At 36.7% G+C, this 72,089-nt stretch overlaps 4 protein-coding genes, 1 long non-coding RNA gene and 2 pseudogenes across 6 annotated transcripts; 4 read left to right on the plus strand and 3 right to left on the minus strand.

Moving 5' to 3' along the window:
• Window positions 1-423: 423 nt before the first annotated feature.
• LOC9301652 (protein MOR1) lies at window positions 424-6,862 on the plus strand. Its single transcript, XM_021014740.1, has 12 exons — window positions 424-434; window positions 685-759; window positions 840-906; window positions 1,252-1,327; window positions 1,474-1,568; window positions 3,965-4,042; window positions 4,168-4,233; window positions 4,317-4,410; window positions 4,640-4,715; window positions 4,815-5,086; window positions 5,175-5,275; window positions 6,780-6,862. The coding sequence occupies exons 5-10, from the start codon at window positions 1,534-1,536 to the stop codon at window positions 4,853-4,855; spliced, it is 390 nt and encodes a 129-aa protein (XP_020870399.1). The 5' UTR covers window positions 424-434; window positions 685-759; window positions 840-906; window positions 1,252-1,327; window positions 1,474-1,533; the 3' UTR covers window positions 4,856-5,086; window positions 5,175-5,275; window positions 6,780-6,862.
• LOC110225746 lies at window positions 5,853-6,835 on the minus strand (annotated as a pseudogene).
• Window positions 6,863-7,279: 417 nt separating the features above from the next.
• Window positions 7,280-8,542, plus strand: LOC110225311. Its single transcript, XM_021014727.1, has 2 exons — window positions 7,280-7,445; window positions 7,665-8,542. The coding sequence occupies exons 1-2, from the start codon at window positions 7,299-7,301 to the stop codon at window positions 8,091-8,093; spliced, it is 576 nt and encodes a 191-aa protein (XP_020870386.1). The 5' UTR covers window positions 7,280-7,298; the 3' UTR covers window positions 8,094-8,542.
• Window positions 8,543-11,058: 2,516 nt separating this feature from the next.
• LOC9301654 lies at window positions 11,059-13,044 on the minus strand (annotated as a pseudogene).
• LOC9299911 lies at window positions 13,032-15,817 on the minus strand. Its single transcript, XM_021012400.1, is given in 4 exon segments — window positions 13,032-14,083; window positions 14,085-14,984; window positions 15,073-15,386; window positions 15,495-15,817. Coding segments are annotated over 4 exon segments (2,331 nt in total). The 5' UTR covers window positions 15,709-15,817; the 3' UTR covers window positions 13,032-13,180.
• Window positions 15,818-17,419: 1,602 nt separating this feature from the next.
• On the plus strand, window positions 17,420-18,911 carry LOC9301656 (BAHD acyltransferase At5g47980). The gene has a single exon (XM_021014493.1). It carries the CDS (start codon window positions 17,526-17,528, stop codon window positions 18,810-18,812), a length of 1,287 nt encoding a protein of 428 aa, XP_020870152.1. The 5' UTR covers window positions 17,420-17,525; the 3' UTR covers window positions 18,813-18,911.
• Window positions 18,912-27,081: 8,170 nt separating this feature from the next.
• On the plus strand, window positions 27,082-29,117 carry LOC9299912. Of its 2 annotated transcripts, none has more exons than XR_002329876.1 (2): window positions 27,082-28,447; window positions 28,705-29,117. It is a non-coding gene; the product is annotated as an uncharacterized LOC9299912 (long non-coding RNA). The 2 variants fall into 2 exon arrangements; XR_002329875.1 differs by having other exon boundaries at window positions 27,083-28,444.
• The last annotated feature ends 42,972 nt before the right edge of the window (window positions 29,118-72,089 follow it).

Consider the following 72,089-nt stretch of genomic DNA (forward strand, 5'->3'; position numbering starts at 1 on the left):
AGAGAAGTTATCAATAGCAAGATAACCCCTAATCTTCTTAAGGGCTTCGATAGTCCTGATTGGAAGGTACAAACTGGAAATTTTCTTTTAACTATTCTTTTAGGCAAATTTATTTATATTTAAGCTGTAGAGTTAAAAATGAGTCTCTTAAACTTGTGTAGATGCGTTTGGAGTCAACTGAAGCTGTAAATAAAATTCTGGAATTGGTATGAGGTCAGAAGTTTTTCTATAATTCTCTGTTTATGAAGTGTTTTTATCCCAAGGTTGGTGATACATGTCAAGTAATATGTCACTGCCTGCCAGTTTTACCAAATACTTGAGGGATCTACTTCAGGGAATTCTATCTGATGGTCTGAAAAATTTCGGTGACAACAAAAAGCTCATGAGAGAATGATTGACGATTATCTTCCTTGGCTGTGAATCTTTACAAAATGGTTGGTGATATTCTTCCTTAGGCATGTCTTTTTTATTCTTTCAATGCAGATTCTTTACATTATAATAGCCCAAACATTCTAATGACTTGCTGGATTGGTTGATTAAGTGACTCAGTGGATGCTATACGTTTACTGAAACCTGCAATGATGGTGACTCATTTAGAATTGTTATACCACCTCATCAACTTTAATCAGTGATTATGTCTGTTTGTGATGATTTCAATTTCTATGCTTCTATGAATCTTTCCAGGAAAAATCAGCAGATGTGTGAAAAACAGGCGAAGGAAGCATTTTTGTGATCTTGAGAGTCAGTGGACAAGAAGGGGTAGGTATCTGATTGGTCGTGTGCATTTTTCTCTCAGATTTGAAAAAATATCAAAAGATATCCATTTGAATGATCAAAAGCTTTGGCGGAGCCAGTGTCGAAAGGGGTTTCAAAGATTTCAAAATTGACTTTTCGTGGTACCTTGAAGTAAGGAGACAAAACAGTAAGATATAAACATATTTTCTTCGGTAGTTAGTTGTAATGTGTGACCCAAAGATTAGAAAGAACAATATTTGGTGGCTGAGTAATATATTTGTAGGTAAATTGAAATTGGTATCTGATTCTCTAAATAGTTTATAATACTCTAGTTCAGAGCTATAGCCCTTAAAGATTGAAGGGACATTTTTGATGTATGGAATCGTTTTTCTCGACAAGTAGGGGAGCCAAACATTATCTTAATACTTCATTTTAAGTTAAGTTGTTCCTCATGTTTCATTTTAAGACATTCTCGTGCTTAATGCATATGATTGAGCATATTACTTGGAAATGCAGGTTCATAAAATCATCACTCACATATCTTCGACTGCGGGAAAATTTCCTAAGAAATGTGTCGTACTTTGCATTACAGGTTAGTATCCTATGAAGAAAAAGCAACCTTCAATTGTTCAATGTTGTATTTAGACGTCAATTCTATCTTTTTCTTACAGAATTAGTTCTTGACTCATTTGCGTGAGTTTTTCTACTAATTCACATGCACTAATGAACGAGTATCAGATATACAGACACGAGCCTCTACTGCGAAGTGCACTATTTTTTTCTACGAAGCAGTTTATCATGGATTTGTTTACGAGAGGGTATGTGCTAGTTCTGTAAGTTTTCTTTGTCTTTAATTTTAATCTGATCACAATGATGATTCATGGCTTTTGTTTGTAACTTTACAAATTCATGAGTGAGCACAAGAATACTAAGTTTCTTAGTGAAGGCATGCATGGATGGTTTTGGCAGTTGAAGACTCTGGTGTCTCGTTTTTGATCGTAAGGTTTTTAAGTTTTTAGTTTTTTCATTATGAGAAAAGAGTTTTTTTCTTTTCTTTTCTGTTTATTTGAGAGGATATGATAGATGTTAGTAAGGATGTTATTTGGGCTTCACTCTTGTACAGCTGCCACCAGAAATGCTACAATCAAATGAAATGTTAGTTCAGGTGGCTATGAATTCCTTTAAGCTGCTTCTGCTTTGTCTAACTTGTTTTGTTAGAAGAACATATCTTCATAACTGAATTGAACTGTGTTATTTCTGTTTGCAGACATCAAAGGGTTTCTTAAACATGCACTACTAAGTGCCACTTGAAGCCGCATATGAGAAAAACCCTTTCAAGGTACATCTGTGTGGATTGTCTTTACTTTTTCTGGATTTTTTGTTTTTTCTTGTTGCACCTATCACGGGACTGCTTACTAATCAGATATTCGGTTCAGAAGAATGGATTCTCTGCAGAGAAGATTGGGTAGCCAAGAGCAAATGAAGGTTAAGGTAGAGTCTCTCTATCACACACACATACATACATCAAAAACATAACACAATGTCACAAAAACACAAAACACGCATTCACAAAGTCACCAAAACAAAACAAAAAAACACTCAACAGCACACAAAATTCAAACACACACACAAGGACGCTTAACACAAAAACAGAAACTCAACACTCACAACACGATTTTTCACATACCAAGAACTCAAACACGAAATTAATAAAAGAAAGAGACAACAATATATGAAGAAGCCTAATAATTGCACATATTCATTATTTTCTTGTATTATATTTTTATATATATTTTAGTTTCCCAAGAATCAATTTGATTCACTGATCAAGCGACTACAATAGGAAATGACTTCCTGCAAAAAGAGGTAATTTTCCTTACAACTTTTGTTTGTCTGTGATGGTCCTCAGTTTGATCCAGGTATATTTCGTATTTCTTGTTTTCCTTTCTGTACATATATTCAGGGGACTGCGGCTCCAAAATGTGTTCTTAAGACGTCAGTTTCCACATCAACCTCTGTAGTAGGGCTGGAAAGCTTACCTAGAGAAGCCTAAGGGCTTTAACTGAGTCTTTTAAACTGTTGTAGATGCATTTGGAGTCAACGGAAGCTCTAAAAAAAATTCTAGTAGAGGCTAATAAACGTATCCAACCAACTGGAATTGGTATGAGGTCAGAAGTTTTTCTATAATTCTCTGTTTTTGAAGTGTTTTTATAGGTTGGTGTTACGTGTCAAGCATTAAAAATAATTTTTACGTTGTAATATATCATTGCCTGACAGTTTTACCAAATACTTTAGTGACCTACTTTAGGGAATTCTAGCTTATGTTCTGAAAATTTCGGTGACAACAAAAAGCTCATGAGAGAATGGTGGCTGCTCTTGATTTGTGGCTTTGTGCTGTGCATCTTGACAAAATGGTTGATGATATTCTTCCTTAGGCATGTCTTTTTAGTTTTGTTAATGCATACTCCTTAATTATAATAGCCCAAACATTCTAATGACTTGTTGAATTGGTTGAAAAACAGGTTTGCTTGATTAAGTGACTATGTGGATGCTATACGTTTACTAAAACCTGAAAGCACCGTAATGATGGTGACTCTTGTTATACCACCTCATCAACTTTAATCAGTGATTATGTCTGTTTGTGATGATTTTAATTTCTATGCTTCTATGAATCTTTCACGGAAAAATCAGCAGATGTGTGAAATACCGCCTAAGGATGCATTTTCGTGATCTTGAGAGTCAGTGGGACAAGAAGGGGTAGGTATCCTTGGTTATCTTTTTCATTTCATGGCTAGAACCCAATATCTAATTGGTCGTGTGTATTTTTTCTCAGACTGAAAAGAAAATCAAAAGATATACAAGGCCCGACACTAGTTTTTATGCTTGAAAAAGGTAAGACCAGGATTTGTTTTTTGTTGTCTGATTAACATGTTCTATCCTCTCTGATCCTTTTTTCTGTTCATGCTAACAGAATTTGCTTAAGACAAGTTTGTTAGTTCAGGTGGCGGCTACGAATTCCTTTAAGCTGCTTCTGCTTTGTCTAACTTGTTTTGTTAGAAGAAAATATTTCATAACTGAATTGAACTGTGTTATTTCTGTTTGCATAAAGGGTTTTTAAAACCGGCACTACTAAGTGCCTCTTGATCCCGATATGAGAAAAACCCTTTCGAGGTACATTTGTGTGGATTGTCTTACTTTCTGGATTTTTTTTTCTTGCTTTACTTATCAGGGGACTGTTTATTAATCAAATATTCAGTTCAAGAGAATGGGGAGAAGATTGGGTAGCTAGGAGCAAACGAAGGTTAAGGTAGAGTCTCTCTCTTACACACACACACACACACACACATTCTATGGATGTGCAATGGATCAAGGTAATTTTTGACCGTGTTTCTCCATAGTCTTCTATTCGAGACTTATTATTGATGTTGACAGTATGGATAGCCAGCCTCCTCGTCAATATGAAAAGATCATTGCTTACACGGTGAAAATTGATGGAGGGTAAGTTTATCTACTCTAGGATGCTGACAGTTCCACTTGATGTGAAAGTGATAATTTGTTAATTATAAGTTTTGTGGATACAGATGTTCTGCGCACTTGGAAAAGCATGAGAAGGATCAACTATGTATGGAACTTAATTATTGCCTTAATAAGGGAAACCCCCACACAGATGAAGTGGTAATTTTCACTTTCCTTTTATTTCACTGACGTCACCCTTAATACATATTTTTTGTGCCAATAATCTGCAGCTTATCTTTTAGGTAGAAAGATTAAAGTGGCTCCATAGAGAGTTATTAAGACGTTGGTTTCGACATCAATCTTCTTTTGTTGTCTAAATCTAAGGAATCTTTGGTGGAATATTATTTCAAACTTTAGGATATAAACTTAGTCTTTTAAACTTTTGTAGATGCGATTGGAGTCAATTGAAGGTGTAAGTAAAATTCAGGAAGAGCCTAACAAACCTATCCAACCAAATGGAACTGGTATGAAGTCAGGAATTCTCCTATAATAATTCTTTAGTTTTTTTTCATTCCAAAACTAGTCATAAATTCTTATTAATCTGCTGTACCCTTTTTGTCAAGTTCGATTTGGTGGTCTACGAGGGGATAGTAACAAACATTGAATACCATTGGAGGTGTTGCAGCAGCCAAGGGATCAGCTGTCGAGAAGGCGAGCAACTTTGATGATACATGGCAAGCATTGGAAATCATTTTTACACTATAAAGTATCACTGCCTGCTAGTTTTACCAAATGTTTGAGTGGTCTACTTTAGGGAATTAGAAGTACATGATCCCCATACACTACTTCAGCTACTCTTGATTCATTGCTTGGTGTTGTGCATCTTTACAAAATGGTTGGTCATAATCTTCCTTTTGGCATATCTTCTGCCTGTTAATATAATTTCGTCAAGTTAACAGTCTTTTTTCATTTTGTTGATGCAGATACCTTATATAATAATAGATGGGAAAATGGGAGCAAAAGGAAGTATGGAATTATTTTTCTCGAAAGGCAAATACGTAGTCCAGACTAAATGAAGAGTCAGGTAAGATCTCTCTGTCTCTCTTCTCAAGGTAAAAAGTTAAGACTCAACAACAACAACAAACTCAATACAATCACAAATAAAGAACAAAAAACAATCAAACAAAACAAAAACCCCACTCTCAAACTAAAAAACTTCACATGCCACAAGACACAAGAATCGACAAAAACTCCACAAACTATAAAAACTTCTCATGCCACGAAACACAACACAAAAGTCGACAAAAACAAACAGAGCCCAACAAATTCACAATCACCTGAAACAAGAGTTCTCACGGGTACTTTTCCCTTTCTATGACAAATACTTTTTCTTTCTAATTTACTAGAGTTTAATAAATTTCTATTTATAATGTCAATAACAACAATTCAAAGAAATTTATGCACGAATTTTAATGCTATCTATTGGCTCATATTTTAATATCAAATTTTTTTTTTCTGTTATATGTAAGATGCAACATATCTTGTCTCAATTTCTCGTATTATACAAGACTATATCATGTAAATGAAATTATTATTTATCTCGTCTTCAATAACTATGTATCATGATCATTTTAATACACATTTTTCTCCTTTTCCAGGCATACAAATTTTCACTTTTGTTTTAATTTTGGTTATTTTAATTGATGATACAGACACTGTGTTTTGTTGTTGTAATGTGATGTTTATTAAACAACAAAGTTGGATTGTATATAGTAAGAAACGGTTGGGATCCAGATCAAATTGAGATTACAAAAGTCTAAAATTAATTAATAAAAGCAAAATCCTTGACACAAGCTCTCTATGCTATGAGCCTATGAGATACGATCTTGGTTGAAGATAGCCATCAACTCAAGCACCAGATTTTCATCATGCTCCACCACATACCTGTTTAAGAAGGTCAGATCGGTACATGCCAAGACAGACGCCATTGGAGGGAGTTCGCTTCCAAGCGATCCTTTGGACATGAGAGCTTTGATTACGTTACACCTTGGGACAATCCTCTTCTCCATGCTGTATCCAAGTACCTGAGGGAACAAAGTCATGACCTTTAGTGGCCAATTCATCTTCTTCACCACAAACTCAGTCTTCTTCTTCACCATCTCTGCAGAATATCCAATGCACTGAGGAAAGCACTTGACCATCATCACAAACTCATCTCTACTAAATCCTAAACCTATAAATGTTTCCATGGAATTCAATATCTGCTGCTCTGAAGCACGTAAGCATAGTAGATTCTTCTTGAACACTGACATGACCTCATCTTCGCACAGACCACACCTCTTTAAGGTTTCAAATGTCTGAATTATCTCTCTGAGTATCCAAGAAAGGTAGGGCAGTTCTTGAAAAGTTCCGATACATCATCTATAGTTAAGCCGAACCTTTTATAGACATTGAATTTTTCTTCTAGTCTTTTGTCGCTCAATCCATAAAAAATGCATAAGGCTTCCACAAACTTTGGGGTGGTGGGATCAAAACCCATCCCAACAACCTTCTCGAGTGATTCTTCAAAATTTTCTTTTCAACAGCAGACATGGTGATTAGAGATGAGCAAGGAGAACTACCTTCTTGGCTTACCCGAGCATTTTGGGAGGAGGAAGAAAGACATCTTCACTTCAATAATAGACCGTATCCATCAACGATCTCATAGCTGGACTTCTCGCTTTTTATCCGCGGCTGGTAAACAAATTCTCCTTAAGTCTGTCTTAGCAGCAATGTCGCTTTACGCTATGTCATGCTTCAAACTTGCTCTTTCACTTTGTAAAAGAATTCAATCGATTCTTACCCGCTTTTGGTAGGATGAGAAACCGGATAAGCGTAAGATAAGTTGGGTAGCTTGGGACACCTTAACCCTGCCCAAGTCTGAGGGAGGACTCGGATTCAGAGAAATTGAGCAATTTAATGATGCTCTCTTGGGTCGTATTAGCTGGAAAATTCTTCACTACCCTGATTCCTTACTAGATCGGGTTCTGTTGGGTAAGTATTGTCATGAGAAAAGCTTCCTTGATGTATATGTGTCCTCATCATGCTCCCATGGTTGGAGAAGCATCATGGCAGGGAGAGAGGTCCTGAAAAAAGGATTAGGCTGGACAACAGGTGATGGTTCATCTATAAGTGTGTGGAAGGATCCCTGGCTATCTACAGACCTTCCTCGCTTACCAATTGGTCCACCATCAGAAGAGAATCGTAATCTAACGGTTAGTGTCCTGCTTTCCCCTGCTTTTAACGATTGGAACACATTAGCTATACGACAACATCTACTTCAGTATGAGGATACCATCCGCAAGTTGATTCCTAGCTCTAGGAAGAAGAAGGATTCTTTGGTCTGATTACCGGAGAAGGCGGGTCCTTATTCTACAAAAACATGGTATGTTATAACATCGTATTTTAGCCCACTATTACTATGTTTTATTTAGGTTTTTCATGGAAAAAACAAGAGATATTGGAAATATCAAGGACGTTTCCAAGTATTTATGCTTCAAGGAAGAATAATGAGTTTTCAAGCAAAAAGGAGTAAAAGTCGATCAAATCCCGTTTCAAGACAGTTTCTGTACTTCAGAAGTATGGCATCCATTCGAGGTCTTCCCAATCACCAAATCCAGAGATCGCGATGGATATGGAAATCTAGAAGAGTCAAGATTTGCCTCGAAGTAGAATCAAGACAAACCATTCAGCCATTAAGAAGTTATGCGAGAGGAGTTAAGACATGTCCAGACCGGCCTGACAGCCCCACGACCGTTCTGGAGCCCCCAAGCACCACCGGTCATGAAGCCCGTGTCTGGGCTGTCCCACCGGTCACTCACCTCTTCACCTGGTCAAGAAACTCGAGCCAGCACTTAACCTAATTCATGAGAAATGACGATTTTGCCCCTTGACCTAATGGAAGCCTATAAATACCGAGACAAAGTGATGAAACCCTACGGCCTCTTCACCCTAATTTTGACAGCCTCCTGCAGCTACATCAACAAGAATCTCAACTCTCCTAGCTCCACCTCGCCGAAGCTCTCTTGCCATCGAAGAAGTCGTCCTTTGAAGCTCTCGCCTTTGTTCTTCATAGTTTTCTTTTCTACTCTTTCTTCTACTCTTTCTTTCAAGACTTTTGGGGAGACAAGTATCTTTTGTAACACTAGAGAAGTCTTCTTTGAACCCCCCCTTTGTTTTATTGATTTGTTTATTATGCTTTTCTACTTCAACTCCATGTCGTTTCTTTGCATCATGAGCGAGTAGTTTTCTTTATTGCGTTTTATGGGGTGATTCAAAGGGGATTCATGGTTCAAATCATATTAGGTTTATAGATCCGATTTTCGTTCATATTTAGATTCTTTTAGGATATCTTTTACTTAATGCATGTGTTTGGATTGATCACCAAACGCTGATCCAAGAGGTTAGGAGCTCTAACCGGGTAAACCTAATCTCGGACATAGTGTTACCAATCCTTCGTGTTGTTGCATGCGTAAGTTGAGTAACAGGACTTAGAGTACTTAGCGAATTCATTCCTAATGCGTCGATCTATGCGTCGTTGCTTGCGTTTGTTGAGTAACGGAGTATAGGGAGATTTGCTGTCTTATTCTATAACCTAGGATAACTCGTTTGTTCGCCTTTCATAGTTATTAGCTAGAACATAAACATAGAAACCCTAAAGATCTAAACCCTAGTTAGTCGAGAACCATGATACCCGGAGAAACTCCATAACGCCCAACGTCTTAGTCTTATTAGTTTACAACCGATCATTTACTTAGTTTGCATCCGTTACTTAGCTTTCATTTATTTGCTTTCTTATTTCATTTCATTAGTTATTAGGAAACCCAAAACCAAAGTCCCCAAGTTTAGTTTTGCCTTAGCTAGATCTTCTTTTCTGAATTCAATAACCCGTAGCTACACTCTATATGGGATCAATCCTAAAATACTACTCTGATTACTGTGCACTTGCAGTTTAATGTGTGGTCTTTCAGGTAAAAGATTGTAGTGAACTTCCACCACTATCAGTATGTCTTGACTAAACTGAACTCAAGCGCACCAGCCTCTAAAGTCTTCAACTGGAAACTCAACATATGGAAGCTTCGCATCCCCCCTAAGCTGAAGATGTTCCTATGGAAGTTAAAATGCAAAGCCCTCCCAGTGGGTAATAATCTGACTATTCACGGTATCTCGTGTGACATGTCTTGTAAGCGTTGTGGTGCGAGGGAAACAGAGCTACATATTCTCCTTCAGTGCCCTTTTTGCTCAGCGACTATGGGAACTTTCTCGTCTTCACTGCAAACCACGAGAAGATCTGATTAGTTCTCTAGCCCAGTTACTGGTAGCGGCTCGATTAACTCAAAATCTCCCTCCGACTGGAATCTCTCACACCTCACTCTACCATTGGACTCTCTGGTGTCTCTGGAAATCGCGTAACCTGCTTTTGTTCGAAAATCGGGGGTATCACAGAAGATGATACAGTTACTAAGGCCATTGTTGCAGCCAAAGAATGTACCTCTTAATGAGGCTGGTTCGTCACTCTTACCTCTTATTGAGGTCTCTCTTATCGTTAAACCTTTGACTGAGACTCCTTCACAAGCGTTACCTCCTTGTGAGGGCTTACACTGATTCACGGATGCGGCTTGGAACGCATCCTTTGGCTCTTGTGGCATGGGATGGATTTTCAAGACTCAAGACCATAGAGTTATCCATCAGGGCTCGGCGACTCGCCGCCATACACCCTTGGGTTTGGCTGATGAAGCCTTAGCGATGAAATCAGCGCTGACCGCAACGTCTCGAATGGAATTCACCTCCATCAATGTTTACTTCGACTCTCAGGTCCTTATATCTCTGCTCAATAAAGAGACCTCTACGAACGACCTTCAAGGGATTCTCCATGATATTGCCTTGCTTTGTCGTTCTTTTTTACTCCCTCTGTTTCATTATATAAGATGTTTTAGGGATTTTGTTTTGTTTTATATTATAAGATGTTTTGCTAGTTTCAATGTAAATTTAAATGCATTTGACAATTTGTGACTATTTATATTATGCAGTCTTTCTTATGATTGGTTGAATTTTTCTTAAACTAAATATAATAATGTCTTTAAAAGAAAAATAAATTATCTAAATATGTATCCATTTACTTAAAACTTCTTATATTTTGAAACAGATGGAGTATCTTTCAATTTCTCTTATGTTCCCCCCGAAGCTAACCTTGTAGTTGCATGTTGGCTAAGGCAGCTCTTGCTTCTTTGAATATTCTTTCTATGTAAGATTCCTTTCTATAATCTATAAAACCAGTTTGCCCAAAAAAAAAAAAAACCAACGTGTATGATACACATTTTTGATAGCCGAACCCTATAACACAAGAGACAAAGCGTTTGTCTAAGTTTCTGAGATTTGATCTATATACTGCAGTAGCATCCCACTCGATCCAGTTTGTGTGCATGTGGATACCGGTCCAGTTTGTATGCATGTGTATACCAGTAAAGGCACAACGTTTGGAGTGTTTTACAACCTCGGTTATTTCAGTTCATCTTTCCATTGCAAACTATCCAAGTATATTCATAATTTGGTGACGTAGATTTAATTCAATATTTACACGAATCCTAGCAATTAAATTTGTGATTAGTTTTATAAATCGTTATAAAATTATACAAATTCCTTCGTATATCTCGTTCAAAACACGAATACTCTTCTAATTGAAACAAAAAATGCAACCAATCAAAGAAAGGATAAAAACATGAAGACACAAAAAGGAAACATCACCCCAATTTAATAAATTACTACTCCCTCTGTTTTATAAAGAATGTCATTTTGACACATTTCACACATTTTAAAAAATGAGTTAAATATATACAAACATACTCTTATTTAATATACCCTTAATAATTTAAATACAAAGGATTTTAGTTTTGGATAAGGGGCAAATATAGAAATTAATTACAAAAGTTGCATTGAAAATGTAAAACAACATTCTTTTTGAAACAAAGAAATAACTCCAGAACGACACTCTTTATGAAACGGGGGAGTAGTAATTATGGCTCTAGAGTTTTAATTAACATCTAGATTTTTTTAGTTTTTGCTAACATGTAGTCTTCTTCAAGCATCCCTCAGTGAGCCTTGCTTTACGTCACCAGTGGACTGACATAGAACTGTGTCACATTTTCTACACGCTACAACTGTGTGAGAATGGCTAAACAAAGTGGTTCTGCAAAAAAGTATAATCGATTGTTAATAAAACAATATTACCAATTTTTTAGTTAATTAAACAGCAATTAACAAGTTAAAAGCAACAATTTAGTTCACATCACCACTGATTTAAAAGCTGAAGAATTTTTTCCTAATAATACCAATCTAATTGCCAGTGAACTAAAATCTAGACAATTTCTTCCTAATGACACCAATATATAGTTCCAATAAATTAAAACAGCATTCAAAATGGGCAAAACCAACACTTAATTCACAACACTACTGATTTAAAACAGTGAACAGTTTCTTCCTAATTAAACAACATTTAATCAATACCAAAATTAGAAAACTCACATGTTGAAGCATCCCGGACACTTGACGTCCTGAAAACATAATAAGATTAATTCATTGCATCGCATCCAATTATGTTACGGATCTCTAATCATGTTTACCAAAAAAAATCAGAGAATAAAAAAAACAGTACCATGAAGAAAGAGTTTGGAGATTGCACAAGACGTTTGAGTTTGTGCTTCTCTTCTCGAGCTCAGCAGGAGGATTAAGCAGGTCGATATCATTTTGGAGTACCTAATTATCCATAGATCCAAAAGGAACACATAATTTAGACATCCGATAAAAGGAAATTAAACCAGAGAACAAAATAAATAAATAAAAAGGAGAAGAACGAAGCGAGATCACTTCACCATGATTGCTTGTGGAAAGGAGACGAAGGGGGGTGTATTGAATTAAATATTTGTTTGTGTTTGGTGGAATTTCTATATTTTAGGTTTTGGAGAGATTTGAGTAAAATTTTAGGATGGTTGGGTTGATTTGTTTGTGATTTGGTGAGATTTATTGAAAGGATCTGTGAGAATTTAGTATAAAAAAAAAAGAAGAAGTCAACAACATTTTTTTTTTTTTAATAACTATGCTTCTCTTTTTTGTTATCCTCTCCTTTGCCAAACGTCATTTTTTTGGACGTAACTCTACCTCTGGATTCAAATTTAATGATCAATCAATAACAAATAGTCTCAAGTCTCAACAAGTCAATAGAAATAATAAAAAACAATCTAAAGAAATAACATTAAACATATAGCATCATGATTCCATATTCATAGCATCTGTCCACATGTTCTCTGCTATTGTTGCTCTCCAATTATTAGCAAGTACTCTTTGTTGTTACAAGTGGATTCGATTGGATACTTGAGAATGCTTGATATGAGAGAGTGAGAGAGAACTTGAAAGTAAAATCGAGATCGAGAGAGATAGAAAGACAAGAAGGAAGAGAGAAAATAGAAAGAGATAGAAAGACGAGAAGGAAGAGAAAACATTGAACAAGTCGTTGGTATGCTTTTTTGGACTTTGGAAAGCTTTGAAAGGATTGGAAGAATGGTGTACATTACCAAAAGGTTGTGCTAGAATGGTGAATTATGGTGGAAATATTGTGGTTCTGTGGGAGGATTTTGTGAGTTCTATTGGTTCTATTAAGACGAAGATTTGGTGTGCTGAGATTGCCCTCGAAAGGCACAACGGACAGGGGATTTATGGGAAGGTTAATTGGTGTGATGTTGTACTTACAGTCCCCAAGTCATGTTCATTCGAAGAAGTTTTTGTAACGACTTTTTGAGGAGTGAACATATTATGAGCCATTTGCTTGCACATGGTAATATCATATTGTATTTGAAGTTGCTTCACATCTGCATTTGTATCTGTCTTCTAGACCACACATAGCAAAAACCTCGACGAAAACAGAATGCAAGCTTTGATGTCGCATTTAATTTTCCCTTTATATAAGACTTGCTTCTGTTATTTCAACATTCCAGTGTAGAGGCATCTCGTTCGTCGCATAGTGATCCATCTCCATAGATGAAAGGGTATCTGTTGGTGGGCCTTTTAGTTCTTCATCTTCCACTGAGACTAAGTTATCGTCTAAAGCTTCGTTCTTGCAATCTACATCAGTTTTAGATTCTTCTGTGAAGAGTGCCTCAAAGAAACACTTGCTGTCTGAGTCTTTATTCTCTGAATTAAATTTCACATCCAGAACTGGAGTTAGGAAGTCAACTGAAGACGTAGTCGGTTGAAAACCGAGAACACTCTTCAAGACATCATCCATTCCAGGCTCTCCTTTGCATTTTGGACTAGTTAAATTTGGATTCTCGATCTCGTGAATCAGGGAATCGGGATCCATGGGCTTATCACTGAGGTTCTCCCTTTCTGTGTAACAATCAGCTTTTGTGCTTAATCTTACCGTCTCTTCATCTAAACCATTGTCTCTGACGCTAACCACTGTCTCAGCTTCCTCATCTCCTCCAAAACTATCATCCAATTTTTTAGAAACTCCATAAATTATTTCCTGAGAATTGTCTTCAATACATGAAGCAAGTCCTTTCAGTGAAGAACTTGGGTTCCCCGAAGCAGCGTATGTGTTTTCAGACTCCTCTGCTGCAACTTGGCTTTCGTCTGGAAGGGTACTCACCTGAGATTTCTCTTCTATCTCTACATCATCTTCATTTGAAAATTCAGGGGCTGTAACTACGAGGGCTTGGCTGTATTTTCCACTGGTCATCGAATGCGAAGACAATAATCCAGCAAGTGCAGATGCTAAAGCATCATTTATAGACAGCGAATGTTTTGGTTTCTCTTCAAAAGTATAACCAACCTCCTCATTACTGATCTCCGGTTCAGCAGAAAATCATCTCATTTCCTGAGATTGAGCTATTTTCACTCTCCAGTTCTACAGACTTTGGAAGAATATTATCAAGCCTGTTCTTCGGTAGTACAACAGAACAATCTTCACTGTTGTCTATACTAGAGGAGTCAAGAACAACTGTTTTAGTACAAGAGGCCAACTGTGGATCATCCGTGTTTATAGTCAATCCATCCAACTCATCGGTATCAGGAGTTTTATCTGTATCACTGCCCAGAGAATCTGGATATGGCATTTTCACTTGAAAATCTAATTCAGATTCAAATGATTTCTTCTTTCCTAGCTGTTCGAGTTTCTTCTCTACTAACTGGAGCCTTGCATCAATACTATTAATAGGTTTCAACATCTGATCTTCAAATCTTATCAAGATAGTTTCTATCATGCTTACCTTGTTAACAAGCTGATACAGAATAGTCTCCACATTATTGCAAGACAGAGCAGGCTTGATTTCTGCCCCAGATACTCGTGTTACTGCATCAACCCGCTTTGGAAGAGTATCAACTAAAACTGGTGAGCTCTCTCCTATCTTATCAGCTCTACTGAAATTTGTCTCCTTCCTATCTGAATCATTTGCGTTTCCTAAATCTACCGGATCCATGCTGTTGGACTCATCGGAAACTTGTCTATCCCGTTCTTTTCTGACATCTTTTCCTCGAGATAACTGCAAAAGAGCGGGCATAAACATAGCCATCAACGAACTACTAGATGAATTTCCTGTTCCACTCGCTTCTTCCTTCTCTGACTCACTTGGATCAACAGGATCAGCAAACACATAAACTTCATCAACAAGTGCACATCTTTTATCCTGAAGAGAGAGAAGACGGACTGTAATCGAAGTGCAAGGTTCTGCGTCATTGATCTCCGCAGTAGCTTCATAAAAAACCTGAAAAGCATTACCACATAACATCAACCATTACTGATAAGCGTATATCTCAGGGTTCCTAAAGTCGACTTCCGCAAAAACTCATTACCTGTTTCCCTAATTGTGACATTGGAACAAGATCTTTTTGATTATTCAACAGAGAATCATCACCAGCTTTCACATCAACCCAATCATCTTCATTCATCCGTCCATTCCCATTATCTTTCACCCTCTTCTCAATCGGATCCTTTACCGGTTCCACTGAACTCTGAAGCACTTCTTCATCTCTAATTGCAACACCACATCGAACAGTACACAGATATTCCTTATCATGTCGCCGCTTTTTCGTGTAATACACTTCGTATACTCGTGCACTACTTCGGATATAGATTTGCTTCAATTCATGTTCTTGTGCAAATGTAACTGCAACCAAAACACAAACATTTCACAAAACAAAAAGATCAAAATTCCCATCAATTTCAATATCTAAGACCGGATCGGAGAATAACGAAGACGAATTAAGGAACGTACTTGTAATTTCACATGGCTCGCTGTTGGGAACTGGAGGGAGAAGAAGTAAGGGGGATTTGGTTACATGATTGACGGCGGCGGAGATGATTCCATCGTCAGATTCATGGTTTGCGGTGAAGGAAGACTCAAAGGAGATGGAGTCTGTGAGGGCACCGCCGGCGAGTTTCCAGTTTGTGGTAGAATTGAAATCGTCGTCGTGGTTGGTCGCATCCATCGCTCTTTCTCGTTTTGATTGGGAAAGATTTTGGGTTTAATATTTAGTTGAATGATTTTGGATCCAAATTGATGATAAAATTAAAAACAGAAGAAACCTATAGTTTGATCCAAAAAAAAATTGAAAAAAAAAAAACTACAGTCTACAGTAAAAAAAAGGCAAAATGTCCGCAAACTTTCAAAATTTAGGACGAAAATAACATAATCATAAAGTTTAGATTGATTTTTTAATAAAATAGTGAAGTTTCGTTTACTTGACCATTTCGGACATGCCGATAAATTTCCGTTAACGATCACGGGGTTAACGACTTCGTTTATAAAATTATTCCTCAACTTTCACGTTTGCAAATTAGTTCCTCAAGTTTATGTTGACTACGCAAAATTGAATTAAAAAAATCAACGGTATCTATGTACATGCTAAAGTCTGGTGGTATCCACATAACATCATATAAATCAACGTTATCTATGTGCATATTTGCTGCAGCTAAAGTTGTGTCTAGATAGATCACATATCTTACTACTATTTCACATGGAGTGTGTAAGGATTATGTACCGAACATGGAGTTTTTCAAATTTTCTGTTTAAATATATTAACAAATTTAGATTTAATACGTGGTAAGTGGTAACATTTGATGTTTGAATTGACACAAATTTCTACAATAGTCCATTATCTAATGAATTTTTCCGTTCTAATGTGAGTTAACAACTTTAGAAATCAAACTTTATATAATAAAATAATTAAAATAATATGCATCTCTTACTCGTTTACTATTATATTTTTATTTTCTATATATTCTATAAACCATGTTATAAAGGTTAATTTCAAAAATACCTTTTTTTACAATACCTTTTTTTACAATACCATTTTCAAAATTCCCTCCACATGTTGTTCCATTTTATAAGATTTGAAATAGTTTTACAAAGAATTTATAAGGGTTTTAGAAAGTTTTTAGATGATTTATAAAGATGATTTGGGGTTTAGCCACCATAAGCCATTATAATTGAAATTGGACAACATATAGAGCCATTTTTAAAAAATTTCCCTTTTTTAAAAAGGGTATTGTAAAATATGTATTTCTCAAAAAAAATTCAAGTGATAATGAAGAGTATTATAGGTTGTCAATTAAAATAAAACCTAGTTTACCAAACTGATGACGAAAGTTTTAGTTTAATAATGATATTGAAAAATATTTCTTTTAGCTAAATTTCTCAATTCTAATAAATATAATATTAAAAATACAAAAAAATAATGGATTTATTCTCATAACAATCATTGTTTCGGTTGTAAATATTTTTCTTTTAATGTTATATGTTTTCGTTCTATGAGAAATTTTAACAAGTTTTTCTAATATATACTAGCTTTTTTTTAGTTTTATAGATAGTTCAAAAGTATTTGATTTTAACCTAAATACAACTTAATTTACTAAGACCTCTTAAAATTTAGAGCATGTGCAATGGAGGTTTTCAAAAGAGTTTTCAACAATATAAAATATAAAAATAAAAAATAAAAAGTATGAGAGAGAAATGAGAATCGGTTCTGATTTGAGAATTTTTAAGAATCCAATAAAAGACTATTATTATGTATATTATAAACTTATAATATGATTTGTTTTGAATTCTTTTTCGTCATCTAAAATTTAAATAAAAAATAAAATAAATTATATATATTAAAATAACAAATTTGAGAGGCTTTGATAGTCTCTATTAAAATAAATTTTTTAAGAGTTCTATAAAAAAAACGTTCTCTTCGTCCAAAGAGGAGAGAACCAAAACAAAACAAAAAAAAAAACAAAGGAAGGGAAAGAAGAAGATCAATCCATGGACACCATGAAGGTTGAAATCATTGGTAAAGAGATCATAAAGCCATCTGCAATAACTCCAACTGATCTCCCACCTCTTCAATTCTCTATTATGGATATAATAATGCCTCCTGTTTACACCGTTGCCTTTCTTTTCTACACCAAAGATGATTTGATCTCCCAAGAACAAACGTCTCACACTCTCAAAACTTCCCTGTCCGAGATCTTGACAAAATTCCACCCTTTAGCCGGAAGAGTCAATGGAGTCACCATCGAGAGTAATGACGAAGGAGCCGTCTTTGTGGAGGCACGCGTCGATAACTGCAATCTCTCTAGTTTTCTTAGATCCCCAGATACCGAGTTCCTCAAACAGTTGCTTCCTGTAGATGACGAGCCAGCTCCTACATGGCCCTTGCTTCTTGTGCAAGCGACCTACTTCCAATGTGGTGGCATGGCCATCGGACTCTGCATCTCCCATAAGCTTGCCGATGCAACCTCTCTCTCGATTTTCTTACAGGCTTGGGCTGCCACAGCTCGAGGGGAGAGCGACTCGGTGGCCAGTCCTGACTTTGTTTCCACAAAGCTTTACCCAGCGGCAAATGAGGCTATTGGTATTCCAAAAAAGGATCAAGTAGGTAAGAGAACAAGTGTCACGAAGAGATTTGTGTTTGTAGAATCTAAGATCGAAGAGCTCAGGAACAAAGTCGCTAGTGATGTCGTGCCTCGACCCACGCGGGTCCAGAGCGTGACTTCACTTATATGGAAATGTGTTGTGACTGCTTCGACAGACACAATTCGTGAGAAAGCTCTGTTCCAACCGGCTAACTTGCGCCCCAAGATACCCTCCCTATTGTCTGAAAACCAAATCGGTAACCTCTTCTTCGCCACCCTAACCTTGGATGGAAAAGCCGGGGTGGATATTGTAGAAACTGTTAAGGAACTACAAAAAAGGGCCGAGGAGTTATCCGGTTTGGTTCAACATGAGGAAGGGTCATCAATGACGATAGGTTCGAGATTGTTTGGTGAAATCATTAATTCCAAGTTTAACCACGAGGTTCATGACATGCATTCTGTAACTAGCTGGTGCAAGATTCCTCTTTATAAGGCTTGCTTCGGGTGGGGATCTCCGGTTTGGGTAGCTGGATCTGTTTCTCCGAATCTAGACGATGTAACCGTGTTGATCGATTCTAAAGATGGACAAGGAATCGAAGCATGGGTGACATTGCATCAAGAGAACATGTTACTGTTCGAGCAGAGCACAGAACTGCTTGCCTTTGCCTCCCCAAATCCAAGTGTATTGATCTAATGACGAAAGATGTCAATTCCATATATTACTGTTACTGTGCTAAAGTTGATTGGATTTAAGATGTAACTTTCTTTTAAATATTTTCAAAATGTTCTGCTTTTAATGGAAATTTAAAAAAAAAAAAAAAAAGATGTATCTTTCTTTTTGAAGTGTTTTTATAATAAATGAAAATATCCTATTACTTGTATCATATTCAGATTGCATCACCCGATATAACTAAATGCTTTAAGTCAGATTTGGATTTAAAAAGCTTGTTTGCTTCTACATCTTGTTCATCTTCTCTTACGCTTTGGCGTCAACTTAAGATCTGCATGTGGCTAAAGCTAAATGCAACATGGGTTAGTACGTGGATGCAAGATTTGCGTTAGTGAATATGTTAATGCGTGGCAAAACATATTTTAAGGACATGAAATCAAAAGCTGGATTGGAACAAGTTTAAAATAATCAAAAATAAAACAAGTGTGTATTTTATTAATGATTTTATATGAATAATAATTGGAGATGATATATTTGATTCTTAAGTCTACGATCGTATAATAAAGTTCACAGCTGTAGTGGAATAATTTAATTTGCTGATGTATCCTATACTATTATTTAGGGATTACATCCTATAAGTCGTAACGTTGATTTTGTAAGAAATTACAGTATATATCATTAGAGATCTCTAATCATAATTATTTTAATTCCATGTTACTAATACTCTCTCCGTTTCATAATATAAGTCGTTTTAGCTTTAAACACGTAGATTAAGAATATCTACTTTTAAAAAGTTCAACCAATCATAAAACAGACTGTATAATATAAATAATTATAAAATATTAAAGTAATATATAAAGTGCATAGAAACTTGAAAACGACTTATATTATAAAACAAAATTTTTTCTCCAAAACGACTTATATTATGAAACGGAGGGAGTATATATTAACGGGTCAACAAGTCAAACAGGTTAAAGATATTAAAGAGATTTTGTTTAGATTTTATAATTGTTATAAACAAAATTTATAAATAAAATATTGTTATGCACGTATGATAAAAGTATGGGCTATATTAATTTAAAACCACAATTGACCAAAAAATTAAGAATATACCCATTATTTTTATATTATTAGTTCTCTCTCCTCAACTTCTGTAAGTTGGACAAAAATGCCCCTCCGCATATAACAAATTAGTTAACAATATAATAAAATAGTTATCGACGTTTTTTATTTGATTCTGAATAAATTGTCCGTCAAATATATGAGTAAGAATATATGATAAGTTAAATGATTATCTATTGGTTTAACACGATAACAAAATATATATCAATAAGTTTATAAATATATCATGTTAAAACATATTGTATCGCGATAAGTTTATAATTGATATAATAAAGTTTATATTATCATAGAAAATATTTATGGTAAGATAGTAGATATATAGATAATATTTATAGTAACGTGTATAACGATGTTAACATGATAACAATAAAAGTAACAGGTGTTACTCTAGTTCTGTTCACCGACGAGGCAAACCCAGAAAACAACATAATTAAGTTTTTTGGCCGCCACTGTCAAATCTTCAATTATCACAGCTCCTCCGTCCCTATCTTCGTCTCAACTCACCACTCCATTTGATCTAACTTCACGACATTGTCTCTTTCTCCGACGTAGTTACCACAACCGATAGAATCATCACCACCACCGATAGAATCATCACCACCACCATCGGAACCATTAACACGTACAATCATTTGTGCCACTTAGCCATTGCTCTTGCCATAAAAGTTAGCCACATACAATCATCTTCATCGTCGTTGTCTCCGTGTCCTTCTCGACCACCGTTCACATGAGATGTTCTATGAAGAGAGAGAAAAGAACATGAGAAAAGTGCAGAAGGATAATAAAGTAACTTCATCAGCTCTTTCACCTAATTTTTCAGTCTTCTGTGGTCAGATATTGTAGATACCCTAAAAGTATTCATTAATCAAATTATATATAATTTCAGTTTAGCTTTCTTATTATCAGATTATATATAATTTCATATACATTGATGTTAATATCTTTTTCTAATATAAATATTTTTCTACATTATGCAGGTGCATATTATATTTGATAATGGAAAAGCAAAATTCACTTTTGATTGGGATGTGATTTTTAAAGTTCAAGGTAGAGTACTTTTAATTTTTCATTGCTGCTACTTTGATATATGCTTTAACAAGATTTCAAGATTAAAAACTATAAAATTACAACGAAAAAATGATATGATTTGTAAGATTAGATTTTTACTTTCAAATATATTAAAACTTACTAACAAAAATATATTTAAAAGACTTCCTAACAAAAATTCTTTTTAATTGATATTTGCATTTTATCTTGCGTCTTAACGTTGTTAATTCATAGATTTATTCCGTAATAAAGGAAGAAGAGATAAAATTCTTATCAGATAATTTTTTTCTTTTTTTTAAACAACATGCTACTGGGTCAAATAAAACCTAATATAGCCCACGTAAAAACTTAGACCCAATACAACTATTTTTTTTTCTTGCTCTCAATGACACAACGCAATTATGAATACCTAATTGAACCAAATAAATTTTTAATCTCACATAAACAAAAATATAAATCTAATGCAGCTAAATATATTTGATATACAATACAATATTCTCTCCTTTTTTATTATCAAGTCATGTTTTTAAACCAAGTTAATATTAAACAACATTTAATTCATACAATAAAATAACCCAATATGATATAGAATGTAAATTTAAAATTTATCATATACTATTATTTAATTCTACAAACAAAATATATAACTATCGTCAAATGAAATATATAACATTATATCCAAATAGTAATAAAAATAAAATATTATGATATATTCCCTTTTATACTATACTATTATACTATATTATTTCTTATTTTTTTGAATAAATATACAATTTAATTCATAAAAAAATATTAAATCACGTGCTATGCTCTAGTATCTTAAAGTTATTTGAGAAGCCAGTATGATTCAAAATGAAAGCTGGGGTTTGAACTCTCACATGAAAGTTGCCGTGTATAAACTCGAAAATATTTTTAATGAAAAAAGCATAGTTTCTAAGGGTTCTCATTTTCTAATAGAAAATTTAGTTTACTTTTTTTTTTTTCTATTGAGGTGCCATTGACTTTGTGATTAATTTTTTAAAAAACTCTGATTTAACTATAACTGTTTTGTGATTTTAGTACTTGTTATATTTATTTCTGGTTCACCGAGATTTAATAAGCTAAGAAGTACGTACAAGAAAAACATAATAATTCTTTTTTTGTCAACAACTTTAATTAAAATTCAAACGAGCCATTCTCAAGTAATATGATGCGGTTCGGTACGAACTTTTCGTGCAAAGTTATCCGCTTTTACATTTGCACTTCGAGGATTAGTGATAATGAGAAACTTGAAAATTCCTCCTTGTCGCTCTTGAAATCTTCCAAATACACTGAAAAGGCTGGCCATTCGGTTGGCGAAGACACCATCTTCACCAGGTCTGAACAGTCTATATAAAAAGCTACATCTTGGTTGTCTACTCCAATCATACACTTCATCGCCCAGAGAAGAGCTTCCACTTCTGTATATAGTGGAGAAAGACTTCTTCGGATGTTGGCAGCTCCCATGGTTGGCGTCTCTCCATTTGATGATGTACGGAATCACCCTGTTCCTGAAAATTTATCTGTCCCTTTCCATGATCCATCCACGAAGCAACGAAATCCAGAGTAGAAAGTATCATGAGAAATATCCCTCATTCGAGCTCGAGTGTCGCGGTCTAAAGAAACTTGATTTTCATTATAAAGCTCTAATTGAGCTAACTGCCAAGATTGCGCCTCTTTTTCCGTTAAACGTAATATCTCTAATGGGTCTTTATCCACATTTTCAAAGATCTTTTTATTTCTTGCTTTCCAAATATACTAAATTATCCATGGATAAGAAGATGAGTCTACCTCTGAAGGAATTCTCCAAAATAGGTGATCCAAATTCTCGTAAATTGAAACCGTTGGGAAAATTTCCGGAACCATAGGAGTCTGAGAAAGTGTCCACAGTTGTCTCGTTGGGTGGCATTCAGAAAGTGTATGGTTAATTGATTCCTCTATCGCACCGCATCTGCGACATCCTGAATCACACTTTATACCTCTTTTCCGCAGTTTTTTCGTAACCGGTACACAATCCGATAAAATCTGCCATAGAAAATGCGTAGCTTAGGCGGACACTTCACCTTCCAAGTATATGCTTATAGAGATTTGATATCTGGGCCACAAAACGATGTGTTGGCTTCCAAATCCTCTAGCCGCGTCGTATGATAACCAGATTTAACTGTATATTTACCAGACTTTGTGAAATGCCAACCAAGGGTATCCTCCTTAGTTGGCGCACCCAAAGGCAGGGCACTAATCAGCGGGACATCTTCTGGAACAAACAGCTCTTTCAAGAGATCAATGTTCCAAAAATTTGATCGGCTGTCGATAAGATTTTTGACTTTCAAAGATGGGTCAATAATTGAACCATTACTTTTTGCCGGTCTCGGGAATTGAGTTGGAATCCATGGGTCCTCCCAAACTGAGATGGACTCCCCAGAACCGACTCTTTTAATAAGTCCTTTAATAAACAGAGATCTAGCTAACATGATACTTCTCCAACCATAGGAAGGAGAGTGTGATTTTATTGTATCCAGAGGATTGGATTTCCGAAAATACTGTCCTTTAAAAACCTTTGCAAATAGTGAATCGGGAACTGTAGTCAAACGCCATAATTGTTTTGCTAATAAAGCCGAACTAAAATCATCAACACTCTGAAATCCCAATCCACCTTCTGATTGACTACTACATAGCTTGTTCCAAGCCATCCAGTGCATCCTTCTTGAATCACCATTTGAACTCCACCCGAATCTAGCAACCACACTTGTAAGTTTAGAAGTGATCGTTTGTGGTAGTCTGAAGCAAGACATAACATAAGTTGGTAATACCGCAGCTACCGATTTGATCATCACTTCTTTCCCGCCTTTTCATAAGAATTTTGCCGACCATCCATTTATCATAGACTGTAATCTCTCTCTAACAAAGGAGAAAATATTTGTTTTCGATCCACCTAGACTTTCCGGTAAACCAAGGTAAGTGCCCATACCACCAAGGTTATTAATACTCAAAATCGCTTTTGTTTCCGCCTTTATAGTGTCATCCACCTTATGGCCAAATTGAATTGATGATTTTGAAAATTTAATTTGCTGCCCCGAAACTGCTTCATATTGCTTTAGAATCCCCAAAATTACCCCGCATTGATCTGTATTAGCTTTGCAAGAAAATAAGCTATCATCAGCAAATAAAAGATGAGATACCAAAGGACTAGCTGTCGATACTATACTGGTAATCAACTTTTCGTGTTCCGCTTTCCGGATTTTCGCAATGAGTACCTCCGTACAAAGTATAAATAAATAGGGAGATAATGGATCTCCTTGTCTTAGACCCCTTTCTGGAATTATAAGACCTCTAGGTTGACCATTAAGAAGAACCCTATATTAGACTATTGTGATACACCACATCATCCACGAAATCCACTTTTCGCAGAAACCCATCTTCCTTACTCATAATTCTTCTATAAACTTCCATTCAACCCTGTCATATGCCTTACTGATATCCGTTTTGATAGTCATATATTTCTCTTAACATGATTGGTTAGTTCTTTACCCATGAAACATCTCTTGTGCTATAAGAATATTGTCCGAGATCAATCGCCCTTCTACAAAAGCAGATTGAGTTTCCAAAATAAGGTTTGTCAGAACCTTTTTCAGTGTTTGACATAGTATCTTTGAAATTACTTTATATCCAACATTACAAAGACTAATAGGCCGTAATTCCGTCATCCGAGTCGGTCGCTCTGTTTTTGGAATAAGACAAATATTAGTCGTATTTAACCACTTATCAAAAACTCCATCTTGTAAAAAAGAATTAACCATAATTAACAGATCCGTTTTAATTGTAGCCCAAGCTTTTTGGAAAAACAAGGCTGTCATACCATCTGGCCCTAGCGCCTTCTCTGGGTGCATCATAAATAAACCCGCTCGCACCTCACATTCTGTCGCAGGTGCCGTTAAAACTCATTTATCTGATCTGTTATCATCAATTTAACCTCTGCCAATGACTCCTCAAAAGCATGATGATTAGTTCTTGTGAAGAAACTCTCAAAATAAGAGACCGCTATGTTCTGGATATCTTTATCCTCTGCAAACCATGTCCCATTTTCATCATGTAGTCTGTTGATTCGATTCCTCGCACGTCTCTGTTTTGTGAGAGCATGAAAGAATTTCGAATTATTATCTCCTAAATTCATCCATAGAGTCCTTTTTTTTTTATACCAATATTGTTCTTCATCTAGGTAAGCTTTTTTCAACCGCATTGTTAAATCCGTATTCTCTTCCTGTGTCCTTGTATCATCTCTCTGTGCTACCTCCAATTCAGATTTCAGTTCCTCTATTGTTTTCCTTCCATAAGGAGTTAACTCTTTCCGCCATTGTGAAATAGCTCGCCTACGATTAGTCAAGTTTTCAACAAATAGTCCCTCTCGTAGACCGGGATTTAAATTCCAACCATTTGCTACTGTCTCTAATAACCCTTCTTTTCCAATCCATCTCTTATCAAACATAAAACTTCTTTTCTTGTGAGGTATCTTATCCGCAATCGTAGCTATCACTGGTGAATGATCCGAAGCTACCAGTGGTAGATACTCAATGAAAGAATTGCAGAATAAATCATGCCATTCTTCATTAGCTAGAGCCCTATCCAATCAACATCATATTGGTTTTTTTATTCCGCCAACCCCTCCAAGATAACCAATCTCCGAGATGTGGAAATTCCACAAGGCCATAATCTTGAATCATTAAATTAAAAGGGATAAAAGAATATGCATGTCTTAATTTACGACCTCTTTTTTTTCATAATTTCCTCTTAACTCATAAAAATCACCTATTAAGAACCAAGGTATATCCCGAGACAAACCAATCCGTGTTAACCGTTTCCAAACTTGATCTCTATTTTTTCGGAACCGGATCTCCATAAACAAAAGTAAAATTAATTGTTTTACCCTTGTAAATGGCTTCAATATCTATTAAACGATTACTCTCAAAAATAATGGAGACGTTGAAGTCATTATTATAATAAATAGCTAAGCCGCCACTACAACCGATAGGATCTACCGTTTTAAAATTTTTATAACCAAAATGACAACAAATTTTTCCATATAAAGAAGATTGTTTTGTTTCCGAGAGAAACAAAAAGTCCGGCTTATGTTGCTTCCACAAATCCCGAAGATACCCAATAGTTGCCTTATTTTCTATCCCTTGACAATTCCAGCTTAGAACTTTCATTTATCACTCTTTGGTTTAGGTAGGTTGCGTCCACCTTGTATAACCCTTCACCGTGCCATAGTACGTCGGGTTACCGTCCTCATTCCCTTGAATATTCTTTAAAGAAACCCAATAACAATTGAAACAAGAAATTTTTATCCTTATATTGTCCCCATAAACAACAAAAAAAAACTTTTTTCCAAATAATACTATGACATAAAAAATCCAAATACTCGCATAAAGAACCTCTAAATTTATTCCAACAATGTAAAATATAGCTAAACCTCCGCTAGATCTACGAGGTTCAACCGAATACAACTTATTATAGTTAAACTGAGAATGAAATATCTGAAAATAAAAATAACAATTTTTTAATTCCGATAAAAATAAGAGATCTAGCTTATTCTCCCTCCACAAATCCCGCATATAATCTTCTGTCAGAAAAACATAATAATTTTAAAGATATTTTAAGTAGTCCTGATTAATCTTTTCTCTTTGTATTTCTCTATTATTTTATTTGGATTTTAATGTTGGAGGTGCTTGCCTGCTACAAGCATTGACACGTTTCTGTAGCAAAACGTGGGAACATAACTAAACATTTAGTACGTGGATATGAGTTTCTGAATCAAGTTAAAGAATATGTTAATGATGGAATCAAAAAGATCGACTGGAGATTGGATCAAATCACCATAAAACATTATGTTAATGATGGAATCAAAAGATAGACTGGAAATTGGATAAAATCACCATAAAACATTAGAGAAAATATGTTCAAATAACGTCAGTTAATTACTTAGATAGCACCCATCCAGGAAGGTATTACTCAAATAACACCTAAAAATTGTCAAATATCTTTTAAGCCTCTCTAAAAATTTTATTACTTACTTGCCATTTTGAATTAAAAAAAGAAGAGAAAATAAAATTAGATAATATTAAGAATCTAAATGAACAAATCATTTTATGTGTTTGGTCGTGCATTCGTTTCTCCGATGGTGTTGAGGCAAGCGTTGGTTTCTCAGTCGCGTGGATTGGTTGTTTTCGGCGCGTGACGGCAAGGCGAGGAGGTGGTGGTTTGTCTATCTCCGGTTTCTCTTTGGCTGGTGGACGACAAGCTTCTTCCGAGGAGATTAGACGTTTCATCTTGTTTTTGGTTTTCGTGCCCGGTAGATCTGAGAAGTTTGACGGTACCTTTTGTCCAGCCGGTGGTGGTTCCCCAGGAGGTGTTAGGAAGCTCAGTTCGAAGAAGGCATTTTCAGATTCGGAGATCTCGTCGGGTTTTAGAATTTTTCTTAGATCTAGGGTTAGTTGGGGTATTGGTTAGGTTCGGTGATTTTCGACAAATTTCAGGGTTTTTCACAATTGCGTGTCTACCGGTTTTGTTTGGCTGATGCTTCTCTGGTTTAATTGTGATTCGAGGTTGTTTGTTTCAAGGGTTGTAATTTTTGTAGTTTGCTTGCTTTCGGCCTTTGGGTTATGAAATTGGATCCTTGCTCTTACGCTCTGTTTTGCTCTCTCGAGTTTAGATCCTCCTTTGGTTCTTTTCGAGTATCATGTTCTTTGGCTCAGCTCCTGCGTCTACTTGTTCTGTGAACAATTTCGATTCTTTCGGGTTTGTTCTCGTTTTTGATTTTTTTTTTTCTAGGGTTTTGGAATTATCCCTCGTTTGATTTTTTCCTCTAGGGTTTTGTAGAAATTCGTATTGGGTTTTATTCGTTTTGATCGATAGGTGTTGAGAATTTATCATAGGTTTTATCGATCTAGTATAAAAAACTGTTCTTTGATCTTTTGCCTTACTTGTTAATTTGATTTTCTCTGCTGATTCTTTGTCTAAATCTCATCATATAGATTGATTTGGATCAATTATGATTTACTGATGTCCCAATTCTTGAGAAGGGTTTAAAATGCGATTCCTAAGTCTCTGATTGTGTAGAGTGTTTGATTGTTTCTAGGACCTTACTTAGCAAGTTTTCATCTTTCTCTAGAGCTCATTGTTGTTCTTCTTGAACTTTGTTGAGTGTTATCTTATTTTTAGTCTGTGTTCTGTTCTCTGCTTTGATTAGAAAAGTGATTGCTTGTTTCCATGTTTTCATTTACCGAAATTTAGTGATATGATTTTCTTTTTGTTATGCTTGTTATTGCAATATAGTTCCAAGGAATTTCCGGTTGTTGAAGGAGCTCGAACGTGGGGAGAAAGGTATTGGGGATGGAACTGTGAGCTATGGAATGGATGATGGAGATGACATCTATATGCAATCTTGGACTGGCACCATCATCGGTCCTCACAACGTAGTTATATCTTTTTCTTTATCTGCTAACATTCTCCTTAGTCTTCATATATGTTAGCAATTGTTTTAAGAAGCATTAATTAATGTTCGTTGCATCACCGTACCTACTTATCCTTTACTCCATGTTTGGAATACAGATCATCAAAACCACATTGTTTTCTAGGGGTGGATCTTATCGACATTCAATCTCTTAAGCTTTTTTAGCAGATTAGGCCATTGTTGCTTTTGCTTGTAGTAACAGGTATCAATTTTATGTCACAGACTGTTCATGAAGGTAGAATTTATGTCACAGACTGTTCAACAACACCAGAAATCATGCATTTTTGTCACGGGATAGTGAAGCAAAAATCATGCATTTTTCTCGAGCTGGGTTTGGATTATTCTCTCCGGTGATGATGAAAGTTCAAGAGCGATCGTAATCGGATTGATCTGAAAGAGACGATGGATCGATGAATTGATTTTGTGAAAGTGTTGTGTGGTGAGCGCGTGGAAAAGGTCCGCCTTTTTTTCGTCAACGGTCTTCAGACAACTAATCCTCCACTTACGGTCCATCATTTTTATGTCCTAATTGTAATTAATTATTATGTATCTCAACTTTATTATACTATTAATTTGATGAAAGAATGTTTTAGACTTAGTATTTCATTTATGAAAATGACAGTTGTTGTACCTAATGATCAAAAGTAAAGAATTTTCATTTTTTAACATTGTTTTGTACCATGTCACATTCGTTGAACCATCTACATTGACAAGGAAAAAAAAACTCGTATAAATTGCATATGAGTTTAAGTTCCTGGTTCGATAGAGGCAAGTACTTTATTTTGGTATGCAATTTATATAACTTGCATATGAGTTTATGTTCTTGGTTCAACTTGTACAATTAAGAGGAGTTTAAAATTAAAATTATATTTATGAAATTTTAAAAATTAAATAGTAACAAGTGATTTTTAACATTAAAAACTTTAAACTTTAATAATTTATTACATTTTCTATTTTCAAATATAATATATAAATTTTTATAAATTTATTTGATAATAAACTTGTTTTTACACAAATTACTCTTTGTGTAACAAGGAACATTTAGTTCATGATGACCTATATTGATGCAATAAATAGTGAACTATTATTTCCTGAATATTTTCCTATCAAAACTTCTTAAAAACCGATATAATGTGAAAATTAATGTGACCAACTAGATTTATATTTTCGATTTCAAGGTTCAACTTCAAAATGACGAAATTTCATTTAGTTCAACTATGAAGGAATCATGACAACAAGACATCTACATACAACTATGTACAATATCTAGTTGTCAAGGACCCCACAAAAAATTAAATGTTGTAATATAAATTTTTTTAAAGGGTAAAATCGACAATTCATAATGTTATGTTCGCCCTACTTAAATCTAATCGCTAACAATTTCTTCTAAATCTACCACCACATACGTCCAAAAAAAACGCTCAAACGTGTTAGTTAAGTAAACCGTTACTCTGCCTTGCCTTGTTATGACAGAGTTGAAAAATAACTCTGTTATAAGGATTAACTCTGTCATGTTATGACAGACTTATTTCGCAAAATCTGTCAAGTAACTCTATGTCCCTCATTAAGTCTGCTGCCAGTACATGTTACTCTCTTTCGCATGACTCTATTTTTTTTTAACTCTGCCACCACATACGTTAAATCTGTCACGGTGCTATTTTAGTAAACGTAAAGTCATCATAATCTGTCATGTAACTCTGGTTTTTTTTCAACTCTGCCACCACTGTAATTAACTCAATCAAATAACTATATCGTCTTATTACTCTATCACATAACTTATTCAACCTAATAACTCTAATGTGATAATCTACCAAAACCTATTAACTCTACCGTCACTACAACGATAGACTTTTGATGTGGAGGGAAATTTTCCCTCTTAAAACTCACTTTCTCTCTCTGACGTGACAGCATCTTTTAATGGCAGTTTTGTAATAACTTTTTTCCTACAACAACAATTCTAGGGTTATTTGACCATTAATGATCAACAAATAGTACAAGCTATATAAGTAATAAACACACTTTTATGTGTTATTTGAGTAACTCACCCTAAAACATTATGTTAATGACGGAATCAAAAGATTGACTGGAGATTGGATCAAATCACCATAAAACATATGTTAAATTGTTAATGATGGTATTAAAAGATCGACTGGAGATTGTTAATGATTTTGTATGAATAACTATAGAAAATGATAAGTCAACGATAGTATAATAATGTACACAGCTCTAATAAGTTTTTTTTTCACTAAAAGTCTGAGTTTTATACCAAAAAGGGGAACCAGTACAGACTGTTACAACTGTGGAATCAACCACAAACAAACTAGAGGTATCACGAAAATATTACATCAAAAGGACTATCAAACGAGTAAAGATAATCCAACATTTAAACTTTAGTTTCAGGCCACAAAGGGTTCATCTAAAAAGGTAAGTAAGGATTAGGAAGAACCACATCTGATGCCATTCTTCATCTTCTTGAAAAGTAGATATCTTGCTAACCAAAAATTGTTATCTTAGCTTAAACCTGAAAACCTTCCATCATTCTTTGCATATGTGATAATGCAAGCTTCCAAAAAATTGATGACAATTTTTGTAGAGTGATGTCAACGCTTCTTTGGAGGTATCTGAAAACCTCCATAGTCTTGAACTTTTTGTTTTTCCTTCTTATCCATGTCATTAGATAAGTCTTGTCTCTGACGTTTAGATGATTCACCAATATCAAACTTCTTTGATGTTTCACTTACTTCAAACTTCTTTGAGATTTTGGCAGTGGCTTCAGAATCAGATGAAGGAGTGATACTAGAGCCCATCTCTGATTGCATTCTCCTTGAAGACTCATATTGAGGAATTGGAACTTCAACCTGACGAAAATTTCTTAGCCCTGAAGACTGGAAGTACGGACTCATAACTGCAAATTCTTCAGCATTAGGTGGAGGAGCATTCACCCGTGGAGGTGGAGTCCTCGGCATAGGAAATGACCTATCTGAATTTTGAGACTGAGAATTCAAATTGGATCTGTTTAACACATCAATCTCAGCTCTTCTAACCTGGTTATTTCTGCGAAAAACTGAAGGAGCAATACGATTGCTTGGTAGAAAAGGACAGTGGACTCTATCATTAGTCATTCAAAAGCAAATACTGCAAAGCCTCCTTAGTCTTTCATACTGAAAACGAATTAACACTGATTCTCCAGGCCTAAAACTAAACCTTCTAAAGAACCTTAAGCTATCAGTAACTCCAAACCTGATGCTGACTCTTATAAAAGTAATTTGGGTACTAGTAGCTTCATTGAAATCCACTTCAACTATTTCTCCGATTCTTTCAGCTATGAAATTGTTAAGTTAAGAGGAATTGTTAAAAATAATCTTTTAAGTATTTTTTTCAAAAATGTTCCTCTTTGGTCTTTTTTTTGTCTTCTTTTTAAATTTTTAATGACTATTTTATCCGAATTTTGAAAATATAAAATTCAACAAAATGAAAAAGTAAATTTTCTCGCCAAAATGTTTTCCGCCAAAACAATTGCTCCAAAAACATTTCCTGCCAAAAATTAAGGGGATATTTGCAAATATGACCATTTTTCTATGCCTTTTCTAAATTAATTTTTTTTGTTGTCTATTTTTAAAAATACTATCTTTTATCTACAAAAAAAAACTAGATTATGAGAAAGTGAAATTTTCTGTCAAAAATAATTGTTCACGCTAAATTTTATTTTTCCGCCACGTGAAAAGTTTTCTTGCCAAAACATTTTCTGTCAAAATTTTCTCCACAATTTTTTTACTCCATTCCTTAAAAAATACTTTTAAATTTACCTAAAAAACCTTGTAAATTTTTTTATAAACCCTTCTAAATCTTTTTAAAACCCTTATAAAAGTTTTTAATATTTCTTGTAAATCATGTAAAATCCCTTGTAAACTTTTAAAACCCTTTTAAAACTCTTTCAAAAACCCTTGTAAATCTTTTTAAAATACTTCAAAACCTTTTTTTAGTATTTTAGTACCCTTGTAAATAATTTTAATACCCATTAAAATTGATTGCTGGAGTAATTACCCGATACACTTAACCACAAGGTAGTATATACGAGATCGATCCACAAGGACCAAAGATACTCTAAGGATTTCCGAGACTCGTTCTTAGCTAAAACTAAAAGATTATTTTGGTTGGGTTTTTAGAATTCTAAATATAAATGCAATTAAAATAGGCGATTAAATTCAAGATTTAAAGACATTAGGCATTAGGGTATTTCAGAGATCAATAAACAATAGAAACATGAGACCAGTAATTCAACAATTACGAACCGTTCTTGAACATGAACACAACTTAGAATAATTCCCTTTCAAAATATTAATCACTAAATTTGACTACTCGATTACTAAACTTTCGCATGTAATTTCCTAGTCAAATTCGCATTATCAAACAAGTTCATTAAGTTCACAATGTGTCCTAAATTCAACTTTCGTTGGCTAGAAATACATTGCTCAATTCACATTCTTTCAGGCATTCTATCGAACACTTTTGATGCATAGAAAAACCTAGAATCTACAACAGAGTGATCAATCCTATTCTAGCATTAAGAACATGTGAATCAAAGAACCTAGAGAATGAGATTTCCTAATACAATTAATCCACTAATCCATTGAATCTCCTAATTAGAACCCTAAAACCCAATAAGGAGACTACTCACACATAGTACAAAGAACAACACAAATAGATTGAAAGGAAAGCATAATTGAATTGATAAATAAAGAATAAGGGTTTAGAAATCTTCTCCAAAGTGTCAAAGAGGAAGAATCTCTAGAATCCCAAAAAACTTACAAGAGAGAAGTCTCAAAAGTTGCAGAAAAAGAACGTCTAAAGAAAAACAGGTTTCTCTGGGTTTTTATACCCAAGTACAGAAAAAGGCAAATAAACCCGCGGTCTGGTCGTCGAAAAGGGTGGATCGATCGATCCCGAGCTCCTGGAATGAACACTTCTTGACGGATGAGGGGTGGATCGATCGATCCCAGGAGGGGATCGATCGATCCCATGCTTCTGGTTAAAAGGTCTTAGACGGATGAAGGCTGGATCGATCAATCCCCTCCTGGGATCGATCGATCCAGAGCTACTGGAATGTTGTTGCTGGTCGTGTGAAAACAGCCCCATCTGGGATCGATCGATCTCATGCTACTGACTCCGGTCCTCGATTCCCGCGAGTGTTTCTCATGCTAAGGACTCAAGACACAACCGAAAAGACGCAAAAGACGGACTACAACACGATAAACGACTCAAAACGCGGACTAAATCAGGACTCGAAACCGTTAAAAATGCTATACATCAACTCCCCCGACTTAGATATTTGCTTGTCCTTAAGGAAAGCAGAAATCCTTATCAAGAGAAGAGGTTTGAAAACGCGAGAACTCACATTTTCTTCGGGATCATGTTCTATCAATTGCTTGCAAACCACTATCACAAAACTCATCAAACCGTACTGGACTGTACTTTGCCAAAACCGTGGCAACAAATTTAAATCCCGAGATCTAAAAGAACTTTCAGAATTAGATAACTTAACCTTTAAACATTCATTAGCAGTGGCGTGTATCTCACAAAGGGGATATCGAACACGCTATGGGCTTGGTCAAAAGGGCTAATATGTGGTGGCTCAAAGTGTTTCGGGTTCTCAACAGTATAAACGGATGCATGTCATTATGCAAAATCACAGTGAGACACAGACCAACTAGGAGGTACATAGCTTCCCTTAAGCTCGGATCAAATCAACCAACACATTATCTCAATCAAATCGATGACTACCCTTTATGCTTAACAATATAAACAATACTAACTCGACATTTCCGGTTCCAATCACTCTCCTTTCCCGCTTCTTCTTTTTATTTTCGTTTTTTTTTTTTGAAGCGGGGGAGTGGAACCGGTGTCTCACAAAAATCTGCATCAAGAAAAATCGCAAACAGCAGCATATGCCCATGAATATAACCTCTAAACCACAATGGCTCAATCTCATCACCTATCAACAACCAGTAAACTACAACTCACTATCCTAACAAAAAGAAAGCTATGTCGGTCCGTATACTCCGTAGTTTTCGCACATGGATGCATATCATGATGATCATATAAGAATGCATGAGATTTCAAACAATGGGTGGGGAAACAGGTGCGGTACTAGACTAAAAATGAGTCTAGCCATTTTTTAGTCTAGTCATTCAGAGTTAGCAAAAAGTGATAAAAATGATGCGAACAAAACTCTGAATGTATGATCCATTACATGATTCTCAACCCCCTAAGTGAAATAAATTAAGTCCAGATTAAGTTCAAGTATATAAGATTAAGCTCAATTAATCCGAATTTCAAAGAGATAGGGACTACTCTAAAGCGATATAGTGATGGATTTTCCTGAACTTCCAAGTTATCAGCGAGTAAAGCCAAAATGGTTCCAAGGCAATGAAATCAAACATGGTGCAATTCCCTAAAAAACTATCATAGTTCTCAGACAACATTTTGACTCAATAAAAGACACGATTTTGACTCGATAAAACAGACTCGATGACTCAAAAGAAAAAACATCAAAACAACTCAAGGAAACATCAAAAATGCAAACTAGATTAGTAGACAAGTGACATCCTCCCCCGACTTGCTTCACACCGACTCGGTGTGAAAACAATTCGAAGAAATGATGCCATATACACTCAAAAGAAAAGAAAAAAAAAATGAAAATGCGAAAAAGAAAAATAGAAAACTTACTTGGGATACATTGTGGGTTGCCTCCCACCAAGCGCTTGTTTTAGGTCGTAAGCTTGACCGCTCAACACAAAATATTAATCATAAGAATCAAAAGGTTGTGCCAGTGGACCTTTTGTTCTTTTCCTGTTAGTGAAAGAAATGAGATGTGCCAAGTAACACACAATTATCCATGGTAAAGAGATAAAATTCACATCAAGAAAAATTACTACAAATGTAGCATATACTTTGAAATATTCCTTGATGGTTGAATGCTCATGAGGATCAAATGCATTTGGAGGAAAAATAAAGTCAATTTCATGGTTACAAGAGGTTTGAACAAAATAATCAACTTCATCGCCATTAATCTCATATAGCACAATATCTCCATCCATATAATCAACCTCAGGATCTTCATACTCATGCAAAATCTTATCAATATCAAGCACAACTCCTAGGAAAGATTCATCAAGAAGAGATCTAGATATTTCAGGCATTGAAAACTTAAACTCGAGATCATGAACATTCAAAGCACAATGATATTCAATATCAAAACATATTTCATGGTAATCCCTAGCAAGTTTTGCTGCTCTTAAAGTATCTAGTCGTTGAGACTCACATATATAATCGTAACATTCATCAATGATCATGGGAGTATGCAAACTAGAAGTCACATCTTTAATGCATGACAACTGAATATCCTCAACATCATGAATTTCAAGGGTTGAAACGCATGTACCTTCTAATTTGCTTGGTGGAAAAGGACAGTGGACTCTATCATTAGTCATTCTAAAGCAAATTCTGCAAAGCCTCCTTAGTCTTTCATACTGAAAACGAATTAACACTGATTCTCCAGGCCTAAAACTAAACCTTCTAAAGAACCTTAAGCTATCAGTAACTCCAAACCTGATCCTGACTCTTATAAAAGTAATTTGGGTACTAGTAGCTTCATTGAAATCCACTTCAACTATTTCTCCGATTCTTTCAGCTATGAAATTGTTAAGTTAAGAGGAATTGTTAAAAATAATCTTTTAAGTATTTTTTTCAAAAATGTTCCTCTTTGGTCTTTTTTTTGTCTTCTTTTTAAATTTTTAATGACTATTTTATCCGAATTTTGAAAATATAAAATTCAACAAAATGAAAAAGTAAATTTTCTCGCCAAAATGTTTTCCGCCAAAACAATTGCTCCAAAAACATTTCCTGCCAAAAATTAAGGGGATATTTGCAAATATGACCATTTTTCTATGCCTTTTCCAAATTAATTTTTTTTGTTGTCTATTTTTAAAAATACTCTCTTTTATCTACAAAAAAAAACTAGATTATGAGAAAGTGAAATTTTCTGTCAAAAATAATTGTTCACGCTAAATTTTATTTTTCCGCCACGTGAAAAGTTTTCTTGCCAAAACATTTTCTGTCAAAATTTTCTCCACAATTTTTTTACTCCATTCCTTAAAAAATACTTTTAAATTTACCTAAAAAACCTTGTAAATTTTTTTATAAACCCTTCTAAATCTTTTTAAAACCCTTATAAAAGTTTTTAATATTTCTTGTAAATCATGTAAAATCCCTTGTAAACTTTTAAAACCCTTTTAAAACTCTTTCAAAAACCCTTGTAAATCTTTTTAAAATACTTCAAAACCTTTTTTTAGTATTTTAGTACCCTTGTAAATAATTTTAATACCCATTAAAATTGATTGCTGGAGTAATTACCCGATACACTTAACCACAAGGTAGTATATACGAGATCGATCCACAAGGACCAAAGATACTCTAAGGATTTCCGAGACTCGTTCTTAGCTAAAACTAAAAGATTATTTTGGTTGGGTTTTTAGAATTCTAAATATAAATGCAATTAAAATAGGCGATTAAATTCAAGATTTAAAGACATTAGGCATTAGGGTATTTCAGAGATCAATAAACAATAGAAACATGAGACCAGTAATTCAACAATTACGAACCGTTCTTGAACATGAACACAACTTAGAATAATTCCCTTTCAAAATATTAATCACTAAATTTGACTACTCGATTACTAAACTTTCGCATGTAATTTCCTAGTCAAATTCGCATTATCAAACAAGTTCATTAAGTTCACAATGTGTCCTAAATTCAACTTTCGTTGGCTAGAAATACATTGCTCAATTCACATTCTTTCAGGCATTCTATCGAACACTTTTGATGCATAGAAAAACCTAGAATCTACAACAGAGTGATCAATCCTATTCTAGCATTAAGAACATGTGAATCAAAGAACCTAGAGAATGAGATTTCCTAATACAATTAATCCACTAATCCATTGAATCTCCTAATTAGAACCCTAAAACCCAATAAGGAGACTACTCACACATAGTACAAAGAACAACACAAATAGATTGAAAGGAAAGCATAATTGAATTGATAAATAAAGAATAAGGGTTTAGAAATCTTCTCCAAAGTGTCAAAGAGGAAGAATCTCTAGAATCCCAAAAAACTTACAAGAGAGAAGTCTCAAAAGTTGCAGAAAAAGAACGTCTAAAGAAAAACAGGTTTCTCTGGGTTTTTATACCCAAGTACAGAAAAAGGCAAATAAACCCGCGGTCTGGTCGTCGAAAAGGGTGGATCGATCGATCCCCACCTAGGATCGATCGATCCCGAGCTCCTGGAATGAACACTTCTTGACGGATGAGGGGTGGATCGATCGATCCCAGGAGGGGATCGATCGATCCCAGGCTTCTGTTTAAAAGGTCTTAGACGGATGAAGGCTGGATCGATCAATCCCCTCCTGGGATCGATCGTGTGAAAACAGCCCCATCTGGGATCGATCGATCTCATGCTACTGACTCCGGTCCTCGATTCCCGCGAGTGTTTCTCATGCTAAGGACTCAAGACACAACCGAAAAGACGCAAAAGACGGACTACAACACGATAAACGACTCAAAACGCGGACTAAATCAGGACTCGAAACCGTTAAAAATGCTATACATCAACTCCCCCGACTTAGATATTTGCTTGTCCTTAAGGAAAGCAGAAATCCTTATCAAGAGAAGAGGTTTGAAAACGCGAGAACTCACATTTTCTTCGGGATCATGTTCTATCAATTGCTTGCAAACCACTATCACAAAACTCATCAAACCGTACTGGACTGTACTTTGCCAAAACCGTGGCAACAAATTTAAATCCCGAGATCTAAAAGAACTTTCAGAATTAGATAACTTAACCTTTAAACATTCATTAGCAGTGGCGTGTATTCTCACAAAGGGGATATCGAACACGCTATGGGCTTGGTCAAAAGGGCTAATATGTGGTGGCTCAAAGTGTTTCGGGTTCTCAACAGTATAAACGGATGCATGTCATTATGCAAAATCACAGTGAGACACAGACCAACTAGGAGGTACATAGCTTCTCTTAAGCTCGGATCAAATCAACCAACACATTATCTCAATTAAATCGATGACTACCCTTTATGCTTAACAATATAAACAATAGTAACTCGACATTTCTGGTTCCAATCACTCTCCTTTCCCGCTTCTTCTTTTTATTTTCGTTTTTTTTTTTGAAGCGGGGGAGTGGAACCGGTGTCTCACAAAAATCTGCATCAAGAAAAATCGCAAACAGCAGCATATGCCCATGAATATAACCTCTAAACCACAATGGCTCAATCTCATCACCTATCAACAACCAGTAAACTACAACTCACTATCCTAACAAAAAGAAAGCTATGTCGGTCCGTATACTCCGTAGTTTTCGCACATGGATGCATATCATGATGATCATATAAGAATGCATGAGATTTCAAACAATGGGTGGGGAAACATGTGCGGTACTAGACTAAAAATGAGTCTAGCCATTTTTTAGTCTAGTCATTCAGAGTTAGCAAAAAGTGATAAAAATGATGCGAACAAAACTCTGAATGTATGATCCATTACATGATTCTCAACCCCCTAAGTGAAATAAATTAAGTCCAGATTAAGTTCAAGTATATAAGATTAAGCTCAATTAATCCGAATTTCAAAGAGATAGGGACTACTCTAAAGCGATATAGTGATGGATTTTCCTGAACTTCCAAGTTATCAGCGAGTAAAGCCAAAATGGTTCCAAGGCAATGAAATCAAACATGGTGCAATTCCCTAAAAAAAGATCATAGTTCTCAGACAACATTTTGACTCAATAAAAGACACGATTTTGACTCGATAAAACAGACTCGATGACTCAAAAGAAAAAACATCAAAACAACTCAAGGAAACATCAAAAATGCAAACTAGATTAGTAGACAAGTGACATCCTCCCCCGACTTGCTTCACACCGACTCGGTGTGAAAACAATTCGAAGAAATGATGCCATATACACTCAAAAGAAAAGAAAAAAAAATGAAAATGCGAAAAAGAAAAATAGAAAACTTACTTGGGATACATTGTGGGTTGCCTCCCACCAAGCGCTTGTTTTAGGTCGTAAGCTTGACCGCTCAACACAAAATATTAATCATAAGAATCAAAAGGTTGTGCCAGTGGACCTTTTGTTCTTTTCCTGTTAGTGAAAGAAATGAGATGTGCCAAGTAACACACAATTATCCATGGTAAAGAGATAAAATTCACATCAAGAAAAATTACTACAAATGTAGCATATACTTTGAAATATTCCTTGATGGTTGAATGCTCATGAGGATCAAATGCATTTGGAGGAAAAATAAAGTCAATTTCATGGTTACAAGAGGTTTGAACAAAATAATCAACTTCATCGCCATTAATCTCATATAGCACAATATCTCCATCCATATAATCAACCTCAGGATCTTCATACTCATGCAAAATCTTATCAATATCAAGCACAACTCCTAGGAAAGATTCATCAAGAAGAGATCTAGATATTTCAGGCATTGAAAACTTAAACTCGAGATCATGAACATTCAAAGCACAATGATATTCAATATCAAAACATATTTCATGGTAATCCCTAGCAAGTTTTGCTGCTCTTAAAGTATCTAGTCGTTGAGACTCACATATATAATCGTAACATTCATCAATGATCATGGGAGTATGCAAACTAGAAGTCACATCTTTAATGCATGACAACTGAATATCCTCAACATCATGAATTCCAAGGGTTGAAACGCATGTACCTTCTAATTTGCTTGGTGGAACCCAATATATTATCTTTTCAAGCGCACGGGCTTCTTGTTCTTCATAGAATGTGACTTCTCTTCCTTCACATGCTGCCCGGTGTGATAAGAGATTACACCGGATCAAGATCACTAAATCACTCCTAACAAATGTCGGATGTTCGTTGTGAAGTTCATCCAACTTCACTTTTTGTTCCGGTGTGAGAACACTCTCATCAAACGGTGGCTCCACATATGGTTCATCATCTTCTTCTTGCGGCCAATCATTGTATTCCATGGCATAAAAAAAACAAATGAAAGTTAGTAATAAATAAAAATGCTCTAGACTAAAAACTAATCCTAAATCCTTAGGACAAAATAATCAACTAATCCTAAATCCTTAGGACAAAAAACTAATCCTAAATCCTTAGGACAAAATAATCAACTTCATCGCCAAGAGACTCACATATCAAATCGTAACATTCATCAATGATCATGAGAGTAAGCAAACTAAAAGTCACATCTTCAATACATGGCATATGAATATCCTCAAAATCATGAATTTCAAGGGATGGAACGCATGTACCTTCTAGTTCGCTTGGTGGAACCCAATATATTACCTTTTCAAGTGCATGGGCTTTTTGTTCTTCCAGGAATGTAAGTTCCCTTCCTTCACATGCTGCCCGATGTGATAAGAAGTTCAACCGGATCAAAATTGCTAAATCACTCCTTGCCAATGTTGGATGTTTGTTGTGAAGTTCATCCAACTTCACTTTTTGTTCCAGTGTAAGAACACTCTCATCAAACGGCGGCTCCACATATGGCGCATCATCTTCTTCTTGAGGCCAATCATTGTATTCCATGGCATAAAAAAAACAAATGAAAGTTAGTAATAAATAAAAATGTTCTAGACTAAAAACTAATCCTAAATCTTTAGGTAACGCAATTGGTCCCCGGCAGCGGCGCCAACTTGATTGCTCGAGTAATTACCCGATACATTTAACCGCAAGGTAGTATATACGGGGTCGATCCACAAGGACCAAAGATACTCTAAGGATTTACGAGACTCGTTCTTAGCTAAAACTAAATGATTATTTTGGTTGGGTTTTCAGAATTGTAAATAAAAATGCAATTAAAATAGGCGATTAAATTCATGATTTAAAGACATTAGGCATTAGGGTATTTCAGAGATCAATAAACAATAGAAACATGAGACAAGGAAGTCAACAATTACGAACTGTTCTTGAACATGAACACAACTTAGAATAATTCTCTTTCAAGACATTAATCACTAAATTTGACTACTCGATTACTAAACTGTCGCATGTAATTTCCTAGTCAAATTCGCATTATCAAACAAGTTCATTAAGTTCACAATGCGTCCTAACTTCAACTTTCGTTGGCTAGAAATACATTGCTCAATTCACATTCTTTCAGACATTCTATCGAACACTTTTGATGAATAGAAAAACCTAGAATCTACAACAGTGTGATCAATCCTATTCTAGCATTAAGAACATGTGAATCAAAGAACCTAGAGAAAGAAATTCCTAATACAATTAATCCATTGAATCTCCTAATTAGAAACCTAAAACCCAATAAGGAGACTACTCACACATATTGCAAAGAACAACACAAATAGATTGAAAGGAAAGCATAATTGAATTGATAAATAAAGAATAAGGGTTTAGAAATCTTCTCCAAAGTATCAAAGAGGATGAATCTCTAGAATCCCAAAAAGCTTACAAGAGAGACGTCTCAAAAGTTGCAGAAAAAGAATGTCGAAAGAAAAATAGGTTTCTCTGGGTTTTTATACCCAAGTATAGAAAAAGGCAAATAAACCCGGTTAAGGAAACCGGTCTGGTCGTCGAAAAGGGTGGGGATCGATCGATCCAGAGCTCTTGGAATGAACACTTCTTGACGGATGAGGGGTGGATCGATCGATCCTGAGCTTCTGTTTAAAAGGTTTTAGAAGGATGAAGGCTGGATCGATTGATCCCAGAAGGGTGAAGACTGGAATGTTGTTGCTGGCCGTGTGAAAACAGATCGATCGATCCCCACCTGGGATCGATTGATCTCATGCTACTGACTCCGGTCCTCGATTCCCGCGAGTGTTTCTGGTCCAAATGAGCCCAATAATGCCCGAAAACATCCGCGTGCCGCTTAAACACCTAAAACCTGCAAAGGACTCAAGACACAACCGAAAAGACGCAAAAGACGGACTACGACACGATAAACGACTCAAATAGTACCCAAAAGTTTTTAACTAAACATTAATTAAAAAATAGAAATTTTGAGAAAGAGAAACTACCCTAATTCGAGTCTCGTCTTCTCTCATCTTCGACGACCAACGATCTCTGGCCATCCCGATCTCGCCTCCGCTGGAATCTCGAAAATTCCTTCACGGTTTCCTCTGTTTTTCGCCAATTCTTCATGGTCTGTCTGGTGGTGGTAAGTGTCGACCAGCACCTAGTTGGTGTCTATCAGAACCAAGGCCATGAATGGAGTCTATCATTTTGAGATCGGTCGATCCAGTTCTTTCGTATACCGAATTTCCAGAATTGGTGTGGGTGTCAAGCGACACCACTGGTTGGTATCGAGTAATACCATCTCCTCTGCTTGAGAAAGTAGAAAATTTTTACCGAAATTTTCCTGCAAACTTGTTTCGACCATGTAGACATTCTCCTCAAGCAGACAATCATTGATAGGAACATCATCTTCAACCTTGATCTTTGATAAATGATCAACAACTCCATTCTCTACCCCTTTCTTATTCCTTACTTCGATGTCAAACTTCTGAAGAGGAAGAATCCATCGCAACAATCTCGACTTAGCATTCTTTTTCTGCATCAAGTACGTAAGAGTCGAATGGTCTGTATGCACAATCACCACAGACCCAACTAGATAAGGACTAAACTTCTCAAAATCAAACACCACAACTAAATCCTTCTCCGTTGTCACGTAATTCTGCTTTGCTTTGTCTAGTGTTTTTTTTTTTAGTAGATAACATAAAGTTTCTTGTCCTTCTTGTGTACCAGAACAGCTGCAACTGCAAAATTATTGGCATCACACATTACCTCAAAAGGAAACATCGACAAGCAATCAAAATCAAAGCTCAAACTAACAAACCCCCATAAATCGTGTTAGCTTAGCTCATTATCTACATTTGCGTAGTATGTTTTTGGTTATCATGGATTCGACTCCTAAATAAGCTCGCTTGCGTTTTGTCTTAGGCATTTCATCAAACACCTTTTGGGTGTTTATGTGCATAGTTCTAGTTTTTGAGTTAGTTACATATAGTCCCAGTAGTAATACCAATCCAAGAGATAATTGTTTGTAAGTTTTTTCCTAAATTAAGATCCATACTTAAATCTAACTCACACATGGTTCTAGTGAGAAATAAAGATGAAAAGAAGAAATTCCATAAACCCAATAAGGAAAGTTAAGATTCAATGAAGAAATAGTCTTTGCATCCACTAGAGTCGTGCATAAAACAAAACTTAGGGTTTAATGTCCATTACATTAGCATATAAATGAGTAGTAGTCGAGTTGGGTCAACCTGATATAAAATGGATTGATTAAACTAAAATTGTGTTAAACTGGGAAAAATTTGGGATTGGTATCAATCCATATGGGTCGATGTGTCCACACCGATCGATGCCATTACTTGATACATTTCTCATGGATCATGTGTGGATGGAACCTATCGATCAATGTTCTTGTTTTCACCATCGACCAATATGTATTGTCAATAGAAACTCCATGCATTCCCATCCATTGGTTGATGTCTTTAGCTGATAATTTGCCCATTTTCTTAATTTCTCCTTGCCGCTTCCTAAACTCTTCTCCAAAAACTATGTTCCTCCTACTTTAGGTCCCTTTTGTAAGTAGAATCTAATCAAGCGCCAAATGTACAAATGCAATACATATTGAGATCTTTAAATGCGAAACAAAGTGATTTAAACTAAATGAAGTGTAAATATGTGCAAATTGGGTGAATTATGACTATCCCAATCAGGTTTGCTACATAAATAATCAAATTTTCATCAAACCAACTTTTACAAAAACCAACAAACCATTGCTTTTTTACTTTTTTTCTTTTCTTTTTGTAATCATAGGAGTCGTGCATACCAAACAACAAAGAGGGCAATAGCACTAGGACACAAAAAAGATCTACTACTTAAAAGGCCGCTTTTTATACAAATTATCTGATTTTTTTTGGTTAAACTATTATTTTTGTTTTCTTTTTAACTACATACATTACAAAGATGTTATAAAGTTGTAATTTTGTGAAAATATCATTCCTGTATATTTGAATATGTTTGAAAATCATATTTAAAAAAATAGAAGAACTTTCTAACGATAATTAGAAATTATAAAATAATATACATGTTTAAATAAAATAAAATAAACTAATACAAAATTATTTCCATGTAGAACAACTTGCCATAGGCCTTCATAAATCAGAAAGTTGTTGAAAAAAAAAAATAGGCCTTCATAAATCTAGGCACAACACATGCTTCCGTTATAATAAATTGATACGTAACCAATTTGGTTACGTCAACTTAGTTTTATTACTTAACAAATGGACCGTATAATAATGGAGATTAACCCGATTTTAAATAGCCAAATCCGATTAGTACTTGAAACGTAACAGACAGATCATATAAACAAAATATTAACAATAAACTAGAGCTATTATTGCATGATAACATATATAAATATTAACAATAATTTTGGTTCGATGATTGATCCTCGTGATCAACAATATAATAATCTCAAAACCAGTTACTATGAGTTGTTCTTTTAAATGCTAAACTATTTTGATATATCATCATAGTCATCATCAACACATTATATAAAAAAATCTGATATTGAATGAAACCTAACAGACATATCATATATACAAAATATTAACAGTCAACTAGAGCTATTATCGTTGAATAACTTATGCTATTAAACAAAAAAATTTGGTCCGATGATTTATCCTCTTGCACAATACAATAATCTAAAAACTAGCTATTATGAGTTGTTCTTTAAAATGCTAAACCATTTTTATATATCATAGTCATCATCAACACATTATATAAAAAATCTGATTACTACATGAAACCTAATAGACAGATCATATAACCAAAATATTAACAGTCCACTAAAGCTATTATCACTGAATAACATATGTATATTAAATAAAAATTTTGGTTCGATGATTGATCCTCGTGCTCAATTCAATATTCTGAAAACCATTTATCATGAGTTGTTCTTTAAAATGCTAAACTATTTTGATATATCATCATAGTCATCAATCATCATCAACACATATATATAAAGAAATCTGACACTACATGAAACCTAATAGACGTATCATATAAACAAAATATTAACAGTCAATTAGAGCTATTATTGTTGAATAACGTATGCATATTAAACAAAAATTTGGTTCGATGATTGTTCCTCGTGATCAATACAATAATTTTAAGGGAAAGTTACTCAGATGTTATACATTTTAGATGAAATGACCAGAAACATACAGATCTTTTTTTTATTATTATCATATTTCGGGTATATTTTTTATACCAGCGTGCCCCTGTTAAACGTTACAGGAAAAAACGTAATTACAAAAAATGCCATTGCCACGTTAGCAAAGCCGCGTCGCCACGTCAGAAATCGCTGACGTATATTAATGAACTCAGCCATAAAGCGATACAGCGGCAGTTACGGCTGAGTTACGGTTAGTAGCGGCTGATTTAAGGAATATGGCTGAGTTATGAGCAAACGGCTGACTTACGAGTATAACCCAACCATTAGTTACGGCTGAGTTAATGAAGTCTGTCTGAGTTATGAGAAAATGGCTGACTTTGAAGCATAACCCAACCTAAGTTATGGCTGAGATTACACCCGTTGGTTGATTTGTCAAAATTTTGGCTAAGTTATTACTTCGACACGGCCGAGTTAACTTTTTCCGGTTGGCTGAGTTATCAAAGACGGCTTATTTATATGATGTCGTTACGGCTGATTTAGCCTCGAGTGTCATAAATCAGCCGTAAATGAGCTGAATTAACGGAAAACTCGGCCTAATTACGGCTGACTTAGTAGCGAATGATTAATTACTAGAATAGCATGCAATTACTACTGACTTATTAAACGATACAGCTGAGTTAAAGATTTTCGGTTGAGTTACGACATTAAACGGCTGAATTTGGCTGTATTTTTTTTGTTTTTTAATTACTATAATAGTATGCATGTTGTGACTGACTTAAAGTTTTGTTTGGTGGCTGGTTTAATTCGGTTGATTAACATTTTCGTTTGGTGGCTTACTTGCCACTTCATCAATTAAAAAAATGACATCGGATGAAACATTCCATGTCATTATCATCAAGGGAAATACAAAAGGTCTTTTATACTCGTCTTCTTCTTCATTGTGTCGATCTTCACCTGTGTTTTTTCACATCACCAGAACATAAATTTCACTCGACTCGTCATCGTCTTACTTCTTCATTTTCGTTCTTCCTTATCCCGATATGACTGATCCGGTTTCGGTAATAGTTGTTTCCGGTAATTGGGTAAAGAAACACAAATACGTATTTAGCACCGACGATAAAGGGTGTAGAGTTGTACAGATAGATGCGGAAACAACGCACGACAAGCTTGTGAAGTTGGTGCTCGATGACTACGGATTGAATGACTACGGATTGAATGAGTTGAGCCATCAGTTAAAGCTGAGCTACATGTTCTCGAAGAAGGCTATGAAAAATATGTCGCATGATACTCCACCAGTTTATGTCTCCAATGTTTTCTAAGCCTACGGAAAATCGATTAACTACGTCTCTGAGTGGAATTTACGGTGAAAGTGTATATGGAAATTAGTCGGAAGGACAGATCGAGAGGAAGGATGAAACGGCCATCCAGTTCTAGCTCAAAATTATAATCTAGATACGAAGTTCCCGATGGTGGATTTGAAGGTTTCTGTTATGATTATAGTGAAAATCAAGACGAAGAAGCAGGTGACCAAGAAGCAGGTGACCAAGAAGCAGGTGACCAAGAAGCAGATGACGAAGAAGAAGATGATGAATTTTCAAGCCGATTTGATGTTTTCGACGACTCCGATGGTGCCTCGTCTGATGATGATAACTTTACTGTATACGGCGAGCCTTGTGAGCAAGACGAAGATTCACCGTCTCTGCCTCCTAAGAAGACACCTCAGAACATTGAAATTGCCGGATCGGCTAGGAACTCGGAGGCTTTAAGGTTGGAGTTGTCTTCGCTAACCTCGCTGTAGGACAACGATACCGGAGCAAAGAAGATTTGGTGTATCGACTCAAACTTCTTGCAGTAAGGGATGGATTTGATTTTAATGTACCAATATCAAATCCGAGCATAGTAAAAATTGTTTGCTGGGTTGAGGAATGTCGATGGAAAGTTCGTGCATCTACACAAGGGGATGAGCCACATTTTTATGTTCGTATATACGATTCGGAACACACATGTTCTGTGACGGAACGTTCTAATCGATCCCGACAAGCAACACCTGATGTTTTGGGAGCTCTTTACAAGAACTTTCTTGGTGACGTTGGTCCGGATGTTAAACCTAAATCAGTCGGAGTAATTATTAATAAGCATTTTAGAATAAAGGTAATTACTATGTGGCGGTTGACCTATTGATTACTATACGGCTGACTTTTTCTAATTTCGGCTGATTTATTAATACATTCCGGCTGACTTATAGTTTACGACTGAGTTATAGATATAATATGGCTGACTTATATATATTACGGCTGACTTATGTTTACATTGTGGCTGAGTTATATATATTACGGCTGACTTATAGTTACGATATGTTGGTGTCAACAGATGGGTTATTGGAAGTCACATAGGACGCTCTAGTAGGCAAGGCAGATCGATCAGGGAACTACTGAGAGTAGTTTTTAAGAACTGCCTTCTTACCTATACATGATAAGACGGGCAAATCCGGGTACAGTCACGCGTCTTTAACTTGATGAGGAAGGAAGATTCAACTATGTGTTCAATGCTTTTGGTGCCAGTATTGCTGGGTTTACTTTCATGCGCAAAATTGTTCTTGTCGACGGTACGTTTCTCCATGGAAGTTACAAAGGGACCCTTCTAACAGCCCTAGCTCAGGATGGTAATTTTCAGATTTATCCAATAGCTTTTGGTGTTGTTGACACTGAAAATGATGATTCTTAGCGTTGGTTTTTTACGCAACTCAAAGTTGTTATCCCTGACGATAAGGATCTTGCGATAATCTCGGACATACATAAGTCAATAGGGAAAGCAATTCACTATGTCTCGGACATAGTGAATTGTATCCGTTGGCTTCTCGTGGAATTTGCACTTACCATTTGTATAAGAAGATTTTGGTAAAATTCAAAGGAAAACATTTGTTCCCTTTGGTGAAAAAAGAGGCAAGGTGTTTTAGGGTGAGTGATTTTAATGAGGCGTTCAATGATATTGAAGCGTCTGCTCAAAACCTACATGGATACCTCCAACGAGCTGGTGTCCAAATGTGGGCGTGTGTTCATTTCCCGGGTGAAAGGTACAATTTAATGACTACGAATATTGCGGAATCAATGAACAAAGCACTGTCAAAGGCCAAAACCTTCCCATAGTTTGATTGTTAGAATCGATACGGACTATGATGACCAGATGGTTTGCTGAACGGAGAGAGGACGCGAATTCGCAGCAAACAACGCTCTCACGAAGTGTTGAAAAACTGTTACAGGCAACTCAGCTGTAACTGCTTACATAAGTCAGTCTTCAAACTTTCATAAACCAGACATTTTTTCCATATATCATACTTAACGTATTTTTGTTTTTTTTCTCCCTCTAATAGGCCCGGGTCACCGTGGCAAGACTTATGGGTGTACAAACGATTGATGCTTTACGCGTGCAGGTAACTTATGGAACACAGTTGCATATTGTAAATGTGGATGCAAAAAAGTGCACATGCCGTCGTTTCGACCACGAGAAATTACCATGCATACATGCAATCGCAACTGTAGAGCATATGGGTGTGTCTCGTATATCCCTGTGCAGTCCTTACGATAAGAGCAGCTACTTGGTTAGCGCATACGCGTCGCCACGTCAGAAATCGCTGACGTATATTAATGAACTCAGCCATAAAGCGATACAGCGGCAGTTACGGCTGAGTTACGGTTAGTAGCGGCTGATTTAAGGAATATGGCTGAGTTATGAGCAAACAGCTGACTTACGAGTATAACCCAGCCATTAGTTACGGCTGAGTTAATGAAGTCTGTCTGAGTTATGAGAAAATGGCTGACTTTGAAGCATAACCCAGCCTAAGTTATGGCTGAGATTACACCCGTTGGTTGATTTGTCAAAATTTTGGCTGAGTTATTACTTCGACACGGCCGAGTTAACTTTTTCCGGTTGGCTGAGTTATCAAAGACGGCTTATTTATATGATGTCGTTACGGCTGATTTAGCCTCGAGTGTCATAAATCAGCCGTAATGAGCTGAATTAACGGAAAACTCGGCCTAATTACGGCTGACTTAGTAGCGAATGATTAATTACTAGAATAGCATGCAATTACTGCTGACTAATTAAACGATACAGCTGAGTTAAAGATTTTCGGGTGAGTTACAGCATTAAACGGCTGAATTTGGCTACATTTTTTTCGTTTTTTAACTACTGTAATAGTATGCATGTTGTGACTAACTTAAAGTTTTGTTTGGTGGCTGGTTTAATTCGGTTGATTAACATTTTCGTTTGGTGGCTTACTTGCCACTTCATCAATTAAAAAAATGACATCGGATGAAACATTCCATGTCATTATCATCAAGGGAAATACAAAAGGTCTTTTATACTCGTCTTCTTCTTCATTGTGTCGATCTTCACCTGTGTTTTTTCACATCACCAGAACATAAATTTTACTCGACTCGTCATCGTCTTACTTTTCGTTCTTCCTTATCCCGATATGACTGATCCGGTTCCGGTAATAGTTGTTTCCGGTAATTGGGTAAAGAAACACAAATACGTATTTAGCACCGACGATAAAGGGTGTAGAGTTGTACAGATAGATGCGGAAACAACGCACGACAAGCTTGTGAAGTTGGTGCTCGATGACTACGGATTGAATGAGTTGAGCCATCAGTTAAAGCTGAGCTACATGTTCTCGAAGAAGGCTATGAAAAATATGTCGCATGATACTCCACCAGTTTATGTCTCCAATGTTTTCTAAGCCTACGGAAAATCGATTAACTACGTCTCTGAGTGGAATTTACGGTGAAAGTGTATATGGAAATTAGTCGGAAGGACAGATCGAGAGGAAGGATGAAACGGCCATCTAGTTCTGGCTCAAAATTATAATCTAGATACGAAGTTCCCGATGGTGGATATGAAGGTTTCTGTTATGATTATAGTGAAAATCAAGACGAAGAAGCAGGTGACCAAGAAGCAGGTGACCAAGAAGCAGGTGACCAAGAAGCAGATGACGAAGAAGAAGATGATGAATTTTCAAGCCGATATGATGTTTTCGACGACTCCGATGGTGCCTCGTCTGATGATGATAACTTTACTGTATACGGCAAGCCTTGTGAGCAAGACGAAGATTCACCGTCTCTGCCTCCTAAGAAGACACCTCAGAACATTGAAATTGCCGGATCGGCTAGGAACTCGGAGGCTTTAAGGTTGGAGTTGTCTTCGCTAACCTCGCTGTAGGACAACGATACCGGAGCAAAGAAGATTTGGTGTATCGATTCAAACTTCTTGCGGTAAGGGATGGATTTGATTTTAATGTACCAATATCAAATCCGAGCATAGTGAATATTGTTTGCTGGGTTAATGAATGTCGATGGAAAGTTCGTGCATCTACACAAGGGGATGAGCCACATTTTTATGTTCGTATATACGATTCGGAACACACATGTTCTGTGACGGAATGTTCTAATCAATCCCGACAAGCAACACCTGATGTTTTGGGAGCTCTTTACAAGAACTTTCTTGGTGACGTTGGTCCGGATGTTAAACCTAAATCAGTCGGAATAATTATTAATAAGCATTTTAGAATAAAGGTAATTACTATGTGGCGGTTGACCTATTGATTACTATACGGCTGACTTTTTCTAATTTCGGCTGATTTATTAATACATTCCGGCTGACTTATAGTTTACGACTGAGTTATAGATATAATATGGCTTACTTATATATATTACGGCTGACTTATGTTTACATTGTGGCTGAGCTATATATATTACGGCTGACTTATAGTTACGATATGTTGGTGTCAACAGATGGGTTATTGGAAGTCACATAGGACGCTCCTGTATGCAAGGCAGATCGATCAGGGAACTCCTGAGAGTAGTTTTTAAGAACTGCCTTCTTACCTATACATGATAAGACGGGCAAATCCGGGTAAGGTCACACGTCTTTAACTTGATGAGGAAGGAAGATTCAACTATGTGTTCATTGCTTTCGGTGCCAGTATTGCTGGGTTTACTTTCATGCGCAAAATTGTTCTTGTCGACGGTACGTTTCTCCATGGAAGTTACAAAGGGACCCTTCTAACAGCCCTAGCTCAGGATGGTAATTTTCTGATTTATCCAATAGCTTTCGGTGTTGTTGACACTGAAAATGATGATTCTTAGCGTTGGTTTTTTACGCAACTCAAAGTTGTTATCCCTGACGATAAGGATCTTGCGATAATCTCGGACATACATAAGTCAATAGGGAAAGCAATTCACTATGTCTCGGACATAGTGAAGTGTATCCGTTGGCTTCTCGTGGAATTTGCACTTACCATTTGTATAAGAACATTTTGGTGAAATTCAAAGGAAAACATTTGTTCCCTTTGGTGAAAAAAGCGGCAAGGTGTTTTAGGGTGAGTGATTTTAATGAGGCGTTCAATGATATTGAAGCGTCTGCTCAAAACCTACATGGATACCTCCAACGAGCTGGTGTCCAAATGTGTGCGCGTGTTCATTTCCCGGGTGAAAGGTACAATTTAATGACTACGAATATTGCGGAATCAATGAACAAAGCACTGTCAAAGGCCAGAAGCCTTCCTATAGTTCGATTGTTAGAATCGATACGGACTATGATGACCAGATGGTTTGCTGAACGGAGAGAGGACGCGAATTCGCAGCAAACAACGCTCTCACGAAGTGTTGAAAAACTGTTACAGGCAACTCAGCTGTAACTGCTTACATAAGTCAGTCTCCAAACTTTCATAAACCAGACATTATTTCCATATATCATACTTAACGTATTTTGTTTTTTTTCTCCCTCTAATAGGCTCGTGTCACCGTGGCAAGACTTATGGGTGTACAAACGATTGATGCTTTACGCGTGCAGGTAACTTATGGAACATATTTGCATATTGTAAATGTGGATGCAAAAAAGTGCACATGCCATCGTTTCGACCACGAGAAATTACCATGCATACATGCAATCGTAACTGTAGAGCATATGGGTGTGTCTCGTATATCCCTGTGCAGTCCTTACGATAAGAGCAGCTACTTGGTTAGCGCATACGCTGCTCCAATAATGCCTTCCGATACGGCAATCCCTGTTCCTCAAATTGTAGTTAACCAACCGTGCTTGCCTCCGATTGTTGTAAACCAGCCAAGAAGGCCCAAGAAAACTAGGATTAAATCATCTTTGGAAGTTGCCATTGGAAACAAACGCCCTAGGAAGAAACATACATGTTTTCGATGTTAACAAGTTGGCCATAATGCTAAAACTTGTCAGTCGTAGTATTGTTTGTATGAATTCCCTTTTATGTATTTGTTAATGGCGAATTAATCTGTTGGTTTATGTGTTTTATCTGTGCTTAGGTAGCCATATCGTTAAAATAACTCGGCCAAACCACGAATTAATATACGGTAAATCAGCTATATCGTTATAATAACTCGGGCAAACCACGAATTCATCTGTGGTACATCAGCCGTGTCGTTGTCATAACTCGGCCAAACCACGAATTATTATGTGTTAAATTCGTGATTTGATTTAATCTGTAATTAAACCACGTTAATAAGATGTATTTAACTTCTTCTATTCACTTTCCAATTAATGATCATAAAATTAGATCATGTTTGTACCGTAAACCCTAAACCAACACAATCTAAACCCTTAACCCGCACAAGCTAAACTTAACTTCCATTCCTACAAAGTCGATCTATATAGAATGTGAATGGGATGAAAGTGTGAAATTTTTATTGTATTTTAATGTTATAAATCTGGACATTATTAGAACCAAAAATAATGTTAATATACAAATGGCCCTCTAAATAAAATGATTTTTCTCATAACTCAGCCGTAAATAGTAAATACCTCAGCCGTAACGTATTTGAATTATTTTGAATATTTTTTAATTGTTTTAGTTATTATAATAATTTCTTTTTGTATTATTTTCACTTATTATGTATTAATTTATGACATTAAAACGTGTGTGCGTGTGAATATGTCAGCAATTATTGTTGGCGTTTCCCCAAAAAAACACTTTTTGTAATCTCGAGACTGTATATAAGAAACTAATATCTGAGTAATTTAGTGATTTAGTGATTTATTGTTTTAGTAGTCAAAGAGAAGATGATGGCGCAGAGATCTCTACTCGGCGGCGACCCTAGGGTTGATGAGAAAACTGCTTCTGAAGGAAATGTGGTATTTTTTCACGACCGTCTGAGACGTACAAATCTTTAGACATCTTTATATTGTCTGTCGTGTTTGTGGTAATGTAGGAGCTGGATCGTATGGAAATAAGGATGAGAATGAGGTACGGCGAAAACCTGAGGCGCGATAAGGGCATTCCGATCGCGTGTGAGTGTAGTGCAGCGGTTCTTGTTGCCACTTCTCGTGATCCTAATACAAGAGGAAAACTTTATTTCAGTTGTCCGTATGAAATCTCAGATGTAAGCATCTTTTAAGATTTATCGGTTCTTGATTTTGAGTTTTGATTACTTATTTATATATATTTTTTTATTGGGGTGTAATATGAGTTATGTATGATTTTTAAGGGTCCCGGTCGAGGCTGCAATTTCATGAGGTGGTGGACTGTCGCATTGTGTGACGAATTTGAGAAGATAAAGGAGGAGAAGAATGAGATGAAGCAGGATTTGGAGGCAGCCAAGAAGCGCATCGAGGCTCAGGAAGAAAAGATCTTCCTTATGGAAGAGAAATTTGAAGCGCTAGAGAAGAAGTATCAGGGCTTGAACAAGTATCTGTGAGCTTAGTTAATTTTGGTTTTTTTTTATTTGGCCTTCCTTGTATTGTCTGTTTTTTTTTCTTTTTTGGACTTCATTATACTGTCGGTATTAATCTACTCGGCCAAACCTCGAATTTATATGTGTTAAGATAACCATATCGCCAAAATAACTCAACCAAACCACAAATTAATATACGATAAGTCAGTCATATCGTTATAATAACTCGGCCAAACCACAAATTAATATACGATAAGTTAGTCATATCTATAGATGTTGAATCAGTTAAGGTATGTTTCAATCATAGCTGTTTGGTTCAGAAGGAATGAATTAGTTATGTTTATATCTAGCCTTATGTTTGAATAAAAGATTTTAGGAGTATTCACTAAGGAAAAAAATTCAAGAGCAATATCACACGAAATTAAATGCAGATAAAATAGAGTTATAATTCACATGTAATAAGTAAACCTTATTACATAAGAACACATCCAAAAAAAAAGTAACAATTGTTTCAAGTTCCAAAAAAAAAAAAACAGAGTTCAATCCTAAACATTTCAAAGATTAACATTAAGACAGAAGATATAGGTCCTCCACCAAACATCTTTTTCTTCTACTGGTTCTCTTCAACCACCTTCATCATATCCTCAGCATTCTCTTGTTGCTTCTTAGTGAAATCAAGACTTTAGAAAAATAAACAAAATGTTAGTGAACCATAGGTGATAAATGTATCTGTCTAATTTTCATATATGTAATAGAGACTTACATGTATCTTCGGATATCTACATCAAGCAACTTAGGATTTAGGTAGAGACGGGAACAACCATGTTCACTCATTAAAACATTTGTCCCTGAAGATTTATTGTAAATGCTGTCTATTTAAGTACAAAGAAACTCATAGGTTGTTTGTTTAGTAAGTCCAAGGATCAAGTAGATAGAAATAGAAATGCAATTTGCTACCTTTAAATAATAAGCCTATAGTTTGAAAGTTCGGAAGGAAAACTTACCAAAAACCTCTGAGATTCTCCAGCCCCGGAGAACAGCAACTATAGGCTGATAGTTGTAAGTAACCGAACTGATCTGTTGAGCATATTTGGTTACAAACAACTCACAGCACTTACCAACAACACAACACTTTATCTCCTTACCCCTATAGTGTGTTCAAACAATACTTTTATGTAAAAAAAAGAACTGCATATGACAGGATAATTAACAACACATGATACAAACTTAATAGAATTGAAACTTACTCAATGTCCACTAACTTGAACGCCACATATCTAGACTCATAATCTGTCCCTCCCAGACAACAGACATAAGAAAAATTTCTAATAGTTGTCACAGCCTTGACAACACCAATAGCGTCTAAGTATATGATATAAACAGAAAAACAGAGTTCAGTAAGATTTATATCATCTAACATTGAATATAAGAGAAAAAAAATCCCTTACCAGTCACAAACTCTTTCTCATCTTCCTGGGCAAACTCAACAGTCTCTGGAAAAACAAAATCATAGAAACTGTAAGGGCATTCAACAGTAATAGGCCACATAATAGTGTCAGCGATGCACTTGATTACAACTGGGAAGCAACAATGTCTGTTTTATTCCCTTGAGGACGCAAAACCTCAAAGTCAGACAGGCGAAACCATAAGCCTGGTTTCAGTACAGCCTGAAAATTCCAGTTGTAATAGCTGTGGATGTAAGATTCACACTCGATTATCTTTAAGTATTTCAGTGGAGAAAAACTCTTGTAAAATCAGGAAATGAATATGAGAATTCGAAAAGGAAATCAACAAAGAAAAGAAGTAAAGAAATTTGACAAGAACGAAGTGTGGATGTAGGATTCACACTCGATTATCTTTAAGTATTTCAGTGGAGAAAAAACTCTTGTAAAATCAGGAAATGAATATGAGAATTCGAAAAAGAAATCAACCAAGAAAAGAAGTAAAGAAATTTGACAAGAACGAAGTACAAAATGCCTTGCGAAAGTAGTCAAGAGAGAAAGTATATTGTATTGCTTAGAAGTAATGAATAATGAGATTCATCCTCCCCCAACACATGCGTTTGAGGTTGTTTTTATAGAGAAAACATGATCAATGCGGTCATTTACTGCTCATAATCGCATTGATCCGCATTAATCATGTAAGTTACAATTTGACCGAGGCTTGAATTCGAACTATCTTGGGCTTCGCGTGGATCTTCCGAACTCTTTCTTGTTGACTCCGAACTCCTGCGTCTTGACGCTACCGCGAGCCTCGAACAATATTCTCCTCGTTTCGCCCTTTCTCTATGTGAACTGTCTGTCGAATAAGAGCGAACTCCATACTGGCAAAGATCGAGCTCTTTTAGTAAACTGAATCGAACTCCCGACTGGTTAAGCACGATTCTCATAATAAAATATCTTTAATTCCAAGAGGATTATTATGTAATAATGACGTGGATAGATCCAAGTGGATCCTACCGAAAATGTGTGGGATCCGACCCCAACATTTAGCCCCCTAAGTCTTGCGAGCTCAGTGCTCGGCTTGGAAGACTTAAGTAATCAGTAATTAATGACTCGAGATCTTTAACATTCTAGAATTATTCCATGTTGTACCTATTACGCTGATCTCGAATAATCAAATGATTTGATTTCCCTGACAACCTTCATCATTAATTTTCTAATTTTATATTAATACTACGGGGAAAACCGTCCCACTTCCCAAAATTCTTGAGGCGGTCTTTCATCATACTTTTGGAGGTAATATTACTTTTCCGTCTTATCCTCTTTACCTAGAGAACTTTCATTCTAATTACAGAAGTCATTGTTTCCTTTCGGTAAAAATCCCTTTCGTAAAATGTCAAACCTTTCTTCCGAATTTCGCGAATATGAGGCTGACGATCTCGAAGCTCTCATGGGTGAAGGAACCGAACCTCAAATCCAAACCGGAGATGGGTTTGATCTTCACCCCAGAGTGAATCGACTGTCAATTCTCTTAACGATCTTCGTAGATTATCTCAAATCTATCCTGAGGTAGAGATGGTAGATCCGAAGCCCTACGAATCTCTGGAGTCGGGGCGAGAAGGTTACTACTGCTCCTACGAAATTTATTTCAAAGGGTGCGGCTTATTCCTTCCCCTTCCAGAGATACTTCTCGTCTACCTCAACCATCTGGGAATTACCTTATCTCAGATGTCGCCCAATATGCTCCGGTATCTTTTGTGTACCTTCAATGTTGCGGCGAAGGCGGGCTACTCGCTGGGACTTAGCGAGCTCTTGGACTCTTCCAGGCTCGCGAATCCTGAACTTCTGGGTATTATACCCTTTATCCGATCGTGGATCTGAACCTTATTGATGGCCTGCCCCTAAAGGACAACGCCTGGAGGAAGTTTTGGTTCTTCTTCTGCATAAATAATTTTTCTATTCAGAGTTCTTCCGAACTCCTTCCAATCCACTGGTCATCGAATTTGGGTAGAAACTAGGACTTAACTGAATAAACTCCTATGTTATTTCAAACTGCGTTTCAACATTTCCTTGTTTTCTCGCAGGTCCCCAAATTCGGCCAGTCCCATCCGTTGATTTTCTCAACTTCTACAAGGCCGTCTTGGAGAGGCCAGTTAATTGGAATTCTTTTACTTTGGAAAGAATTCACGGTGCCGGATTTTCTGTCAGAATGAGCCTCACTCACCCCGGATTTTCTGTCAGAATGAGCCTCATTCACGGTGCCGGATTTTCTCTCGAGTCTGAATGCCCGAGACAGGAGAAAGATCAAAGAAGCAAACCAAAAGGTCAAAGATCAGATTTCCCTAGTCGGGAGAAGTAAGTAAAATGCAACTTCCACCGGGGACGACAAAGTCTACCGGAAAACTCTCCTAGTTGACGATGGATCTCTCGAAGGTTCAAAGTTAATGGCGGTTTCTGTGAAAAATGCTCCTTCCCCCACCCCAGCAGCAAACAACGTGGTCGCTGCCACTGCTGAGGAAGAAGGCCTTACAGGTGATTCTTCTCTCATGAAGAAGTGGAAGGCCGAGGAACTTGAACCCCTGCTCCAGGGACGTCCCAAGAACACAAGGAAGGGCAGAGCCGCTCCTTCGAATCTGTCTATTCTTGAACCTGCTGAAACTCATGATGTAAATCCTGATTCAGGAATTGTTTTAAAGGAACTGCTGGGTTCAGCGATGTTACCCCCTAGACGTCCCCGAGGCAATACTTCTAGGGTTTGATCGTCTCCGAGCTCGGGACTTGTTGCCAGAGCTTCATCCCAATCAGGTAACCTTTAATTATCATATTGTTACTTGAGATTAATCGAGTTTTTCAAAAGCTCAATCCTCACATAACTATCTTTATTCTAGATAAAGAGAAGATTGGGAATATGTTTAGGTGCTTCCACACCCGCTTTGGGAAGAAACTCCCGTCCTTTGAGTGGTGGAAGCCTGATATCAAGAAGATGTATATCAGCCATTCATTCCACTCCTCCCAGGTTTGACTATTTGCATCCTTAAACAACCGATTTCGAATTTTTTTTTTTAAATGCATCTTCTTTCATTAGGCAACTCTGGACGTGAATGGCATCATCAATCATTACGAAGAGGAGCTTGCCAAAGTTTTCAAGAAAGCTGTTGTTGCTGAAGGAGAGATTGAGAAACTGCAATCTTCCATTCGGCTTGTACAGGAGACTGCCGGCCTCGACTCAGCTCACCAGGAAGAAATCGAGCGACTCAAAAGATCCGGCGAGGAGACAAGGAATACTTTGACTGAGACAGAGCAAAAACTAGAGACTGCCCTTGCTGATCATAACTTCGCAAAAGGCGAGATCGAGCTCTTGAGATCAGAGCTTAACAGGGTTAAAACAGCTGCAAAGGAGCTCGAACGCAAAAATGAATCTCTTTCCGAAATGAAAGATCGAGATGTTTGCAAAATATCTCATGATGCTCGGAAAGAGGTTAAAGGAGCTGGGCAAAAATTTCTTCGTGCTATGCAGGAATTTATCACTGCTGATAAAGCTTGGAAACAGCTTAACTCCGAGCGTGATGAGATGAAGAGTAATCTCGACCTGATCAAGGAGATAGAGGACGGAACAATCAACTTGGCTGAAGAAAAGGAGACAGTTGGCGCTGAGCTTGCTGAGACTGAAGCTAAGCTAGCTACTGCTCCTCAGCCGTATTTGAATTTGCAGCATTTTGCTTCTGAGTTTGCTGATTCCCCTCCATTGACTGAACCAAATATTGGTTTGTCTCTGGACGAGATGATGTTAACTAGTTCTCCTCGCGCTTATTTTAATGAGTTCGGAACCAATGTTGACAGAATCTCCTCGGGACGAGCTCAGGGGTTCTCTGGTCAAGATCCTGCCATCTCTTCGATTATGGGAGACGACCTTGAATTGAGGAGCGAACTTCCTCAAGATGTTACCTCGCTTAATCTTGAGGTGGTTCCCACAACTCAAGACGCTGTCGTCGGGGGAACTCTTGTCTCAAGCCAAATAGGAAATGAAGGCGGTTCGCCTATGAATGAATGATTGTGATTGCATTCACCTTTTATGGGGATTATCCCTTTAATTTTAAAACATGAAATTCGCTTTGTTAGCCATGGGGCTGTTTATTTATTTCTGGAGTTTTCTGCCCAAGGGGGCTTTTATTATTGTTTTGAATAATTTGCCCAAGGGGGTTCTTAATTAAAATTTCTTTAGAAAGAAATATTTAATCTTGGTGGAAACCATCGATTTTACCTGGAGGGTTTGCAAAGTCCTCCTAATCGAAATGGTTTTAGAATTATAGGAGAGATAGGCTGATCAGACCTACTTGCCCTTTTTAAAGAAAAAAGAAAATTTAGTAGGATTTAATTTCATTCTGAATTCATTCAGAATTTTGAAACATTGCTCAAGATGTGTGATGTGCTCGGATTTCTTAAGAGATTTTACGAGCATATCATCGATATAAACTTCCATCGTTTTGCCCAATTGTTTTGCAAACATTTTGTTAACTAAACGTTGGTATGTTGCCCCGGTATTTTTTAGACCGAATGGCATAACTTTATAACAGTAGATTCCTCTATCCGTTATGAAGGTTGTTTTCTCTTCATCTTCGAGATTCATCATGATCTGATTATATCCAGAAAATGCATCCATGAATGTCAAGAGTTCCTTTCCGGCTGTTGATTCTACGAGCCGATCGATATAAGGGAGAGAAAAACTGTCTTTTGGACATGCTTTGTTAATGTCAGTGAAATCGACACATACTCTCCACTTTCCATTTTTCTTTTTGACTACCACGGGGTTTGCTAACAAGTCCGGGTATTTTACTTCTCTGAACCAATTTTTAAAAGCTTATCAACTTCGTCATTGACCGCTTGTGCTCGGTCAGGACTTTCTTCCTTTTTGCTTTATTGGTTTAAAACTGGGATCGACGTTTAAATCATGGGTAATGATACTTTTCTCGATTTCAGACATATCTTTGATCGACCAGGCAAAAGTATGTTTATTTTCTTTTAGAAATGTTATCAATTGATCTTTGATTTCTGAATCTAAAGTAGCACCGATTTTTACTTTTCGATCTGGAAATTCGGAATCAATTTCAATTTCTGTGGTAACTTCATTCGAACTTAGACCACTTGGGTAACGCGAGGTGCTTTCTTGCTTAGCATTTATCATTAATTGCTATTTAAGATTTAAACGATGTCCCATGAGGTAGCAAGATCGCGACGTTTTCTGATCTCCTCGAATGGTTCCGATTCCACCAGGAGTCGGAAATTTCACACATTGGTGATAACTTGAAGGTATAGCCTTCATTTGATATATCCACGAAGTTCCGAGAATTATGCTGTAAGCGGCCGGACGGTCGAAAACAATGAATTCTACAATCTTTGGAACCCCTGCGGCGAGCACTGGTAGTTTTATGTTTCCTAAGGACATAGATGTGTCACTCGTGAAAGCTACTAATGGTGCTGGTAGACCGATAATGTCACCTTTACTGATTCCCATTCTTTGCAAAGTGCTTAGTAATATGAGATCTACTGAGTTTCTAGTATCAATTAGACACCTTGTAACTTCAAACTTCGCAACATCTAAAGTTATCACAAGAGCATCGTCATGAGGTCCTGTTAATCCTTGAGTGTCCGAATTGTCAAAAGAGATAGAAAGTGTTTGTTCATTTGATTGAAAACCCAGAGCGGTTTGAATTGCTGCTGATTTCTTGTGCCTTTTGATTGATCTGATCGAATCTCTGCATAATTTGGATCTTCCCATTATAACATCGATCCTTTTCTTAGGAGTGTTCGGAGTTCCGGGCCCATTGGGCTTATGTTTCTTTTCAGGAGGATTAGAAGCTTCGGAATCTTCTTTTTCTTTGTGGTAAGATTCCACAAATTCCTCGATTTTGAAATTAGCAAGCTCTCCAGCTGCCCACAGTTCGGTGAGGTGCTTTTTGAATACGCTGCAATCTTTGGTGGAGTGCCCGTTTACTTTATGAATATCGCAATAGGCACTTTCATCTCTAACCCAAGTATTAGGAGGATTGTATCTTCCTCTGCTTGGGGAAGGTTTTCCTACAGCATTGGTAGCAGGATTAACTCGGAACCGTTTTTGATCTTTTGGTTCGAACTTTTTAGTTGGATTCGCAACGACCAATTTTGCTGGCAGATGGTTTTTAGCGAGGCTAAGCTTTTTTTCTTCTGCCTCCATCCAATTAGTAGCTCTGAATAAAGCGTCTTGGATGGTACTCGGACGACTAACGATGATTTCCTCCCGAAAACGGGATTCATGTCAGAGTCCGTTCTTTAAAGTAGAAAGGGCAGCAGCGTGCGATACCCCAAGAATTTTGGCTATCACTTCTTTGAATTTAGCGATATATTTTCGAAGTGGTTCATTCTGACCTTGGGTTAAATTCCAAAGATCCGCATCAGAAGTTGCCTTTTCCATGAACATGGAATATTGTTTTAGGAATGCAGAGGACAATTCTTTAAAACTGTCAATAGTTTCTGGTTATAACTAAGTGAACCATAATAGAGCCGGTCCGGAAAGATTCTCGGAAAATAGTTTGCAAAATCCGGCATCTTCCTCGCCTGGTTCTAGATCAATTCTACCTACGGCGATTTGAAAAGCAGCGAGGTGATTTTTAGGATCTCCTTTACCATCATAAGTTGGTAACTTAACCTTTCGAGAATCTTTGATCCGAAGGTTCGAGATTCTCGAGGTAAAAGGTGTTTGACGAGTTTCGTCGATTACTCGATCGATCTCAGGCACCGAACTGGTCGCCTGATAAAATTTCGACTTCATTTCATTAAGCTCTTGACAAACTTTAATGAAATCGTCTGATAGGGTGACATCAAGATCTTCCATAAGGAATCTGTCGTCAACAGGAAGATTTCCCTGACCCTGGGGAATTTCTTCCCCGGTTGGGTTAGTCGCATCCCCTACGGCTGCCTGGTTGCTAGTATTAGCAGGCTGGCCTACTGAAGGAGTTTGAGTAATCCCGGGAGTCGCGAATAACCTGCGCTGACGAGTTGTTGTTCACGCTGAGGACAAATTATCTAAACGGCTCGAAACAGCGTTCTGCGCGTTTGACAAATTTGTCTGGGTGGTTTAAACACTCGTTAAGGTTTGCTCGATTGAGTTCAACCTTTCACTAAAAGTGATGTTGGCACTAACGAGTGTACCCATCTGATTGGTCAGATCGGTGGTTGTCTGAGTAAGCAAGGCAATCGCATCGCTCAATGCTTGCTGATCAGCCATAGTTTCTTAGTTGGGAAAGAAGGATTTTGAGATTAAAGAATTTTGTGGTAACTCTCCACACACGGCACCAAAATGTGCATGTAAGATTCATACTCGATTATCTTTAAGTATTTCAGTGGAGAAAAAACTCTAGTAAAATCAGGAAATGAATATGAGAATTCGAAAAGGAAATCAACCAAGAAAAGAAGTAAGGAAATTTGACAAGAACGAAGTACAAAATGCCTTGCGAAAGTAGTCAAGAGAGAAAGTATATTGTATTGCTTAGAAGTAATGAATAATGAGATTCGTCCTCCCCCAACACATGCGTTTGAGGTTGTTTTTATAGAGAAAACATGATCAATGCGGTCATTTACTACTCATAATCGCATTGATCCGCATTAATCATGTAAGTTACAATTTGACCGAAACGGCTTGAATTCGAACTATCTTGGGCTTCGCGTGGATCTTCTGAACTCTTTCTTGTTGACTCCGAACACCTGCGTCTTGACGCTACCACGAGCCTCGAACAATATTCTCCTCGCTTCGGCCTTTCTCTATGCGAACTGTCTGTCGAATAAGAGCGAACTCCATAATGGCAAAGATCGAGCTCTTTTAGTAAACTGAATCGAACTCCTGACTGGTTAAGCTCGATTCTCATCATAAAATATCTTCAATTCCAAGAGGATTATTATGTAATAATGACGTGGACAGATCCAAGTGGATCCTACCAAAAATTGTGGGATCCGACCCCAACACGAAGTATAAAATGCCTTGCGAAAGTAGTAAAGAGAGAAAGTGATGTGGACATCGGAACCAAACCAGAACCGGAGTTAAATAGACCAGCCGGTTCAATCCTCAACCAAACCAAACCGGACCAAAAAGGAGAATTTTGGCGCAAACCAAGTTCTGATCAAGCACCTAGCCTAGGATTGGAAATTTACAAAGAAATCTATCCTAAGAAGAGTAATGATTCAGCTGGAATCATAAATCACCATGCCGAATTGAAGTTGGTCCACAATGACTCACCCGGAGCACACAAAACTCAAATCCACCGACCGGATCAAGACTTTTCCCGACCCATATTGAATATTAACCATCAAGTTACATATTTCAAGACATTTGGGCGAGACGGAATCAAAAACTATCGAACCAATCAACTCGAGCGCCAAGAAGACCCACCCGGATCAAGCCAACTACAATATCATCGCCCAACGTCACATTTCCTCGACCTAGATTTGACATTCACCATTATTATGCACATTTTATGAAGAATGGGCGAGCCAAATCACCCCGGGTTCGAGTTGTTTTAGGAGTTACTCATTTGGCCTTACCCGCGGGCCATATGTTGCCAAAACTAGATCATTCCATATTTGGTTCACTCCAAAACTATCATTGGCGACCAGGAGAGACTCTTAGACATCTAGAAGAATTCTTCCCATGCACCAGAACCCATAGGATCAGGCGGATCCTTTCACAATTCTACTTTCCTTTTCTGGACGCATTCACACTAGAAGCTTTAAACCACCAACGGCTCTTTATCTACCAAAGATGCTGCGTTTTGAAGACTCTCCACACGTCCCAGAATGATCCAAGAAGTCTCACCTTTCTTCCCAAGCTCTCTAGATACAAAGCTCAAGACATTTCCTTATTTGGCCGATTTCGTCATCAAAGCTCCAACGGCCATATTCTTTATATTTTTCGATTATTTTCCTCAATTAGCTTCTCTAGACCGTTTTTTATGAGCCTATAAAATCTCAGTCTCGAATTCATTGTAAATCACCCATTATCATTGATTTAATAAAAGTTTGTTTTCTTTCAAAGAGAGTCTTTGAATTGTTCTTGTTCTTTTCTTTAGAATCTAAGTGTGGAATCACTTCTTTTCTATTGATTACGGATCATATTACTTGTGGAATCAAGTCTTCTTGTTCGTGTGTGATTGTGGAATCAATCGCAAACTCCATCTCCATCTCTACCAACGCCCATTTCCGCGTGAAAGCTTTTCAACTCTTGACATCTTGTGATCAATAAGATTTGGTGGATTCCAATCTTATATCATCTGGTATCAGAGCTCAAAGCTCCTATCAAATCCAGGTTGTGTTCATCCAACCTTTATCTTTTCGATTTTTCAGTTTTTGTTGTTTTAATTTTTATATAAAAAAAAAAACCAAAATAAAAATTTGTTTCTTCCTTTCGTTCTTGTGAATTTGCTTCAGTATCATTATAAAAACAAAAAAAAAAATATTTGGTTTTTTTTTCAATTTTAATTTCGTTTTTAAAGGAAAACCCATAAAAATTTATATTTTTGTTATTTATTTATCAAAGTCTTGAATCACACTTACTTAGGAGATATGGCAATGATTATGCACGAATTTCATCTGAATAAAAGCCTCTTTTTGGTTGATAAAGCTCTGTTCTAGACCGTGGGGTGGTGGTTGTTCCTCTAGGATAGCTTGGTTACCTTCGGCTTCTCGAAAACTTTGTTGTGACAATGCTCTCGAGTGGTTCTCTTCCTTACCTATACCTTTTTCAACTTCTTTTTGACAAAACAAGTGTATTATCATAGAATTTAAAGGTTTAAAATCAGAAAGATTCGGGTGAAGACTTACCTTCGGGATAATTTCATGTTTTGTTTCCTTAGACAACATGGTGTGTCGATCTTGCTTTTGATCCGTGGTAAAGACTTCTATTTCTGGTTCTTTTCTTTCAACCATGTATTCCTCCTTAGTTTCTGGACCTGTTTCAATTCCCTTGGACAAGTACAAGTGCATGATACTAGTATTTAAAATTTTTAAATTTGTTTCAACTAGTTTTTCTTTTACCTTGGGATTTTCTGTTTTTGGCTCCATGAGGGTTACTACTCGTCTAGTTGGGCACTCCTTTGCTTTGTGTCCTCTGTTTTGACATCGATAACAAGTCACTTCAAATAAATTCAAAGTACTAGAAGACTTACCTTGATTCGTTTTGCCTTGTGGTTCACATAAAGACGTGATGATTGAGTTTTGTTGAATCTCCTTCACTTGAACAGGTTTCTTAGCCTCTGATTTCATTCCCCACATCATGAAGAAATGATATAAAATTGGAATCACTCCAACTTATGATCACTCAATGATCAAGAGATTCCAAGCTTATGGATGCGGAAGGTGGAATGAAGTCGAGATGGAAGGTGGTGGAGGATGATTGACTCTCTCAATCCTTGGAATGACTGACTCACTCAGCCTTTGGAACTAGAGTTGCCTGAATCTCACAAACACTTCTATTCCAAGAATCAGTAGACACAAATGAATAACTCAAATGAATCTAAAGATAAGTTTTTAAACAAAGACACTCTTTGAATAAAAGAAGAACAAACTTTATATTTTCTTGGTTGATTGAAAGGTGATTTGTACAAATGATCTAAGTGAGCTTATATAGTGCTCTAGTACACGGCCTAAAGGAATAGACAAGAAACAAATTCTAAGAATTGAATGAAAACTAGCCGTTGGAGAATAATGGGCAAATCGGGTGAAATAAGGAAACTTGAGTTGTGCTTGAGTCTTGAGAGCTTTTTCATGATGTGTGGTGTCTTGGGACGTCTAGAGTCATTAAATCCACGCTCAAATTGCAGCTTCAGCAAAGATATAGCCGTTGGAGAGTTATGGCACAAAGTGTGAACACTCCTGAATATGGTAAGTTTGTAGGTAAGATAATCCGCCTGATCCTGTGGCTTCTGGTGTATGGGAATGTGTGGTCCGCTTCTTCTGATTGGTCTAGTGTCTCTCCTGAGTGCTTTGATGCCTCTCCTGGTCGCCAAAGGTATGTTTGCAATCTCTCAAACTCGGAAGGCTCCAAATAAGGCAAGTGCAGGATCCTCCGGTTTAGAAACTGAATAACTCTTAATCCAAAATAGATATTGGAATGGAACCAATTCGACGAGCTCCCTGGTTGAGTCAAGATTACACGCCAAGTCGGTTTGTAGCTTAATTCCTCCTGGTTCGGTGGAAAACCTCCAATAAACGCTCGCATGTCCAATTCGAGAAGGTTCCGGTTCAGCCGGCTTTGTACTTGAATAACTTTTAAAACATAGCGAATTTTGGCATGAATCCAATTTTCCTCGGTTCTTTGTTGAGTTAAGTTTCCAAAACATTTTGTCTTGTCGCTTGGTTCGTCGTCGTTTGGCTGGAATGAGTTGATTAGTGGTCGTATGTCTCCATCGGGTCTATTGAAGATCTTCCAAGTTGTATCTTCAATATCTTCTTCATATGAACTCCTTTTGGACTGATTATTCTTCGAGATGAACTCTAGGTGAGTTGAGTGTGTCTCCCAAGTGGTGGTTGAGTTGAAAAGTTTTCTATTGGCCTCCATTTGGGCTGAACTCTGCTCACATGTCTCCTTAGCTCTCCTCAGCTTCATGCTTCCTTCTCCAAGTCTCATGATTCCTTGCTCCTGGGATGATGATGACTTGATGTCCTCATCATACTCTCCCTCTTGAAGAAGTTTCGACCTCGAAACTAGATCCCCTGCACCAAGTGAAACAAGTTAGCTTTCATTCGTTTTTGTGAGCTTAGGGTCTTACCTTGATAAGATTGGTGTTTGGTGATGGATGGGACGTCTGGGGGTTCTCCTTTGAGTAGGTATGATAGTATCAGTCCTCTGTTCTGGTATGGGGCGTGGTTTCTCCTCTTGAGTTCAAGATTCGTTTCATCTTTCACTTCTTTGGTGGCCTTTGGGCTAATCTTCTTTGGTGTTGAGTCTTCTAGCAACAAAGGCTTGTCTGGTGGAACTTCTTTGCGCTTTATCTCCTTAGTACCTGAAATAATCTCAACACTTTGGACAAGAAACAAGTGCATTATATCTGAGTTTAAAATCATATAGATAGGCCTTGAAATACTTAAACTCACATTGATGCTATTAGCTAGTTGAAGTATGGTTTGCTCTTTGTCTCGATATGATCTGATTGCTCCATAGCTTTGCTCTTCAGTGTGTTTGGTTATGCCAAATTCAAGATCTCTAGGATCCTTAGTGCATCCTGTAACAATATCCTTTGGCAAAGACAAGTGCATTAATCTTGAATTGGAAGAGTTAAAACTTGATTCAACTAGATTAGTGCTCATCTCTCCTAAAGCCGGTTTTGGTTCTTGTGAAGTTGATTTGATTACTACTCTATCAGGGCAAGTTGCAGCAAAATGTCCTCTCTTATGACATCTATAACAAGTAGGTTCTTTTAACTTAACAGAGTTAGAGTTAGAGGACTTACCTTGAAGTGATTTTCCTTGAAGTTCAAGTGAGGGTATAAAAATAGAACTTTGTTGAACCTCCTTCACCTGAATTGGTTTCTTAGCGTCTCTTGTTATTTTCTGACACATAAGCCTCTTAGGGATGTAGCCCTGGTTGTGGAACCTCAGTACAAACTCCTTGTACATTCGCTGCTTGAGATCTCCCCAAGTTAGAATTGGCTTAATGTAGTGGGACATAAGTTCTTCACTTGTCCACCATGAATGAGCTTCTCCAACAAGTGAGTTAACAGCATGGGCTAGTCTCTCCTCCTTTGGGATGTTGTGGAACCGAAACCAATACTCAATTTCCCTCTCCCAATTTATATAAGCTTCTGGTCCTTGTTCATGACCTGAAAAGGTTAGGAGTTGAAAATCAAATTGTTCACAACTATTACCTTGGTTGCTTTGGGTTTGGTGGGTGTAACCATGTGAAGTATGGCCACGTGCTGCTTGCTCCATGTCACCATGTCCTGGCTCATCATCTTCCCATCTCTCAACCTTATTGATTTCCTCACCCTCATGAGCATATTCCTCTTGATATCCTAATTCTTCACCGTTATGCTCAGTTTCTTCTAAACTGATTAGTGAATCAGTTTCTTCTTCATATGTGTAAGGCTCCACGAACTGGTCTTCATGATTGAGTTCTCCATAAGCAGCTTCAATTTCGTGGTCTCCATCTCCTATACTGAATTGAGATTCAGTCTCTTCATGCCGTGAGCCCCTTTCATGGTTTTCTTCTAATTCACCTTCATGGCTATAGTCTAGTGGTTCAGAGTCAGGTTCTCCAAAACGTGGCTCATCTCCAAAGTCAGAGACTGAGTAATCATTTTCATGCCACGCTTCTTCTCCTCCATAACTGACTTCAGAATCAGTTTCTCCACCCCATGAACCATCTTCTTCCTCCACCGAGTGTTGGCTTGTTTCTTCTCCCCAATCAATTTCTGAGGTGTTGACTTCACTCCTTTCATCTTCTTCTTCACTTGAATCCATGGTGGCTTCTCTTTTAGGATTATTCCTCGCAAGAAAACAAAGAAGTGTATCAGAGTCGTAATAAGCAAAAGAAGGAAAGAACAACAAAAAAAAAGGCAAAAACAAATAAATGGCAAGATTCTTTTTTTTTTTTTTTTCACAGAGATAATTTCGAAAATTCAGCTAATAAAAGATCAAAATGTTAATTTTCTTTTCTTTTTATGGTATAGGACGAAAAAAATTCAGAAACTACTAAAAATAATTTTTTTTTTTTTTGTGAATTTATAAAGATAAAACAAAGCAAGAAGAACAATTACTTGGATTTGATGGTTTTCTTTGGATTAAATAGAAATAAGCTGCAAATAATTTATTTTTTTATTAATGAGGTTAAATATTAAGTAAACAAGGAAAAACTTTTTTTTTTTAAATGGTTTTTTTTTTATCTTAAGAAATTAAAACAAAGAAAACAAAAACAAAAAGACAATTTTTAGGATTTTCGGTTTACTGAACAAAAATGCAAAACAAAATTGAAAAGGATAAAGGTTGGATGAAAACAACCTGAGGATAGGAGCTTTTAGCTCTGATACCAAATAATATAAGATTGGAATCACTCCAACTTATGATCACTCAATGATCAAGAGATTCCAAGCTTATGGATGCGGAAGGTGGAATGAAGTCGAGATGGAAGGTGGTGGAGGATGATTGACTCTCTCAATCCTTGGAATGACTGACTCACTCAGCCTTTGGAACTAGAGTTGCCTGAATCTCACAAACACTTCTATTCCAAGAATCAGTAGACACAAATGAATCACTCAAATGAATCTAAAGATAAGTTTTTAAACAAAGACACTCTTTGAAAAAAAGAAGAACAAACTTTATATTTTCTTGGTTGATTGAAAGGTGATTTGTACAAATGATCTAAGTGAGCTTATATAGTGCTCTAGTACACCGCCTAAAGGAATAGACAAGAAACAAATTCTAAGAATCGGCGCCAAATTGATAATAGATTTTTCACTCAATTAAACCTAAAACACTATCGTGTCGTTGTAGTATTTTAGGGTGTCAATCCAATCTAGTGTGATGCAAACAGATGAGATGTGATCAGAATTTGCTAAGTCAAGCCAAGTAGAGAGTTGTTGTTTTCTAACAGTCCTAATGCGAAATAACAGAAATGAAATGAAACTGAAAAGCAAACTAGCAATAGCAGGCAGTTGAATAACAAAGCAGGTAAGATAACAGGCAATCAAATGGATAAGAGATTCCTAAGGACAGGGTAATCGAATAGCGTGGTCTCCTTAATCTATTTAGACGGTTGACAAAACTTCACAGAAGCTATCCCTTGACAACAAGTTCAAAAGCAAATCAATTCACCACCGTGATAGAAATTCTCAAGCAGAGCTAGACACAGACCTAATCACCATTAGCGATCTCTAACTAAGCAGGCAATATCGAATCAACTTGTTAAAGCCAATACCCGCTCTAAATGGCCAATACCTTGGGATAGAGACGAGTATCTCTGGAATTAGTGGATCAGACATTCCATCAAACACCTTTTGGGTGCGGGAATGTCTGGATTCATTTTCCAGTTGATCAGAAAGGAACAAGCAATAAGCGCAACTAATCCAGAAGGGATTCAAACAATCTAAACTCAACCATCTTAATCGACTAAGACAACCACGACTACTCTATCCCATCCTCAGAAATACAATTCACTACTCAGTCATAATAAAAAAACAATAGCAATGAAACGATTGAAAACATGATAACAAGAAATGATAAAGACTGAAACAAAAACTGAATTATAAAATACTTGAAAGCAAATACAAAGTCGCAGGAAGAACACACTGCGGCTACCAAAACGAGTCTAGGTAAAAACTGAAAATAAAGACTGGATGCCCTAGGGAAAACCCTTAGAGGCTGCTTATATAAGCGAAAAAAAGTTAAATAAGGAAAGTTCGGGATAGTGGTCTTCACAACGAGACTTTGCGATCAAGCATCTGATGGGCTGAAGTGGGCTTCCCTGTGATCGAGTGAAACTGATCAAACTGGGCTTCGGGAACTCCGTCTTGCGATCGAGTGGTCTGTAGTGAAGACGAGCTGGAATGGTCCAGCGACCTTGCGATCGAGTGGTGCGATCGAGTAGATGACGTGAGGTGGTGATCGAGTGGTTTCTTCAGCTTCTCTTCTCTTCCGTATGCTCAGCTTGTCTGGTTGAGTGAGGAATGAGTAGATGGGCTTCTGATGACAAGGTGGTGATCGAGTGGTGTAGAGTGGGTGATCCCTCCTGTCTTGCGATCGAGTGAAACTAAGCTGCTGGCTTCTCCGGGGTTGTGATAGAGTGATATGTCCTTCATGACAGCTTCTGCTCGATCTTGCGATCGAGTGGTTTCTTCTGAAATTGCTCCGGGGTTGTGATCGAGTGGTTTTGCCCTTCATGACAGTTTCTGGGGTTGTGATCGAGTGCTTTGCTCTGTCAGGGCTCCGAGGTTGCGATCGAGTGCTTTGGCTGAGGGAGTGATTGAGCGTTCTGAATTTCTGTTCTGTTTCTCCTCTGTTTGAACTCCAAAAGCATCCAAAGTACCTGAAAACAACCAAATATGCGATGCACATGCAATCCTAATGCAAAAACGTCCTAAATATGCAAAACACACTAAAACGACTACTAATGAGATGAAATGTGATTGAAACAATGACAAAGTGATGAAGAATGAATGCTTAAATCATGCAAATTATAGACATATCAACTCCTCC

The sequence above is a fragment of the Arabidopsis lyrata genome, assembly GCF_000004255.2.
Source record: "Arabidopsis lyrata subsp. lyrata unplaced genomic scaffold ARALYscaffold_8, whole genome shotgun sequence".
Lineage (NCBI taxonomy): Eukaryota > Viridiplantae > Streptophyta > Magnoliopsida > Brassicales > Brassicaceae > Arabidopsis > Arabidopsis lyrata.

Coding starts and splice junctions, on each gene's coding strand:
- LOC110225311 (XM_021014727.1), top strand. CDS start 7,299: ATGGCAGGGAGAGAGGTCCTGAAAAAAGGATTAGGCTGGACAACAGGT. Junction 7,446..7,664: donor AAGAGAATCGTAATCTAACG/GTTAGTGTCCTG, acceptor TGTTTTATTTAG/GTTTTTCATGGAAAAAACAA.
- LOC9301656 (XM_021014493.1), top strand. CDS start 17,526: ATGGACACCATGAAGGTTGAAATCATTGGTAAAGAGATCATAAAGCCA.
- LOC9301652 (XM_021014740.1), top strand. CDS start 1,534: ATGGATTTGTTTACGAGAGGGTATGTGCTAGTTCT. Junction 4,234..4,316: donor ACGGTGAAAATTGATGGAGG/GTAAGTTTATCT, acceptor TTGTGGATACAG/ATGTTCTGCGCACTTGGAAA. Junction 4,716..4,814: donor TATCCAACCAAATGGAACTG/GTATGAAGTCAG, acceptor CTTTTTGTCAAG/TTCGATTTGGTGGTCTACGA.